Source organism: Pleurodeles waltl, chromosome 8 (assembly GCF_031143425.1).
Source record: "Pleurodeles waltl isolate 20211129_DDA chromosome 8, aPleWal1.hap1.20221129, whole genome shotgun sequence".
In the NCBI taxonomy this organism is placed as follows: domain Eukaryota; kingdom Metazoa; phylum Chordata; class Amphibia; order Caudata; family Salamandridae; genus Pleurodeles; species Pleurodeles waltl.
In genome coordinates, this window is record NC_090447.1 from 421,573,411 (window position 1) to 421,645,499 (window position 72,089).

Genomic DNA, 72,089 nt, shown 5'->3' on the forward strand with positions numbered 1-72,089 from the left:
CTTTGCTGCAGTACTGCCCTTAATAGCCCCAAAGTTGGCAGCTACCGGGATGTCTGACTCCACGTCTTCAAACACTGAGGTGTGTGTTGCCCCTTCACAGCCACCACCACCAAAGGCAGAGGAGACAACACACACATCAGAAGATGAAGACGTAGAACAGATCACCTTCACCCGTAACAGTACCCGGTAGCACTAGACTCTGCCACCTGGCCACTTATAACCAAGGTCCTGTGCTTTGTAATATGCCAGTCTTGCAACAGCTGCTCACAAGCACTGTTCTCCTGCCCACTGTTTATCTTGTCACCCTGCCCGGTGATTGTCTCTCACTAACTCATTGGCAAATCCTGTCCCTCTGCACTGCCTGACACTTCACCCCAGCATGTCCAATTACATGTCCTTTTGCACTTGTGTAGGATCACAATGGAAGGTGTCACACTAATGGACTTACAATCATGGACAATGTACATATAGCACTACAGCACTTTACAACAAATATCACTTACACAACAACTTTGTCTCTGTGTAATGTGCCACATCAACCGTGATGGAGATCAGTGATATTTACCTCATGTCAATGATTACAGAATGTCAATACAACTGACCTGAAAGAATGTGGGCTGATAACTATGCACTGTGGTCTCTATGTACCATCATCTTCCCTTCCTGGGGGTTAATTCTGAGGAAAATAGAGACTATACAGTATAATGATGTGTTGGACAGAATAACTCTTCCTCCAGGGATGTCTAAGCCAAAAATTAGTGCCTTCAACTTTTTCTTCAAGCCAATCTTTACGTATGTGAAATTTGACCCAACATTTTCCTAACACACACCATACAGCATGAATGGATGTGTATGAGTGTACGATAGGTGTGAGTTATGTATACCATACTACATGAGATCATACTACCAATCACCTTATAAGGCTTCACTTGAACATCAGGCTGCAGGCAGACTAAACACAGTGTCCTCAATACCAAATCTGGTCCCAAAGTATGTGAGATTGAAAACATACATCAAAAATTAACAACACATTGGGATCCATTGTAACCTTGACTGGTGGGTGCAATGGATGGCAGATTCTTAGCAAAGTAGCTCTGGGGTATCTGCCAATGTAAAAGCTCAATTGGGATTTGGTTGCAGGATGGGACACAAATGCAAATACTAAAGAGACACTGTTCACCCATGCCAAGACCCTGATCCCAAAGCATGTGACACATACTGTAAAGGATTACCTAAATATTTACTTAACAGTAAAAAAGGAAGATAAAACCTGGGGAAACACCTTACCTATCCTAACTACACATTACCCACAACAGGCCCTAACTAACCTAAGCTAAGCTTACTTATCACAGTTAACTAAACAATCTAAACATCAACCCCCCACCCTCCTTATAAGACGAGATACATGGAGGACAACATATACTGACAACATATATTAACCTAATTAATCTTATACTAAACAAATATATATTTTTGGGGCTTTTTATATTTTATATTTTCTTTTGTTTTTTTTTTAAACACCAAAACCCAACATCATCCTCCTATGACACCATAATGGCAGGGATCCTGTGCATTATTTGGTGACAGTTTGAGGCTAGCCATGGATTGACCAGTTTTCATATTTGGATACAACAAGGAGATATATGTTGACAGTGTATATTGTAGTCATCCATGACAGACTGCATGGGCACAGGTGTAGTCATTGCACCTGAAATGTGTCTCTCATTGCCCTGTTTACCCAATATGGGTTTCGGAAATCACAGATGAGCCACATTCATCATCTTACATTTGCCAATTTGGTTGATCAGTGGCTATACAGCAAACTAACACTGTGATGTTATTAATACATGGTTTAGCAAATGTACCACTGTGTCAATCATGATGATGTAGGTTTCAATTTGTATGTACCTTCGAAGTGACAGCAGTCACAGGAATGCTGGTCTTCTGATCTTAGCATACACCCATGTTAGTGATAGCCTCCATACTGGGAGGTTAGTTATTAAACATATGCTGCACTTGAACTAAACTAGCTAAGTATTAGTCAACTTTATATGTATGATGGAATTGGTCAGGGGTCCCTTGCACAACATCATGCACTTAATCCAGTGTGATCATGCATTCCCCAACGTCAGGTATCCCATGATGATCCCATAACTTATGAGAAGTACATGGCAATAGAGTAACACAGATGGCAAATGCATTAGCTCGGGCCAGCTATTGTGACTAAGACCAATGTAAAACACACAGGTACAGTGAACAGAGGACAATGGATAGTTGTTACCCCTCAATTTCTATCATTTGCTTCATTTAATGTGCCACAGCTATGGTAAGTAGCACCAAACATTTTGCTATGAACCCGTGTGCATTACTTTTGGCATCCATCCCTAATTTAATTGCGGCAAAACCAAGTCAAACTATCAGCCTAAGATGTTACCTGAGGCTAGAGATAACTTGTTACGTATGTGTCAGAATCCAGTTTCGCAATGTACCAGAAATAATTGAGGGACACATTAATTCTTGAAAATATCTGGATTAAAAACATGTCTTTCCTGGTACACTCACAGACCATGCATAAAACATATGTTAGAGCCACATTTGCATTATCGATTGACGTGAAGGCAGCACTAATTTACAGGCTCCAGTTGTGTTTTGTAAGTTATTGCAGCTGTTGCATCAACAAATGACGATTATGTGTAGGAATTATTGTGTAACTCATGGCAACTGTATGTTTAACTTGCATTCCACATGTCCAAAAATATTGCCTGCAGCATATGAACAAATCTGTTACTGTCACTACAGAGCATTTAAATGTGCACATTACTCTGAATTGTACTCACCAACAGGGCCACCAATCACAATCCCCAGGTGGTCCAGCAGGTCTTGCTCCCTGGCAACCAGGTCAGCCCAACGGTGTTTTAGCTGGTGGTCGTTGCGTGGTGTGTTGTATATTCTTTTAAGATGTTACAAGACCTTTGCCCACCGGAGCCTCCTTGTCTCTGTGTGATACATATGCAGCATTTTTTTTAACGTACATGCGTCTTTTTTTACACGTATGTGTCTAACTTTCTGTCTTTTACTGGGTTTTGGTCATTTCTCAATTTTATTAGTACATGACAGGTGTGATTATACAGAGATACGCTGTTTGCACCTACATTGTGCATTCCGGTGTATGGGCACATGTGGCAGATCATACTACTGCGGACCATGATCCTCTAGTTGTTGTACCGGATTTGCACTCTTCATTGACGCAATAGATGCCCAAACGTGTGGAATACAAATTGCTATTGCCCAGTTTGAGCAGGTTGTGCGTCAATAGAGGATAGCAAGGCTATGCAACTCAATACAGTAACTTATTGCCTTTGTGCCAATGTGCATAAATTGGCTCTTACAAATGTAGTTGTCCCACTGTGTGAACATCACAAGACGTGTTTTCTTAAATGTGCTTGTATGCATGTTTTGTCAATGTGGCCAACCATCAGATGCTATTCAGTGTGGAAATGAGAAAGGAAATGTGTTTGTCATACATGTACCAACAAATGATGTGTGAACTTCCCAGATTTTTTGGGACATAAGCATCTCCAATGACAAACCATGCACAGGATAGATAGAAGACGGTTGATCATGGCAAAGTTCCAAGACTAGGCCATCACATGTCTTGGAATGTTGTATACCACTTCCTGGGCACTTGTTTGTATACAACCCATGAGTCAGGCATTGGAAAATGCTATGTGGGTACGGTGTTTGTGACACCAAGTCCCAAAACCAATCCACAAATGTAATGTCACGCCACAGTTTGAGTCATATAAATTACCTATGTTTCTCCTGTGGCATTAGAGGACCAGCAGACCAAGCAGCACGTGTTCACATATTTCCAGTGGTTAATTGCACAAAGGTGTCCAGTTCAATTGTGTGGGCCAATGTTTAGCCTGTATCATTATTGGGGTCCATGTTGTCACAGTTACGTGCAGGTCTAGTCATGAGTCTGTGGAGCCATTCCCCGCATTAACAAAGTATCCTTCACAGCTGAATTGAACGAAAGGCAAGGAGGCATAGAAAACACACATGGGGATAGTCTAGCTATGGCGCAGCAGATGTTTTATGAGACTTACAACAGGGCAACCTTGGTGTCCTCACAAAGTTAATGAATCAGTCATTTTAAACCAGCAGATTTCCTTACAACATTTGTACACAGGGTGGCCTCTAAAATTCCCACTGCATCCGGGAACATCAGGGCCTCTGTGCTAATTAATCTCACAGCTATTCACCACGCAAGCCATATCAATATGATGGGGGCAATGTGAATCAGTGTGTGGACTGTCAGGGTACAAAGATGTGTTTACATTTTATGCATATTATCTAAAGTTGTTTGTTGTGCTGGAGGCACCATACCCAATCCACGCGTACAGCCATGGTACACTGTCATTATTTCTCACTCATGCATACATGAAACCCAGACAAGGGATGGGCCATGATTAGGCTATTTGAAGACAAGTTCCACCCCATGATACGATAAGTAAACTGATTACGCTATACAATGTATTTGATTATTCATTGTAGACCTCCCTGACAATACCCCAGGAAGAGAGTGAGGGCATGGAAAGCAACTATGAGGCAAATGCAGCCACAGGGAACCTTTATGATAACGCAAAGACAGGAACCAGTCAGGCCATCAGGATGCAGGGTCAATCAGGAACAAAATTTAACAAGGCAAATACACAGTGAGCAGACTGAGACTTGTCAAAGCTGGAACAACACTGTGGAAAATGAAAACTGTATTTGTCCTGTGTGCTGCAACGTTACACAATAACCCAAGGCCTGTGTTACCCAAATGATTTATACAGCAATGCATAACAGTGATATACATATGATGGCAGTTTCTCTGCCGTTCCAGGCAGCTGCAAAGGCAGTGCATGTTCAAATGGCTGGTCTGCATGGAGGTGCACACAGGTGTGTGCAGCTTCAGTCTCTCACAAGTCCTGTAGGTGAGAATCAAGTTCAAAGGGCCAACAGTACCTTTCACATGGGAAGCAATGGACAGGTGATTACAGGTCCTACAGACTACAAGGCAGTGCATTATTCGACCAGACGTCCATGCAGACAGAAGAATAATGACTATGGCATACCATACAAAAGAGGGAAGCACACAGGAGTCAGAATGTGAGTCTGGGTGTGTGTAGATGAGGGATTATCTGGGTACAAATAGTCCATTTCCAAGGCCTCCTCAAGAAGGGTGGGGTGAGACAGTGAACATGGCAGTGACAGAACTTATGACCTGCGATGGCATGTGCAGGGGATGTCTTGTGGGCAATGCTAGTCATGCCTGGGGCACTCGTGCTATCCATTTGCTGCTTACATGGATTTCTTGTCACACATACTCCTTGCAAAGATAGCTGATGTCACACTTACTGCTGTCAAGGGTCTGGTCATACCTTCTTGTTACCAATGCTATAGCACATCCACTGCCTCATGCATGAGGCATTTTTTTTCCATATTGAATGATGGCGTTTTAGTTGTGTGCCATATGTTGCAATGAACCATGTTGCCAACATGTATGTGTGAAATAACTGTGGTCCTCTTCTATTGCCCTTCCAATGTGAAATGGATCGGATATATGTCATTTACAGTGTGTGTAAAGTTGGGTGTACATTCATACCCATCAAATGTGATGTGGGTTTTTCAGTATCCTAAAATGTAATCCTGCAATGCTCCATGAGGCTACACTCTGATTATGATTCTTTGGGATAATGTGATGCAAAAATGATTACCCAGACCATGATATAGTGATTAGAATAGGTGTTAAATGACATATGGTAAGACAGTGGTGATGGTGAGTAGAGTTAATAGAAGTTTTGGACAATGTGTTGTCTCTGACGCAATCCTGCAGCTGTGTTTGGATGGTCCCCCTCATGTTGATGTATAACGTCCTCCTCTTCCTCCTCTTCAGGCATTTGTGGGTCCTGTTCATAGAGGGGGATGTTCCTCCTTTCACAAATGTTGTGCAGGATGGCACAGATCAAAATGATCTTGCAGACGATTTCTGGTGAGTATAGGAGGCTGCCTCCGGTGATGTCGAGGCACCAGAATCTTGACTTCAGGATGCCAACGGTCCTCTCGACCATGCTGCGTGTCCTCCGATGTGCCTCATTATAGGCACGCTCTGATGCTGTGCTTGGGTTTGCAAATGGGGTCATGATCCATGGCTGTATCCCATACCCCTGATCAGCTGAAAAAGAAAATGAGTGAGAACATTTTGATGTTGCTTGCACCATGATTATCACTTTGCATGGCAGTTGTTCTATTGTGTTGTCTGTGACTCATCTGTGTTTGTGTTATTGTGTGGAATCCTAGGCTTCCAGGATGTACCATCAGCATTGGGTTGTTTCATTATCTGAACTGGTGTTTAGTTGTTTGACCGGATGTCTGCAGTATTTTTGTAGAGTTGCAGTACATTGTGTACTCCCTTGCATTATGTCATGTAAAAGAGGTGTCCATGTGTCTTAACTGGGGGTGACATGATACTTCCATACACAGAATCAATTCCGCAGTGTTGGTAACACGGTTGCATCTATAGGGCCTGGACATCCCATCCAATTTAACATATGCAATAGAATTTGTTGAACATCAGTGATGCCCTTTGATTTGGCAAGGTGACAATGTACAACACATCTCCATATGTTGTCAGCACTGACGTGTTGACAATTGACAAAGCACAAATATCCCATGTGTGACAATTTCTCTGCAGACCTATTTCTCTGCCCTTGCCGAGTCGACTCATGTTCAAATGTGTACCTAAACTACTGAACCTGTACCAGTTCAGCTGGCTAACTTTGTTGTGAGGTTGTCGTTAAGAGTGTCAGAAGGTCCATATGCCTGTACATCTGTTGTGTATATGTGTAATTGTCTCAAACCGTATGTGTAGGAATGTGCACTTTCAATATTGTCACATCAATATGTGTTCTTTGTACAGTCCACTTGCTTATTGGTAGTGGGCAATGTCAGAGCAGGAGTTATGTGAGATATTGGTACAGCCTCATTGATTCCATGTCACCTTCATTGTAGTCATCATCATCATGCTATGTGTCTCATGGTGTTTGATCTGCAGCAAAACACATTGCACACACCTTACACAGTACTTATTGGTTGGAAGGGTGTTTGATTGAGTGTTATTGATGTGATATTGAAAGATTACTCTTCCAAGTTGTACCGCCAGTTAAGGCTATTTCATTGTCATTATGTTGTTTTTAAATTGTTCCCTTGTGTCTGTTGAGTTGCATCTGTTTTATTTGAACTGTCATTTGTCCCTAGGTGTGTACCCCATTGGGTGAGGATATCAAACATGCCTAGCGGTGTCACAACCTCAGTGTCTTCCTGGCCACGTGTCAATGTAGTGGGGTATGTGTTGTGTGTCCTACAGGATTGCTTTGCATGGTGTGTATATAACTAGGTTTCTGTACTTACCAACAAGTAGGCCATTTCCATATCGTCCATCCTGGAAGTGTTGATTGATGGTGCAGTGACGGAAGATGAATGAGTCATGTACACTCCCAGGATACTTTGCCACGATGTTGGTGATCAATCCCCGGTGATCGACAATGGCCTGCACATTGATGGAGTGTGTGTGCTTCCTGTTGCGGTATAGATGCTCGGTTGCAGCAGGTGGCACAATGCATACATGTGTGCAGTCAATGGCACAAAGCATGTGTGGGAAGCTAATGATTTGGTAGAAGCTCTGTTTGGTCTCCTGCTGCTTCTGCTGTGTGTTGGGGAAGCTGATGTGGTGGGGTGTGAGGGAGATGATGGCATCCAATACCTTAGGTAGGAAGGCAGAGAATGAGGGCTGTGAGATCCCGGTAACCAGGGCACCAGTGGTTTGAAAGGAGCCACTTGGCAACATGTAGAGGACAGCTAGCAGCTTGGTTTCTGGTGGAATGGTGTGGGGTGTCTGCAAGCTGGGTGCCAATTGTGGCTCAATGTTGCACAGCAGCTGTGGAATGGCTTGCCAGTTGAGTCTGTACCTCTGGATGATGTCTTGTTGCCGGAGTCCCAGAAGGGTTGTCCTGGTGCGGAATATCCTCTCCTGCCTTCTGCGTGGCCTTTGGGATCCCTGCTGGTGTTGTGGAAGCTGCTGTTGTTGGTCCTGTGCTCTGCGTCTCCGTGCATGCTGGATGAAAAGCACATCCATGTCTTCCTTTTGGAGCTCTGCTGTTGCTTCTGTGTGTTTTCCTTAAGTACTGGTGTGTTTTCCCCATTTTAACGCCTTCCCTGACCCAGGTGTTATTTTTTTACGCAAATCGGGCTCTGCGTCATTTTCCGACTCCGCCTACCGGCCGTGCGGGATATTTGCGCGGTAGCATAAATATGGCGCACAGGTGTTTAAGTCATTTTTTAGACAGGAACGCCTACCTTGCATGTCATTAATGCAAGGCAGTTTCCCGCATCCAGAAAATGACGCACACGGTGGACTTTTGGCGTTCGCGGGCTCGGCCATCATTGTATAAATATGGTGCAAGTTTTGGGCCGAATATGCGTCAAAAAGTTTGACGCACATTCGGCGCAGACAGAGTATAAATATGCCCCTAGATGTTTCCAAGACAGGTGCAGTCCTGAAATTAATGGCTTTCCACCCTCGACTACTATGGAAACTACTGGTCTTGGCTTGTGGCACAGAGGCTTCTTGACAGACACCCTGTGAGTCTCTAAGTACCCCCACTGAGGTCCTGGGGTGGGCTTAAAAAATGTACTTCTGTGGTGGATTGGGTCCTGAAGGACTAAAGTCAGAAGGTAAAATTTTGGACTAGAACGAACCTGGTTGGTGTAGTTGACCCGCGCTCTATCGCACTCAGTGTCAAAAAGCACCTCGGTTCCAGTCTACCTCAACAACTGACTATTACTGGCACTTTGTGCTTCCTACTTAAAACTTTAAAAATTCATATCTCCAGTTCCCCTTGTTGGATTTTTGTAATGTTGGTGTCTTATTTTAATTAAATTTTAACCTATTTTTCTAATGTGGTTTGGGATGTTTCAGTGTTGTATTTTGACTTTATATCTGAATTGGTACTGCATAAATACTCTACTCAATTCACAATGGTGGTTCAGCTCAGGTTAATTTAGTGACTTTAAGTGTTTACCCTGACAAGAACTGTGATAGTCCTTGAGGTGGTTGGTCACTCACTCTAATTTTTAATCCCATTTGAAAATAAATACAACATGTACAAGCATTCACAAAGTACAGTGGGAATGGGAAATACAACAAAATGAACTAAAATGCTTAGCTCTCAGGAAACTCCTGATGTCTTCAACGTGTTCCCCAGCACCCACCTGTGTGAAAAAAAAGAACACATGTTAAACCTTTGTTAAAATACTGCTCACTTTACAGCCAATGGCTAGGTCTTATATTGACTAAAGTTAACAGTCTTTTTGCTAGTATATGTGATATTTATCAAGTCAGATGCAATCTCTTTGCCCACTAGGGCAGTATAAAGTTTTGTTCACTACCTGGGAGGATATCAGACATCTCCTGAGTGCTGAAGACTTGGGCTGTACTTTATGGAACTTCTCATATGAAAGTTTATTGTCTATGAGGTGAATTATCATAGCAGATGAGGGCTTAATGATGTTAGGCTATCGCCTACCATATAATGAAATTTATATGATGCTGTGTAATTGTTATGCTGCTTCTAAACCTTGAAATCCCTTCCCTGTGCTGCTATAATGAACTGTTTTACGGTACACATGTGGTTTTAATGTCTTATACAGTAAACAATACTGCAGCAGGCTGGAAGGAGTTGTAATGACGGTATGGGCCTCAAGGAGATGTTTATATATGAGTCTAATGACCTGTGGTTGCCTCCATGGGCTGAATGATGTTAGTACATCACCAATGATTTTTTATAATACTTGTGATAATGCAATAACATTAATGTGATGGACTTGTTTGATGTAGTCAGAGCACAATGATATCGCTCCTGTGGCATAAACACAATAGTGCATATCAACGTTCATCCAATATTGTCTAGTAATTGCAAAATTTGTAACCCAATAAAAATAAAAAGTAGAAATCAAAATGCAAATTACATAGATAACTAACAACGGGTTGAACTCAAAAGTGATATTTTACTCAAATGCAATGAATATGAAAGAAATACTACCAGTCAGTGTCATTGAGGTAGTGCCTCATAATATTGAAAGAAAGAACAGAAATGTGAAACATAACCAATTAGAATCTACATGTTGTATAACAAACACTAAGTCCTCATTATGACATTGGTGGTAAATCCCACTAACCGCCGAGCCTGCTGCCGCCAACTTACTGCTGCTGCAGCAGATATCCATTCACCATATTATGACACACACACACCAATCCGTCACTATTCAGCCACAAACACGATTCCACCAGCTCAAAGGCCAGTGATAAACTGGCGGTATCAAAACTTACACTGTTACGCCAACAGAACAACGTCCACCACATTATGACCCACGAGTCACCACAGCGGACATTTAACGGCGGTAAACCATTGGCAGTACATACCGCTGCGCTCAAAATACACACACACAAACAAAACAACACCATATTGAACAATTTAAATAACACACATCTGACACCCACACACACACTACACCCACACCACTATAAAACGCACATCCACAGTACCCACAACCCTTTACGAACACGAAACAAAATCCAAGAGACAGACACCAAGACCACAGACAAAACCAGAGCCAGACACCACTTACACCTATACACCACCCATGCACCCCACATCACACACTCCAGCACATTACTCAACACATCCTCACCTACATACCTCATACAACAACCATGGCACGACAAAGACACCCCCGATTCACAGAGGAGGAGCCAAGGGTCATGGAGGAGGAAATCATCAAGGTAGAGCCACAGCTATTTGGAGCATAGGTGCAGCAGATATCCATTGCAAGGAAAATGGATCTATGGCGGAGAATCATGGACAGGGTCAACACCGTGGGACAGCACCCCAGAACTAGAGATGGCATCAGGAAGAAGTGGAACGACCTACGGGGGAAGGTACGTTCCATTGCAGCAAAACACCAACTCGCTGTATAGAGGACTGGCGATGGACCCCCACCTCCTCCCCCACAACTAACAACATGGGAGGAGCAAGTCTTGGCAACCATGCATCCTGAGGGCCTGGCTGGAGTAGGAGGAGGACTGGACTCTCGTAAGTCAACTCTCTACAACTATCCCCCCCTACCTGCATGCCATCACATACCCCCACCCCACCCTCACTCCCATCACTCCACCACCTCCCACACACCCCACCATCACATCCCACTCATCCCAATCCTAAGCCCTGCATGCCATACCAATGCATGGACACCACTCACAGCCCTGCATGGACACCTATCACTAAAGCATGCACACTAGAGAGGATCAGCTATCCCACCATATACAAACTTACACAAGTGAAAGCTGCCAGGGCAAATACAAACAAAGAGGGCAAGCCACGGATGCACAATATGTCAGACACAGAAACAATAACACATCATTTACATCCCCACAGGTACCCCAGCCAATGTCACCGGAGAGGAGGTGCCAGCAATATCCAGTTCCCCAACAGAAGAGGCCCACAGTGATGACAGAAACTGTGGTCTTCTGGATCTGGATGACCAACCTCGCACATCAGGGACCTCTGGACAGCAGGTTACCCAGGCCAAGTCACTCACCACCACTAAGCCTCCCCCATCAGGAAACACCACCACAACACCCACCCAGTGTACCAACATCTCTGTCACCAGGACATGTCAATCAGCAGTGTGTCCACCCCTACAGGGACCCCAGGCCACAAACTCATACCTAAGACAATCAGGGACCTGGGGTCAGTGGCAGTGGGCACACGATTCAGGGGACAGAGGCACAGGCCAACAGGGATACTGGGAGGACTGCTGTGCGCCAGGGGGAGGACAAGCCCAGGGAACCGACTCTCCAGGAGGCACTTGCAGAGTTTTTGGGAGCATATCAACATTCCCAGGACAAGATGGGCCAGATCCTGGACAATATGCAGTAGAACAGGCGGCTGCAGGAGGGACAGTACAAGGGGATCAGGGAGGACTTGCAGGCCATCAACAACACCTGGGTCTCCTTAGCAGGGGTGCTGGCAGACATGGCCAACATTATGAGGGAGGCAGTCACACAAAAGCGGTCCCCTGCCACTAGCCAGTCATCTGAGCAGCCATCCACCTCCGCTGCCGCCAGTGGCCAGGAGGCCCCGCCACAGAACCAACAGGCCACCAGCACCCCTCCCCCTGCAGAAGGTGAACCACCCCACAATTCTCTGCAAACCAGACAGAAGCCAGAGACACTTGTCAAGACCTCCGCCAGGAAATGAGACTCTCCTGATTGCCCACCCTTGTGTCCCACCCTGTCACCCGGTCCACCTCGAACTGCCATTGCTCCTCTTCCTATGTCCCCTTGGACAATGCACATGTGCTACTAATAGACTGGAACAATACCCTGGACTTTCCTCCATCATCACCCCAGCCCATTGCACTTGCTCCTCTATATTTTAGCACTTCAATAAACACCCTTGGTAAAAACGTTTAGAGTATGTCAGGTTTTTCAATTATGCATTCATTCAAACAGGTACAGACATTGCAATTGAACTGTACAGAAAATGAGCATAGATTAATCACCTGTAGCTGACTGCAGTGCTCACACCAGGAGTGTATGTGAGGTCACCAGCATCTGCATAAAGATTTGCCAGATGGAACAGTAAGTGGGCACACAATTGGGAAATGCCAGTGCCACAGAAATGCAAACAAATGTCATTGAAATGTGAAGTAACACTGTCCTACCTGTGTGTCTTTGGAAGTGTTGTCTGATGACTGATGTTCTGTTGTCCTCATCTCATCCTCTGCCTCCTCATCCTCACTGTCCACAGGGTCCACTGCTGCCACACGGGCATCTCCAACCTCCTTCTGCAGAAAAGGCATATGGCGTCTCAGGGCAAAGTTTTGCAACATGCAGCATGTCACTATTATCTGGCAGACCTTCTTGGGTGAATAGCACAGGGATCCACCTTAGATGGAGGCACCTGAACCTGGACTTCAAGAGACGAAAGGTCCTTTCTATTATCCTTCGGGTTCACCAATGTGCCTCATTATAACATTCTTCTGCCCTTGTCCTGGCATTCCTCACAGGGGTCAGCAGCCATGAGAGGTTGGGGTAACCAGAGTCACCTGCAATATTGAGAGACAACATTTAGCCACACACTATCATTTATGGCCCACACCATACCCATACACCAACATAAACTGGATGGGCACCAGGGCTCACCTATTAGCCACACCCTTTGACTCTGTAGTTGGGCCATCACATTTGGGAAGCTGCTATTCCTCAGGACAAAGGCATCATGCACCGGCCCATGATACTTAGCATTGATGTGGGAGATGTACTGGTTCGCCAAGCACACCATCTGACCATTCATAGAGTGGAAACTCTTATGATTTCTGAACACCTGTTCATTTTGATGGGGGGGACAAATGCAATATCTGTTCCATCAATTGTCCCAATTATGTTGGGGATATGTCCCATTACATAGAACTCTGCCTTCACTGTGGCCAAATCTTCATCCTGGGGAAAAACAATGTAGCTGCACGTGTTTAATCAGGGCAGACAACACTCTGGTCATCACTATTGAGAACATTGGTTGTGAAATTCCTGCTGCCAACCCCACTGTCACTTGGAAAGAACCAGTTGCCAGGAAATGGAGCACTGATAGAACTTGCACAAGAGGGGGGATCCCAGTGGGGTGACGGATAGGAGATATCAGGTCAGGCTCCAATTGGGCACACAGCTCTGCGATTGTGGCCCTGTCAAGTCTATAGGTGAGGATGATGTGCCTGTCTTCCATTGTTGCCAAGTCCACCAGGGGTACACTGGGGTATGTCTCCATCTCCTATTCATCCGCAGCGGTAGCAATCTATGGGGCAAAAGAGTGAGGAGCAGGTCACAAACTGAACAATGGGGCCACAACAGAATTTTGCATGCTGTTAACTTGTAATGGGTAAGTGTGATATGTATAGTACGTCCACATTTCACCAGTGATGCAGCAAATATCCAGGGCATGCACCCCCCCTGAAATGGCGTCCGCCTGTCCTGTGTGGAAGGACAGGTGGAAGTGAGGTAATTCCGCTGACATTGTGTGCCGTTGCGGGAGGCGGTCGGGAACCGCCGTGCAACTCCTCATTGGCTAACATTGGGCCCTATGGGGTACAGTGGCCAATGGCAATCTACTCCGGCGGTGATGGTATGCACTGCTGCGGACGTGACCGCCATTTTCTATCATATTCCTCACTTGCTACCAGATCATCCACAGGAGAGGACCTACACAACATGTGCTGCTGTGACCTGTGTCTGAAAACTACCATGGCCCGTGTGACTGGGGAAAGGGCCCCTGCCTTCACTTCGTGGAGTTGGAGAGACTGGTGGATGGGGTCCTACCCCAGTATGGACTGCTGTATGGGCCTCCAGATGAACAGGTGAGTACACTGTGGGCACAATGCATGTGCCATGAATCCATGGAGTTGTGTGTGAAGGCCCGGGTAAGGGGGGTAGGTGGATATCCTCTGGGCGGCGTATTGGTTGTGTGCTGGGCCATGTGTGTGCAAATGGTGATGTGAAGGGGTATGGTGGGCCATAAGTGTAACTGGCTGGACTGTTTGTCTCATGGTGTTTTCCTGTGTATTGCCTCTGCAGTCCAGCGCCCATCAAAAGAAGGGTATATAGCGTGCCATCGCCAAGGAGGTGTGGACCCTGGGGGTCTATGGAAGGCGGGCCACCCACTGTTGCAAACGGTGGGAGAACCTGAGACACTAGGCACGGAAGACGGCGGAGGCCCAGCTGAGGATGGCCTCCCAACGAGGAAGGGGTGCCCATCGGACCCTGACCCCCCTGATGTCCCGCATACTTGCGGTGGCCTATCCAGAGCTGGATGGGCTCTTGAGGGCATCACAGCAGCCACAAGGGGGTGAGTACCATGGCTATCATTTCAAGTTACGGCTGGTGGTAGATGTGTGTTAGTGGGTGCCCCTCTACCAGGCCTGACATAGCAGAGTAGGACCCCCCTGATGGCTAGGGTTCTGAAGGGATAATCCTGCCTACCTAGCTTGTAAGCATCCACTACTGGTCAGGGCTGCGTGGGTCCAAGGTGTGCTTCAGTTGGCAGTGTGTGCCCATCCTCATGCCTTGGTGGCTATCAATATCAGTGATGGTGCAATGCAGAGTGCGGAGGCCTGTTCCCTGTGTGTGAAGGTGCTGTGTATGCCAACTGTGTATCCTTTGTCTCTCCCCCCCTTTTTGTTTTCTCATCCTGTCCTTATGTGCATTAGCATCATCTGGCGGAGGAGCAGAGGCAACGGAGGGAGCTGCATCCCACAGGACCCAGGAGGCAGAGTCCACCGACGCTGGGGGCACCAGTGGGACGGAGGGCGAGTGGAGCACAATGGTGGAGACTGGAGGGGACAGTTTTGACACAGATACGTCCTCCGATGGAAGATCCCTGGTGGTGGCGGACACCTGTGTGACCACCCCAGCTACAGGTACAGCCACCACCCCCCATACCAGCATTGCCCTCCCTGCAGCCCTTCATTGAATTTCTCGTGCCTTCTCACCCAGAAGGGTGGCATCTTCTTTGCCCCAGGCACCTCAGGCCCTGCCCCAGTGAGCCCTGCTGCCCTGACTGAGGAGGCTATGGACCTCCTGAGATCCATCTCTGTAGGGCAGTCAACCATTGTGAATGCCATCCAGGGGCTGCCAGCCCAGATGCAACAGACTAATGCATTCCTGGAGGGCTTTCACACTGGATTGGCGGCCCAACAGAGATCGATCCAGGCTCTGGCCTCCTCTCTAATGGCAGCCATTGTCCCGGTTTCTACAGTTCCCCTCTACAACTACCACTTCCCAGTCCCATTCTCCTCAACCCAAACCCATCCCAAGCACACAGCCAGACGAGCATGCACAAAGGACAACACCCAAGAGTGTCACAGGCAAACACAAGCACCAAACGTCATCCCACAGGCACTCACACAAACACCATCCAGATGCAGACATACCAACATCCATTATTTCCACTGTCTCCCCCTCCGCCTCCTCCTCCACCTCCCTCCCAGTTCTGTCCACACTCACACCTGCATGCACTACATCATCATCCACTGTCGGCATCACCACCACACCAAGCAGAACACACACCTCACTGGCAGACACCTCCACAACAGCCATGCACCCGTCCCCTGTGTCCTCTCCCACTGTCCCCCCTCCTAAGGTACACAAACGTGAGCACTCAGACACTCAACAGCCATCTACCTCACAACAGCATCCAGCTCATGCACCTGCACCCAAAATAAGCAGACACCTCCAACAACCACTCCCATTACTTCTCCCACTTCCCGCCCCTATGTCCCTAAAAAGCTTTTCCTTTCCACCATTGACCTCTTCCCTACCCCTCCTCTCCCGTCCTGCATGTATGGTCAGGGTATCACGAACCCAGCCAAGCACCTCAGCCACACAGTCCACGGGCCCAGTTCCATCCGCACCTACTTGTGGTGGAAAGGATTCCAGGCCACATATACTGCAGGGGAAGGAGCCTGCACCAGCCAGCCGAATGGAAAGGAGCCTGCACCTGCCATCCGAAAGGTGAAGGAGCCTGCACCAGTAGGCAAGAAGGGCAAGGAGCCTGTACCAGCAGGCAAGAAGGGCAAGGAGCCTGCACCAGCAGCTGTCACATCGCCCCCACCACCAACCATGGATGTGCAGCCACCGCAGGGTGCAGGGGCTGTGCCGGAGCCTCCCACCACCACCACAGTGCAGCCATCCAAGGGTGCAGGGGCTGTGCAGGAGCCTCCCACCAACACTACCAGCACCACAAGAGTCCAGCCATCCGAGGGTGCAGGGGCTGTGCAGGAGCCTCCCACCACCACCTCCAGCACAACCACAGTGCAGCCATCCGAGGGTGCAGGGGCTGTGCTGGAGCCTCCCACCACCACCACCAGCACCACCAGAGTCCAGCCATCCGAGGGTGCAGGGGCTGTGCAGGAGCCTCCCACCACCACCTCCAGCACAACCACAGTGCAGCCATCCGAGGGTGAAGGGGCTGTGCATGAGCCTCCCACCGGCATAGATCACCATTGCCCATTGTAACCCATAGGGCCCAATTTTAACCAATGAGAAACCAAATTGTCCGATGTGGTGTTGTTTTGTAAGTGAGTGTCCATTGTGAGTACGGCAGTATGTACCGCCAATGGTTTACCACCACTGAATATCTGCTGTGGTGATTCGTGGGTCATAATGTCGTAGGCCTTGTTCTGTTGGCGTAACGGTGTGGGTTTTGATACCACCACTTTATCACTGACCTTTGGACTGGCGGATTTGTGTATGTGGCTTAATTCTGTCGGATTGGTGTGTGTGTCATAATATGGTGAACGGATATCCGCCAGTTGCAGCTGAACAACATTAGTTTTTGTTACTTTATTAAATTACACAGCACGTGGATCTGAAGTGAATGTTTTGCTTTTGCTGCTTACTACTGTCAAAAAAAATATATATACATATATACATATATATATATATATATATATATATATATATATATATATATATATATAGACAAGAGACGCAGCACACCAATTCTCCCCAAAGCAGTTTAGTTTGTCAGAACACATGTTTCAGCTATCCTAAATATATATATATATATATATATATATATATATATATATATATGATCCTCTTTCCTGAGAATGCCTACCCCAGGCAACAATTAATTCACCCGGGCATATCCAGTAGACAACACAAGCCGGTACAAGCCATTTGCTTTTTTTAAAAAAGGATTTATTTTCATTTCCAACATTCAAAGTGCAAGGTGTTACATTATTGTGGATAATGCGCTAATATTTGAAAATGTGTTTTATGCACAATGTGTATTATTACAAAGTTAAAATGTTTGAAAGTAAAGTGCATTTCAAGCAAATTTTAAAATATGCTTTCCAAAATGCGTTTTTCCTTTTTTTAATTACATTGACACTATAGAATAGTGTTAAAAAAGACCTATCTAAAAAATGGGAAAATAATGTGCACCGTGTGGCAGTGAACATTATTGTTGACAGGCTTCTTCATTTACAATATCTATTCTATTTTCAAATACTATGGAGGGATCATTAGTAGATGCTTGCACCAAGGCTGGCCGGCAAGGGTGAGCTTGTCCGGTGTGCTGATTAGTGTTGTAAGATCAGCACTCCTACTCTGGAGTCATTTTTGCAAGCACTGAAAGAAAAGGAAATGATGTGTATAACTCTTCTCTTTTGTACAAAATAATTCAGTTATACCCCCCCTTCCGTAAAATAGGACCTATGATGCTACTGGCAATGATTCAATAAGTAGGCTTAAACATGTAATATATTTATTTAATCATTAAAAAAACAGTTAAAACTGATCTATGCTGTCCCCAAACAAGTAAAACCATAGAAATGTGTCAGTCATGGTTATAAACACACACAACACATGTCATAACTCACAGTATCTGCCATGTTACTCTCCTGTTAAATGTTTCTGTGTTCATTGAAAAAGTGTTGAGTGTATTTTCCCAAGAATTCATAACAAATGATTTAATACACATTTAATTCAATTCAATAATATGCAATTGCACAATAAAGCGCTTGTTTCAAAATCGTTCAGCGTATGAAATTGACAGGTTTTACCATTTTTCTGAAAAATCCTATTATCCTTGATTATTTTCCAATATCAATCATGAATTACATCATACTGTACTCTTCAGTTTTTTGTTATTAACATTCTTCACATAGTGTATCCAAGATGATTTAAAATATATTTGTTTCCTAAATATTTTAACAGAGGTTCCTTTGCAGCCTCATGATAATTCCAATTAGTTATCACAGAGGTAGGTTTACAGTCTTCCATTTATTTGGGAACCAGCCAACAAGAGTTCGCCCTATATGGCTTTCAAGCCAGGGTCTTTTTCAAGGCTTGTATTTTCATATAAATCGGTCTTTCAAATGAAACAAAATCCACCATAAAATTCCTAACACTGTTTTGTATTTGCAGTCTTGTCTTTTCCTTTGTTAGGCGGCCTCATAACACAGGATATAATGAAGGATATTAACAAGAATTTTAAGAAAAATCGTAACGTTTTCAAATTTCATACGTTGATTGATTTTACAAGAAGTGTTGTACCGGGCAACAGCAAAACATTTAATTTAATCCAATTAGTATTTCCCCATTTTTATGAATTCTTGGGTAAAATACACTGTACATTTTGTCAATTAACTTGGCTATCTAAAGAGGCACAGTTGGCCCAAACCTCGAGTGTACAATTTCCCACGGGATACACAAAAAAAAGGATTACAAAGCAGGTTAAGGATATGAGTTAAGGCATGTGTTGTGTGTGTTCTCATAACTATAACTTGTTTTTATGTCCTTAAGCCAGAACCATAACTCAGTTTCATTTTTTTTTATCCAGTGAGTTTCATTGTATTGTAGGTTTTGCCTAAGGCAGCATATGCGCTGTCTGTAGCAAGACTTAGGGGGTCATTCTGACCCCGGCGGTCAGAATGACCGCCGGGGCCAGGGTCGGCGGGAGCACCGCCGACAGGCCGGCGGTGCCCCGCAGGGCATTCTGACCGCGGCGGTTCGGCCGCGGTCAGATGCGGAAAACCGGCGGTCTCCCGCTGGTTTTCCGCTGCCCTTGTGAATCCTCCATGGCGGCGGAGCGCGCTCTGCCGCCATGGGGATTCTGACACCCCCTACCGCCATCCTGTTCCTGGCGGGTCTCCCGCCAGGAACAGGATGGCGGTAGGGGGTGCCGCGGGGCCCCTGGGGGCCCCACTTTGTAGCAGACACTGAAATACGCGACACGTGCCACTGCACCCGTCGCACCTTCCCACTCCGCCGGCTCAATTCTGAGCCGGCGTCCTCGTGGGAAGGATGATTTGCCCTGGGCTGGCGGGCGGCCTTTTGGCGGTCGCCCGCCAGCCCAGGGCAAATCCCAAAATAACCTCAGCGGTCTTTCGACCGCGGAGCGGTATTTTGGTGGGGGAAGTCTGGCGGGCGGCCTCTGCCGCCCGCCAGACTCAGAATCACCCCCTTAATGTTACTGTTGGGCTTAGAGTCCACTAATTGCTTACCATTGGTTGGCTTCACTGTCACTCGTATTAGCTCACTTATTATTTGCCAGATTCTAAAGGCTTTCCTTCCCCTTCTTGGGTTGGTCCCTACTCTTTTTAGGAAATACTTGTTTCTTTTTGTTTAAGCACTCTAAAAGAGGGCTTGTGTTTGCCAGCTGTCTCTCTCTGGTGCTTCTCCCTGCTTCTTGTTCTCTTTCTTGCCCTCCCTCAGTTGCTGTTCTTGCTTCCTCCCTACCCACACCTCTATATCCACCTGCCCATCTTCCATTGTCTGTTTTCTTTCTCAGCCTGTCCCACACATCATCTGCTATGCGTTTCCCCATCCCCTCTTGCCCGGCGTTGTCTGTGTGCTTCCCCAAACCCTTCTCCCTCCATTTTCCCTGTGCTTCGAAAGCTCTGTCCACCCACCCTCCATTGTCAGTTTGCTACCCCAGTCCCTCCTACCCACCCTACATTGTTAGCTTGCAGCTCAAGCACCTCCTACCCACCCTCCATTGTGTTTGCTTCCTCAGCCCCTCATGCATATCCTGTTGTCAGTTTGACTCCATCCCCTCCCTCTCACCATCTGTTGTCCTTGTGCTTTGACATTGTCTCTACCATGTCCTACCCCCACCTACTTTTTATGGGCGAGCACAAAGTGCTCCATCCATTTTGTAATCTCTCTTTGGGCTTCAAACCACGCCCATGCCACGTCAGTCACTTACATTGGTTTGTGGGCTTGCCTTTTAAAATCTGCTTGCTTTAATTTGTGAAAGGCATGCATACGTCATGCCTTTTCTGGTATTTGGCCCACCTACACAGCACCGGTAAAGCACCAAAAACATACGAGGCTCGGTTTTTTCAGCCTGGAGTCTGGACTACTTTATCTGTTTATTTTCCACACAGTGCGATCACGCTGCATTGTACATAGCGCGATCGCGCTGCCTTTTTTTTTTGCTTTACAATGCTAATAGCTCTAACTCGAACAACTGTGAGACCCGTTGCATTGAAAATGTCTCTTTATCTCTTACCCTCCCATCGTTTTGCCTCTTCCCCCGACCCCGTTTGTTTGTTTTTTTATAAAAAAAAAATAATGCTTGCTGCATCATAGCAGTTTTTTGAAAAATTATTTTTTTAGCAACGCTGCACAGCATTTGTACTGCTGTACAGCATCGTTAAAAATCATTGCCAAAGCCAAAAGCTGTCATAGGAGAGAACTCTTGGCTTTGCCAATGTTTGTTGCATGATGTACCTAATTTCCAGCGTCTACGGCCAAAAGCCATACACACTGGGGGTGGGACGCAGGCCCTGATGCCAGCACCCTTCCGCCAGGCCGTCAAACCCCTGTGCACACGGCCAAAGCAGCAAAGCCCATGGGCGCCTAACCTCTGCTGCGCACTGGCGAGCACTGCTCAGCAAGACTGGCCATAAGGCCATTGTGGTTAGGCAAAACTTAGACGTTAGAGCCGACTAATGAGTTACCAGGTGGTAAAAAGGACAGTTTCACCCCTTATCCAGTCACGTTTTGAAAAAAAAATTCTAACTGGAAATGACAGGATTCAAAAGTTTTAACTTGCGAGTTAAAATGACAGAGACATATAAAAGTGTTCCTGCTGAGGAACTTCTCAAAGCACGGCTTTACACCAAATCAAAAAAGGATTGCGATCTGATTTAAGTTTTACTTTCATGCCAAGCTTTGTATACATCTATTCATCTGTTCGGGCTGCAGATGTGAGCAAACTTTCCAATACAAGCTAAGATGGGAAATCACTTTTCACCCCCACTTCCCCCTGGTGTGTTTCCTGCGGACAGATCTTCACTCTTAGGTGACTGAGTAAGTAAACTGTCAGGTTTTATGCAAATCTGTATATGGGGTCAAAAGTTATAGGTAAATACAAAACTGTATTTTCAATGTAAACACTGTTCCCACCATAGCTACACAGTGCAGTGTCTTATGAGGTGGCAGTTAAATGTGGATCAATGAAAAATGTCATTTACTAGAACTCTATTAAAAAAACATCTTAGCACGTAGTTATGAAAGTGCAAATGTTAAACTGCAGAGCATAACCACACAAGACCGCACTCAACATTTGAAAAACTCGGTTTACTGTCTCAGAGTTTCCATATTACAATTATTGAACACATGAAACAACTCTCCTAATTGCCACAGCCTCTCTTCAGTGTGATTTTTCCCTACTTCACAGTTTTCACCTCATGAATCCTGGTTTAGGTTAAATATATTTTTTAAAACAAGTAAAAATGAAAAATGACAAAATAAACCATACATCTAGATGCTCAGAGTATAATAAAGTATTTATTACCCTTGTTGAAAGATAGGAGTGATATCGTGTCTCTTGTGAGTTATGATCCCTCCCCACAATGAACAATGGTAATGAATGGCATAGTACACTCTGTGCATCTGTACAGTATATTTGTGGATGGTTGCTGCCCCTAATGGTTTGTTTTCCTTTTTCATCCTATTGTCTTTTTATTTGTTATAAAGTTTTAAGTAGTGTGAAATCACAGATATAGTCAGGAAACTAACAGTAATCGCACAAGGAGATAATATGACTAGCATAAACTGTTATAAAAGAGAATGCAACAAGGTTTGTGTTCCATATTAAAATAATGGAGAATGCAAACTGTAGCACAAAGCTAAACAGAACAAAACCAACAAAAAACGTTAGGAAACATTCTAAATGTATTTATTAATGTATATACACCCACAAATATATCCATACATACATATTTACCTTTCCGATTTGAAGGGATGCAAAATCATGGTAATCTGAAATGAGTGTCATTCCAAATTAATGGATCCGAAATAATGGCAGGACGAACTTGTGGATCCAAAATAGTGGTGCATACCACTTGACTCACTCATCATTCCTCTCAACAATGATCTTTGTTTCCTTTTGTGACACCACCTGCTATGCTTGACTAGCAAAATGTCCCTCCGGGGTGTTATTTTTTAGACCAGAACGCCATCTCATATTTCACTGTTTGGCAGACGGAGGTTTTCTACTTGCTAACATTTTTGGGGGGTTCCATTTCTTCATGCATAGACGTGCTAGGTGTCCACTATGGAACAGCAGGCGAAGTGTTCCTTATTTACCAGCCAAAACTAACCGCCTCGATATAGATGGTGGGTTAAGCGGAGTAACGGAGGATATTTAATCAGTAATTTAAGCATAGCCCACTCAAGACCGATGCTTTGTTCCTTGCATATTTGCATTGACTTCTTCAGTATTTCCATAAACCGCTCCACCTAGCCACTGGTTAGAAGCCAATTGGGGGCTGTGCTTGATGTTTGAATATTGTTGGTAGTCTTGGAATTTTATGCTTTTAAACAGGAGTTCACTGTCTGTTGTGAACTCCTCAGTTATTTATCCGGTAACCAATATTTACTCCAATCAGGACACTACCTTTTTAAAAGATGTTATTGGCACAGACTCTACCTAAGGATACTCAGTGGATGCATTAACAGTTTTGAACAGCTGCCTGCCATAAGGGATTGTGCAAAACAATGACGAAGGCATTATCATGGATTTCAATTCTCTTCACCTATAATTGGTGCTAGAGGTCCTGCATTCCCTGCTGTGTGATAAAGATGACACTGTGATACAAACACTTCTGCTACATTGCCCCAATTGGGAAACAAGATTTTTTTTCATGTAGGTGCACATTGGTGTGTACAATTCCCTGGTGGCTCACATGAGTCGTGCCAGTGCTTTCATTATCACCATGGTCAGTTATACAAACCTCTCGCCTCTTGGTGTTAGACCACCTTCAGGCACAAACAGTTCATGTCTCACTCGCATTGAGGCCTGCAAGGTGGTTCTGGCAGCTACTTCTCGGCTTTGCTGTCTCCTAGGAATGTTTTCCATTGGTTAGATACAGAGGCATGACTGCGGTCTGTAAATGTTCATCTGTCTTCAAGACATTATTGCTTTTTTTTATGGATCTTGCTTTAGGGCATGCCCATGTCACTATTAGCCTCATGTGTTTCTCCATATCATTAGCCTGGAGCTTCTCCCTTTTACGCGTGTAGCCTATGGACAGGTTGTCATTGGGGTTGTTAGCCCTCCCTCAACAGGACTTCTCAAAGCTGTATTGTGGTAGCTGAAATGCCCAGTTTTCAATCCAAAGACGCAGATAAATGTTGGATCCATGGAACAATGTTATCAGTTGTGTGTGATAAGTTATTAACCTGAATTATTTTCCATAACGACATAAATGACATCGCCAACAGCATAATTTGATGGCGATCACCTCCTCTATCAGTAAATATGGAGCTTGTTATTTTAACTTTTTTTGTTACATTTTATAGTTTTTAGGACAGTCAGACAGCAGCATGGGCAATTAGGTACTACTTTACACACCATAATGAGAGCAGACTACAAGCAATGGATTACTACACATACTATCCTCATTTCATTCTGCAGCTCTTCAGGAACTCACCGCCTCTAGAATGTAAGGTGTCTGCGTATGCCCTGCTGGGGCTCACAGGAGACATAGACAAAGGAGTAATTTTGATAACTTGGGGCCAAATTTAGGTAATCCGTCCAACAGAGTAGTAGATTAAATTACCTCCATCACCATGAGTGACTTTATCTCCACCAACCTGATAGACTACCGTCAGCCAAATTCAGAGATGACTGCCAACCCAGCGGTCATCTCTGTACCTTGAAAAGAATCACTTTCTCTGGTAGTTGCGTTCAAGGTATAAAAGGTTTGGTGGACAGCTGCCTTCGGTTTTGACAGCCAGCCAGCCACCCAACTTTTATACTTTTTTGTTTTTCAGATACAAAACCTCAGAGCAGGAGTTTCTTTCTGAAAACACAAACAAGAATGACCACCCCCCCCCTAGGAGTTCTCTCAGAATGCCGTGCATAAATATTGCTACTGCACATTTCTCTGTCAGTATCAGGGTCTCACTAAGAAGTCAGCCTTGCCAGTGCCTTCAAGTGCACAAAGTAAAGCACACTGCAAATCAATACTGAAAACCTCACCTTAACCTGTATATATGCAGCATTTAGCTATCAACACTCTAAATGTAAATAAAGTTTTCAATGTCCAGTATCAATGTAGTGTAAAAGCCTTTTCTCTATCTTTAACCTGTAACCAAAGCAATCATAAAAACTCATCACTAAGGCCCATTCATCACAGCACCAAAAGTGCTTAATATTGACATAAAACTCTCCCCATGTCACTCTTACAGGTTATCTTAGATACTTAGGGTTGGCAGTTTTGAAAATTAATTTGAGGCTCTTGTTGGAGCCTGTCACATTGGTTTTGCCCCGGCTCCTCTTGGGACAACATTTCCTCAAATCATGCATAATTTTCTCGACGCCCCGGGTGGTTTAAGGCCATTATATTTGTCCTGCTGTGGTCTCATTCACTTCAGCCACTGTGGGCTGGGAAATTGTTACTTTTTTCTTTTTTATTGGTTTAAAAAAAATCAAACTGCCCTCTGGTGAACACATTTTTCCTATGGTGGGTGCTTCCATCCAACTCTGGGGAAAGCCAGGTTCTTTTTGCTTGAGGCACCATGGGAGCCCAGACGCCCATAACCAAGCCGGCTCCAATTCCCAGCTGGCACACCTTAGTAAAAGTTGGCAAAGATGCCAGCTCGTCCTTCTCTTTCCTGCTCTTTTGAGCATGCATGGGTGTACTGCACTGCATGCTCCTCACTCTTCCCAGACATGGGCACAGGGAGAGGCACACAGCAATGCCCCTGGGTCTCTGGTCCTCCACAGGGGAAAAAGACGACGGAAATGGGGAGCTCCACACACCCTCCCCCCCTTGTAGGGCAATCCCCGGCACTGGCTGTTCCATTGTGACAGAACTATCCCAGGAGATACCAGGTGATGGCACAATGGCACCGGGAAACCAGGCTAGTTCCCCGATGCACTGTTCCTACTTCCTGTGTGGTGCACAGTTTGCCTTATTCAGGAGTTTGAAAGATGAGAGTTCTAGAAGGTAAACGCCTGTGCCGAACCCAAAGATGCCACATCACTTCCCATCCCCTTAGGGCCCCTTCCCTAACTCCCTGCCAGACCGCTTCCTTGGATTTTCCAAGATAGCAAATTCAAGACATCTTTCAAAGTCTGAAAAGACAGTTTATACTTTTGGTGAGATCACGTAGTTTCTGTAAAGGTAGCAACATCTCCACATACAAGAACATGCGTTTGTCTGTCTGTGAAAGTATCTAGCAGCTTGTGAAGGTCAGCACAAACACCTTCAAATAAGGAAAACGCTGTGCAAAAAAAGCTTACATTTTTTATTTGGAAGGTACAATAATCACTCTAAAGCATTAGTCCTATCATTTCAGCAGCCTCTGTAGAACTGCTCTGCTCTCAGTCACTGAAGATGATTACTGATGTTGATGGCACAGATTAAGAGGATTTCATTTGCGGCCTGTTAGATCAACTAGTAGTGCAGTGATTGCAATTTAGAACATCTCAGCCATCAATGATATGCTAAAACTGAGACATTTGTATTTTCTTAGACCAATGTCCATGGAAAATGTGATGTAGTACCTTTCCTAGGCCAGGAGTTACTGAGAGTACACAGAGTTTAGATCCAGCTTGGAGAACCACCTTGCTCTGCTCAGATTCACTGGCATGTCATCGACTTTGGGCATCTTTCCCTCTTGATAGCCTTGTTTGGGGGCCTCACATGAATGTAGATTTTCATGGCACCTAGTTGTGTGGTTTTGAGGGTGATTACTGGGAGTAGAATGCTGAGTAGGTCTTCCCCATCCACCTGCCAACTAATATGTGATGGAAGTATCTTATGCTGCAATACCAAGGGTTGCATAATAGTCAATGTATAAATAAACACTATTCATTCTGATGCCTTCCATACCTGTGTATATTGCCGCCAGGGTGTCTTTCAGCCCACACCATGAGTGTGAACTGTATTAACTGAGGAGTCTCAGCTATATTGCACCTCATCAAAGTGCCAGAATGCGGCAGTCACCGACCTCAGATCATTTTTAATATGTTTCAAAATTTCCTCCCAAATATAGTGGTTTGGTACCTTCATGCACCTACATCTTGGTGTATGCTTATGACACTTTTGGTTCGGTCATAGATGGTGGGATTACTTCTGGTCCAAGATGTTACCTAGTGATCTGTGTTAGGTTGTAGTATGTATAGTTTGCACCTTTTCCCATCATCTGGATTGAGAGCACCCTGATTTTGCATTCTAGTCTATGAAAACCCTTAGGAAGTTTCCTCATCCTATTTATTTAGATGAAAGGGCAGTTGCTGTTGCACCCAATCAGCCTCATGTCCACCCCTAGGCAGAAGGAAAACCAAGATTAGCAGCATCTGATTCAAAGCATACACATTCTCTCTGACCAATTGAGAATGGAGTCACTTTGAGATGCTCAATAAGGCTGATCTGGTCATTCATATCTACATAATTGATGGGAGTTGCAGGAGGCTCATCGTTAATAACCATGTAAGGAAAACCACTTCCATTTTGGAGGCTCAAGCATGACAGTTTGTGCAATCTCTCATGGACGTGGTAATATTCAAACCTATTCGCGGTTTTCTTAGTATTAACAGGTATTAGAAATTGGGTCTTTTGTTGGCAGAGGTATGCATCCTGTCCAAGTAAGGGCCATAATCCTAGTCAGGGTAAATCAGTTACACTAGCCAAATTAACCAGTGCTCCCCCTCTGGTAGCCTGGCACAGAGCAGTCAGGCTTAACTTCAGAGGCAATGTGTAAAGTATTGATGCAACACACACCCACAGTAACACAATGACAAACACCACAAAAAGACTCCCCATAGGTTTAGAAAAATAGAGAATATTGATCTGAGTAAAACAAGACAAAAACGACAAAAATTGAATCAAAAAGTCGAGATATGAATTTTTTAAGATTAAGGCCCTCATTACAACCATGGAGGTAAATGCCGCCTACCGCTGTGCTGACGGCCGCCAACATACCGTGACTGTGGTGGTAATCTATTACGGGTATTATGACCCACACAGGGAAATCCGCCACTATACAGACACCCACACAAGTCCACCAGACCAAAGGTCAGTAATAAATAGTAGTACCAAAACCCACACCGTTACACCAACATGAATACGGCCACAGTATCAGGACCCACGAATCACTGCAGCGGTCTTCCAACCACGGTAAACCATTGGCGGTACACACCGCCGCGCTCAAAATACACACAAACAAAACTACACCACATTGGACAATTCAAAATACACATACCTGACACACATACACACACCACACCCATAACACTATAAAACACACACACACATTACCCACAACCCTTTCAACAAGAAAAAAGATTGATAAGAGGGAGAGACATAAGCCAGGAGCACCCACTCAATCAGAGGCACAATACATCATCAGCCATACACCATCCACGCACCCCACAACACAACACCCCTACACATCACCCCACACATACCACTCACACCACATCCATGGCACCCCAAAGACACCCAAGGTTTTCAGAGGAGGAGCTAAGGGTCACGGTGGAGGAAATCATCCTGGTAGAGGCACAGCTATTCGTAGATCCTAGACAGGGTCAACGCCGTGGGACAGCATCCAAGAACTAGGGATGACATCAGGAAGAGGTGGAAAGTCCTACGGGGAAGGTGTGTTCCGTGGTTGTAAGACACCAGGTAGCTGTACAGAGGACTGGTGGTGGACCCCCACTTCCTCCCCCACAACTAACAACATGGGATGAGCAAGTTTTGGCGATCATGCATCCAGAGGGCCTCGCAGAAGTAGCAAGAGAACTAAACTCTGGTAAGTCAAATCTTCAATACTATATCCCCCACCCTACCTGCATGCCATCACGAACTCCTACCCCTACCCTCACCCCCATCACACCACCACCTCACACATACCACACTATCACAACCCACCCATCCCAATATCAAACCCTGCATGTAACACCAATGCATGGACCCCCATCACAGACCTCAATGGACACCCATCACCACAGCATGCCCAGTAGAGAGAATCACCTAGCCCACAAAATCACCACGCACACAAGGCAAAGCTGACAGGGCAATCACAAACATACAGGGAAACACACCCATGCACAAGATGTCACATGCAGATACACTAACACTGCATTTGCATCCGCACAGGACCCCTACTCAATGTCACCGGAGAGGAGGTCCCAGAAGAGGCCCACAGCGATGACAGCAGCTCTGCACGCCTGGATCAGGATGACCAACCTGGCCCATCAGGGACCTCTGGACAGTCGGTTACCCTGCCACAGTCCCAACCCACCACAGAGCCTCCCTCCTCAGGAAACACCAGCACAGCACCCACCCAGCGGGCCCATACCTCTGTCCCCAGGACACATCAATCAGCAGTGTGTCCACCACTACATGGACCCCATGCAACCCCACAAACACAGGATGATCAGGGACCTGGGCTCAGTGGCAGTGGGCACATGGTTCAGGGGACAGAGGCACAGGGCAACAGGGAAGCTGGGAGGACTGTTGTACGGCGGGGGGGACAGGGCCAGGGAACCCACTCTCCAGGAGGCACTCACCAACATCCTAGGAGCATACCACCATTCCCAGGAGACGATGGGCCAGATACTGGCCAAGTGGCAGGAGACCCAGCGGCTGCAGCAGGGATAGTACCTGGGGATCAGGGAGAAAGAAAGGGGGAGTCCAGCCAGTAGACTTCCTTGGAATGCCGAATTTATAAAATGGTTGTGGGAACTCAAAACCGGAAGGCCTGGACCCTAAGCCTCCCAAAGAGTTATAATGCTAAATCAATAGGAGGTGAGTTTCCACTTCAAAAATTAAAACTACTCAGCTTAATGCTTCCATAGTGATTTATTGAGAAAAAACGAAAAAGAAAGAGGTAATCAGTTCCAGAAGTTGTTATTAGTCCAGAGAATTTTTGACAATCTGGAAGCTGGAGTTCAAATCAAAAGATCCACGAAATGACAGTCCAGTCTGTTGATATCACGGTTTGGAACAAATAGCAACATTCAGTAGAGGAACAGCCGTAATTATCGATTATGTTATTGAGAATGGCATAGTTCTTAGTTGTGATGTCACCCCAATTGGCCTCATCGATTTGTTGGGTGAGCTGATCAACTACTTGTTTATGGCGCTCATATTGTTCCTGGGAGATATCAATTAGTTGTTGAATCATGTTCATCGAAGCCATTTTGAGATTAGCTTCCCACTTCTGAAGGCTCTCTTGGGAGGTGGTATCGGTGGGAGGAAAAATCAATATGCGTAATCCCCGGGGGATACGGTCATTATCTAAGTATATTTTAAGGGAAGCCACCTCCCACCATTTGGCTGTTTCCTTTTTAAGAGATCTTTCCAAAGCCAAGAAAGTGCTTTTTGCAGAGATCAAATTGGTGATACCCGAATTCGGAGTGCCAGCATCGGATGTGTTGAACACTTGATCCAGTTTAGCATTGCGTTGCTGTCTTCTGTTGAGTGTGAAAGACATCATAAGGTAAGGCTTAAGCAGGAAGTCTATACGTTTGCAAGTGATTGCTACAGAGAAAGAAAGGGGGAGTCCAGCCAGTAGACTTCCTTGGAATGCCGAATTTATAAAATGGTTGTGGGAACTAAAAACCGGAAGGCCTGGACCCTAAGCCTCCCAAAGAGTTATAATGCTAAATCAATAGGAGGTGAGTTTCCACTTCAAAAATTAAAACTACTCAGCTTAATGCTTCCATAGTGATTTATTGAGAAAAAACGAAAAAGAAAGAGGTAATCAGTTCCAGAAGTTATTAGTCCAGAGAATTTTTGACAATCTGGAAGCTGGAGTTCAAATCAAAAGATCCACGAAATGACAGTCCAGTCTGTTGATATCACGGTTTGGAACAAATAGCAACATTCAGTAGAGGAACAGCAAGTCTGTTGATATCACGGTTTGGAACAAATAGCAACAATCAGTAGAGGAACAGCCGTAATTATCGATTATGTTATTGAGAATGGCATAGTTCTTAGTTGTGATGTCACCCCAATTGGCCTCTTCGATTTGTTGGGTGAGCTGATCAACTTCTTGTTTATGGCGCTCATATTGTTCCTGGGAGATATCAATTAGTTGTTGAATCATGTTCATCGAAGCCATTTTGAGATTAGCTTCTCACTTCTGAAGGCTCTCTTGGGAGGTGGTATCGGTGGGAGGAAAAATCAATATGCGTAATCCCCGGGGGATACGGTCATTATCTAAGTATATTTTAAGGGAAGCCACCTCCCACCATTTGGCTGTTTCCTTTTTAAGAGATCTTTCCAAAGCCAAGAAAGTGCTTTTTGCAGAGGTCAAATTGGTGATACCCGAATTCGGAGTGCCAGCATTGGATGTGTTGAACACTTGATCCAGTTTAGCATTGCGTTGCTGTCTTCTGTTGAGTGTGAAAGACATCATAAGGTAAGGCTTAAGCAGGAAGTCTATACGTTTGCAAGTGATTGCTACAGAGAAAGAAAGGGGGAGTCCAGCCAGTAGACTTCCTTGGAATGCCGAATTTATAAAATGGTTGTGGGAACTCAAAACCGGAAGGCCTGGACCCTAAGCCTCCCAAAGAGTTATAATGCTAAATCAATAGGAGGTGAGTTTCCACTTCAAAAATTAAAACTACTCAGCTTAATGCTTCCATAGTGATTTATTGAGAAAAAACGAAAAAGAAAGAGGTAATCAGTTCCAGAAGTTATTAGTCCAGAGAATTTTTGACAATCTGGAAGCTGGAGTTCAAATCAAAAGATCCACGAAATGACAGTCCAGTCTGTTGATATCACGGTTTGGAACAAATAGCAACATTCAGTAGAGGAACAGCCAGTCTGTTGATATCACGGTTTGGAACAAATAGCAACAATCAGTAGAGGAACAGCCGTAATTATCGATTATGTTATTGAGAATGGCATAGTTCTTAGTTGTGATGTCACCCCAATTGGCCTCATCGATTTGTTGGGTGAGCTGATCAACTTCTTGTTTATGGCGCTCATATTGTTCCTGGGAGATATCAATTAGTTGTTGAATCATGTTCATCGAAGCCATTTTGAGATTAGCTTCCCACTTCTGAAGGCTCTCTTGGGAGGTGGTATCGATGGGAGGAAAAATCAATATGCGTAATCCCCGGGGGATACGGTCATTATCTAAGTATATTTTAAAGTTGATCAGCTCACCCAACAAATCGATGAGGCCAATTGGGGTGACATCACAACTAAGAACTATGCCATTCTCAATAACATAATCGATAATTACGGCTGTTCCTCTACTGATTGTTGCTATTTGTTCCAAACCGTGATATCAACAGACTGGCTGTTCCTCTACTGAATGTTGCTATTTGTTCCAAACCGTGATATCAACAGACTGGACTGTCATTTCGTGGATCTTTTGATTTGAACTCCAGCTTCCAGATTGTCAAAAATTCTCTGGACTAATAACTTCTGGAACTGATTACCTCTTTCTTTTTCGTTTTTTCTCAATAAATCACTATGGCAGCATTAAGCTGAGCAGTTTTAATTTTTGAAGTGGAAACTCACCTCCTATTGATTTAGCATTATAACTCTTTGGGAGGCTTAGGGTCCAGGCCTTCCGGTTTTGAGTTCCCACAACCATTTTATAAATTCGGCATTCCAAGGAAGTCTACTGGCTGGACTCCCCCTTTCTTTCTCTGTAGCAATCACTTGCAAACGTATAGACTTCCTGCTTAAGCCTTACCTTATGATGTCTTTCACACTCAACAGAAGACAGCAACGCAATGCTAAACTGGATCAAGTGTTCAACACATCCGATGCTGGCACTCCGAATTCGGGTATCACCAATTTGACCTCGGCAAAAAGCACTTTCTTGGCTTTGGAAAGATCTCTTAAAAAGGAAACAGCCAAATGGTGGGAGGTGGCTTCCCTTAAAATATACTTAGATAATGACCGTATCCCCCGGGGATTACGCATATTGATTTTTCCTCCCACCGATACCACCTCCCAAGAGAGCCTTCAGAAGTGGGAAGCTAATCTCAAAATGGCTTCGATGAACATGATTCAACAACTAATTGATATCTCCCAGGAACAATATGAGCGCCATAAACAAGAAGTTGATCAGCTCACCCAACAAATCGATGAGGCCAATTGGGGTGACATCACAACTAAGAACTATGCCATTCTCAATAACATAATCGATAATTACGGCTGTTCCTCTACTGATTGTTGCTATTTGTTCCAAACCGTGATATCAACAGACTGGCTGTTCCTCTACTGAATGTTGCTATTTGTTCCAAACCGTGATATCAACAGACTGGACTGTCATTTCGTGGATCTTTTGATTTGAACTCCAGCTTCCAGATTGTCAAAAATTCTCTGGACTAATAACTTCTGGAACTGATTACCTCTTTCTTTTTCGTTTTTTCTCAATAAATCACTATGGAAGCATTAACCTGGGGATCAGGGAGGACCTCAAACGCATCTACACCATCCTGGTCACCGTTGCAGGGGTACTGGGCGACATGGCCAACACCATGAGGGAGGCAGTGGCACAACAACGGACCCCTGACACTAGCCACACCAATGAACAGCCTTCCACCTCTATCGGCGCTAGTGGACAGGAGGCCCCATCACAGGAACAACAGGCCACCAGCACCCCACCCCCTGCAGAAGGAGAATCACCGCGCAAACAGTCCCTGCGATACAGGCAGAAGCCAGAGAATACTGCCAAGACCCCCGCCAGGAAATAAGACTCTCCTGATTGTCACCACTCTGTCACCCTGTCCACCTTGAACTGCCATTGCCCCCCTTCCTATGCCCCATTGGACAATGCACCTTTGATACCAAGAGACTGGACTCTACCCTGGACTTTCCTCCACCATCAGCCCAGCCCATTGCACATCCACGTAAATAAACACCCTTGGAACAAAATACAAATCTGGAGTCTGTCAAATGATTCAAATATGTATTAGGTCAACATAATCAAAGCATTGCAAGTCAAATGTACAGTCAAATATGATTTGAAATGACCTTTGGTGGGCAGCAGTACACATAGCAGGAGCCAGAGTGGGCCACAGAGATCTGAAAATAGAGATGCCAAAGGGTACAGTAAGTGGCCATAGACATAGGGAAATCAGGCTGCCATTTACAATGTTCAACAGATAACTGATAAGTTAAGTTACAGTGTCTTACCTGTGTGTCACTGGAAGTACTGCTGTATTATGTTGCTTCCGTTATCAACATCTTCTTCCTCTACCTCCTCTTCCTCATTGTCCACAGGCTCCACCGCAGCCACAAGACCATCTCCAGGCACATCCTCCTGCAGAAAAGGCCCCTAGCATCTCAAGGCCAGGTTGTGCAACATGGAACGATGATCTGGCACACCTTCTTGGGTGAGTAGTACAGGGATCCACCTGTCAGATGGAGGCACCGGAACCCATGTGCCTCACTGTAACGTTCCTCTGTCCTTTTCCTGGCATTCCTCACTGGGATCAGTAGCCATGAGAGGTTGGGGTAACCAGAGTCACTTGAAAATATCTAGGGACAACTGTTAGACACATACTAACACTTAGGGACAACCCCATACCCAGACACCAAATTATACTGTGTGGGGACCTTGGGCTCTCCTATTAGCCACGCCCTGTGCCTCTGGAGTTGGCCCATCACATATGGGATGCTGCTATTCCTCAAGAGAAAGATGTCATGCACAGAGCCAGGGTATTTGGCATTTACATGGGAGATGTACTGGTCAGCCAAACACACCATCTGCACATTCATAGAGTGATAGCTTTTTCTATTCCTGAAAACTTGTTCATTTCTCCGGGGGGAGGAGGGACAAAGGCCACTTGTGTACTATCAATGGCACCAATGATGTTGGGGATATGTCCCAGGGCATAAAACTCAGCTTTCACTGTGGCCAAATCCTCCACCCGAGGGAATACGATGTAGCTGCACATGTGTTTCAGCAGGGCAGACAACACTGTGGTCAACACGTTGGAGAACATTGGCTGAGACATCCCTGATGCCATGGCCACTGTTGTTTGGAAGGAACCACTTGCCAGGAAATGGAGCACTGACAGGACCTGCACTAAAGGGGACCTGTGGGCTGGCGGATAGCTGACATCAGGTCTGGCTCCAATTGGGCACACAGTTCTTGGATTGTGGCATGATCAAGTCTGTAGGTTAGTTAGATGCAATGGCCTGTGCCCCCCCCTGAAATGGCAGCTGCCTGACCTGTGAGGAAGGACAAGTAGAAATGAGGTAATTCCGCTGGCGTTGTGCGCCGTCATGGTAGGCGGTCGATGACCGCCGTGCAACTTAGCTTTCTTTATCATTGGGCCCTATGGGTTCCAGGAGCCAATGGTGATGTACGCCGGCGGTGACGGTACGCACCGCCGCGGACGTCACCGCCATTTTCTCTCTGTTCACTCACCTGCTACGTGACCTTCAACAGGAGAGGACCTACACTGCAAGTGCTGCTGTGACCTGTGTCTGGAAGCGACAATGGCTCATGTGTTTGGGGAAAGGGCCCCTGCCTTCACTGCGGAGGAGTTGGAGAAACTGGTGGATGGGGTCCTACCCCAGTACACGTTACTCTATGGTCCTCCAGACAAACAAGCGAGCATGATGCGTGGGCCATGAATGTATGGAGTGCTGTGTGTATATGCCACATGTTGGGGGGGGGGGGGATTGGCGTCCTGGCCAGACTGCAGCATGTAAGATGGTCAATGTATGTGCATCAGGGGATGGGAGGGATCGGTGGGTCATGAGTCTGACGGTCTGGACTTTTGACTAATTCACTTTTCTGCTATCTTTTCCATGCAGGTCAGCGCCCATCAGCGCCCATCAGAAAAAGGGTATTTGGTGTGCCATCGCCAAGGAGGTGCGGACCCTGGGGGTCTTCGACATGCGGAGCACCCACTGCCTCAAAAGATGGGAGGACCTGCGCCGCTGGGCAAAGAAGACGGCGGAGGCCCAGCTGCGGCTGGCCTCCCAACGAGGAAGGGGTGCCCATCGCACCATGACTCCCCTGATGTTCCACCCCTTTTTGTTTTGTCACCCTGTCCTTGTGTGCATTATCATCATCTGGAAGAGGAACAGAGGCACTGGCGACGGAGGGAGCTGCATCCCACATGGGCCTGGAGGCAGAATCCACAGAGGGTGAGGGCACCAGAGGGACGGAGGACGAGGGGAGCACCACGACGGGGACAGAAGGGGAGACCACAGACAGCAACTCCTCCTCCGATGCAAGCTCCCTGGCGGAGGCGGACACCCCTGTGCCCACCCCAATAACAGGTACAGCTCCCACCCCCCCTACCAGCACCGCCCTCCCAGCAGCCCCTCAGCGTGTTTCCTGTGCCCGCTCACCCAGGAGGGTGGGTATCTCCTTCGCCCCAGGCACCTCAGGCCCTGCCCCAGTCAGCCCTGCTGCCCTCAGAGGCTATTGACCTCCTGAGATCCCTCACTGTTGGGCAGTCAACCATTCTGAATGCCATCCAGGGTGTCGAGTGGTATTTGCAACAAACAAATGCATACCTGGAGGGCATTCACTCTGGCGTGGCAGCCCAACAGAGAGCATTTCAGGCTCTGGCCTCCTCACTGATGGCAGCCATTGTCCCTGTCTCTAGCCTCCCGCCTACAACTTCCTCTACCCAGTACCAGTCCCCTCAACCCCAGCCTATCCCAAGCACACCTTCAGACCAGCTTTCACCCAAATCAATACCCAAAAGTGGCTCAGGCAAACACAAGCACCACACTTCATCTCACAGTCACTCACACAAACACCATACCCATGCAGACACAGCAACATCCACTGACTCCACTGTGTCCCCCTCCTCCTCTTCGTCCACCTCCCTCCCAGTAGTGTCTACACTCCCACCTGCATGCACTACATCCTCAGCCAAAACCTCCATCACCAGCACGCCCATCACAACACACCCCTCATGAGCAGTCCCCACCCCCACAACCATGCACACGTCCCCTGTGTCCTCTCCCAGTGTGTCTGTGAACCCTCCTCCCAAGGTACACAAACGCAAGCACCCACCGACCCAACAGCCATCCACCTCACAACAGCATCCAACCCATGCACCGGCACAAACATTCAGCAGACAAACACCTCCTACAACCACTCCCTCTTCCTCCACTCCCAAACACTCTCTCTCTTCCCGCCCTAGTGTGTCTAAAAAGCTTTTCCTGGCAAACACTGACCTCTTCCCTATCCCTCCAGCCCCCCGCCTTCCCCTCGGGCCAGGGTGTCCAGAACCCAGGTCAGAACCTCAGCCACCAAGTCGCCATCCGCTGTGGTACCAACAACTCACAGAGGCTCAAAGGGGCACCCCTCAGCCCAGCCAGTGTGCTACCAACCCCTGCAAAGGACAAAAGCATTCCGCCACCTGCCAAGGTGAAGAAGGGGCCAGCATGCAGAAAGGGCAAGGAGCTCGAACCACCCAGCAAGGGCTCCTCAAAAACTCCAGCTGCCAGAGCCAAGGCCACACCACCATTTGCCAAGGTGAGGAAGGGGCAGAAAACACCAGGAAAGGCACTTCAGCAGTCAGAGGGCGCAAGTGAAAGCCTGGTGGCTACCAGCACAACCGCCAGCCCTGCCACCTGCACCGCGGCCAGCACCGCCGGCAGCCCCGCCGCAAGCACCGCCACTAGCACCACGACTGTCAGTAGCAGCAGCCCCAGTGGGCAGCCATCCGCGGCTGCAGGAGAAGGGCTGGAGCCTTCCTCCACCACTGGCAGCACCTGCACCACAGCCAGCACCGCCAAATGTACCGCCGCAGGCCCCGCCGCAAGCACCGCCACCTGACCAGCTGACAGTAGGACCACTACCAGCAGCAGCAGCCCCAGTGGGCAGCCATTCGAGGCTGCAGGAGAAAGACTGGAGCCTCCCACCACCACTGGCAGCGCCCCTACCAGCACTGGCACTACCACCAGTTTGCAGCCTTAGCCGCAGCAGGATGGAGTCTAGCCCTGCCTCTAAGGACTATCATGCCAACTGTTCCGTGCAAATCTCGTGCCTCAGACACCCAGGTGAGGAAATGTGAACTGCCACACCCCAAGTGTTTCTTCACTGGGCACAATGCCCCCTCTAGAAGCAGTGGAGATATGCATCCACTCACCCAATCCTTTCCAGGATGAAGCACACTGGGCACAATGCCCCCTCCAGAACCAGTGGAGATATGCATCCACTCACCCAATCCTTGGCAGGATGAAGCACACTGGGCACAAAGCCCCCTCCAGAACCAGTGGAGATATGCATCCACTCACCCAATCCTTGGCAGGATGAAGCACACTGGGCACAAAGCCCCCTCCAGAACCAGTGGAGATATGCATCCACTCACCCAATCCTTGGCAGGATGAAGCACACTGGGCACAATGCCCCCTCCAGAACCAGTGGAGATATGCATCCACTCACCTAATCCTTGGCAGGATGCAGCACACTGGGCACAAAACCCCCTCCAGAACCAGTGGAAGAAGGCATCTACTAGAGAGACTGTGGCTTTGCACTCCCCAGGACCAAGCAGTGGGCAAACCACCAACTAGAGAGACTTGAGAGACCGTGGCTTTGCACTCCTCAGGACCAAGCAGTGGGCAAACCACCCACTAGAGAGACTTGAGAGACTGTGGCTTTGCACTCCCCAGGACCAAGCAGTGGGGAAACCACCCACTAGAGAGACTTGAGAGACTGTGGATTTGCACTCTCCAGGACTAACCAGTGGGCAAACCACCCACTTGAGAGACTGTGGCTTTTTATTCCCCAGGACCAAGCAGTGGGCATGGAGCCCCCTCAAGGAGCAGTGGCGTTATTCCATCTTCTGGCTGAGGTGCCCTCCCTTCCCCATCCCCCTGAGGTGCCTGTGTGTTTTCTAACTGATGCCCCTGCAGGTTTCTCTCCGTATTGTGGCAGGAGGCAAGTGTGGGCTTGGCCCATGATTTTTGGCCCAGTGGCCCACAGACATTTTGCATCGACATTGTACAACCTTATGTACATATTGTGTATTTTTATAAATACTGTTTCTCAAATTTAATTCTTTTTGTCCTTGCATACTTCCAGGGGGTGTATATGTAATGTTGATGCATGTGTTTGTGTGTATGGTGTTGTGGGTGAGGGTGCGGGTGGGGATGTTGCATGTGTGTGTCACTCTCTTTTTCATCCCCCCCCACTCCCCTATGTTCTAGGTGCAGCACTCATTGTGGTTGTCGTCGCCACTTTTTGTATTCCTGGTAGATGAGGAGGGAGACCAGCATGTGCAGGACCTGTAGCTCGGGCTCCATGGCAAGCTGGTTCTTCGTTGTGTGTTGAGAGGTGAGTGGTTTCCCTTCCAAGTCCTGTTTCTGCCGTGCGTTTGATGGCGTTGGTACCGCCCCGGAAAAGCTGGCAGATTGGCGGGTTGTGATGTGGTGGGCGGTACATTGTCCTCTGCCTGGCACTTGGCGGTGACCGGCGCGGTGTTTGTTCCTACCGCCGTGGCGGTCCGAGTGTTAAAGTGGCTGGCTGTGTTGGCGGTTTTCATCGTGATTGTGATCCCATTTTTTTTACCGCCGGCCTGTTGGCGGTATTACTGCCGCTTTAACACCAAACGCCACTGTTGTAATGCGTTGTAATGAGGGCCTAAATGTAAAATAGTTCTCAGAAGTCACAAGCGGTGAAAAGGTTCATTAAGGTCACGAGGTACCAGTGCACATCCAAAGTTCAGGCCAAATGCAATGGAGTGTAGGCTAGCTACAAAACCCATGCAGGGTCCGCTGAAACAGTACCTTTGACGGAGCAAAGCATCGACACTGAGGGCTCGATGTGGCGGTATTTCCCAGTCTGGTCACTAAAGCGAAGATAAGCTCCGCTGAAGTGAATGTGATGCGATGTCGTGGAGCCACGCAGGCTCCATCGTCAGGTCATGTGGGCTGTGAATCCACTGTTGAATAGCCTCTGCATCTGCATGGAAGGAGCGATGCAGCAAAAATGTTCATGCACTTGAGGCGATACATTGTTTTATGCAGAAATCAGCTCCAGAACACACTTCTCAGGCCCAGGACTGAAGGGGTCACCTCAGGCAAGGGTAAGACTCACATATGGCAGAGTCCAGTAGCACCAGGATAGTTTCAGGCAGTCTTTGATGTCCCTGAGATTGCAGAAGAACAGGGGGCAAGCCAGCAAGCCCTTCAAGTCACTCTGGGTTCAGCAGGATGGATCCAGTCTGTGTCCTCAGCAGGGCAGAGATCAGCAGGCAGCAGGGCATCTCAGCAAAGCAGAGAAGCAGTTCCTTGGAACAGTCAATCTAGGCAAAGTGGCAATCCTTACAGCACATCAGTCTTTACTACAGCAGAGTTCTTCTCAAGTCCAGAAGAGTACTGATTTGCTAGTGTCAGAGCCCCAGTACTTATACCAAAAAGTGTCTTTGCGGCAGGGGTAACTTCAAAGCAGTTCCTTGAAGTGCACATATCTGCCTTTCATCCCTGCCCTGGCTCCAGACTATCAGTAGTAGGTAAAGAGACCTTTGTGTGGGGACAGGCACTTCCCTATTAAAGTGTAAGTGTGAGTTCCGCACCACCATTCCAACCCAGGAAGGCCAGTCAGAATGCAGATGATTCCTCTGTCACACCCACCCTTCCTTTGTTTGTAACTGTCTAGAGTGAAAGCATAAAGTGTAGCTGCCACCTAGCCCATGCATGTATTAGAGACAGGCTGCAAGGCACGCAGGTCATTAAGAGGAGAAAAATACCCACTTTCTAAAAGTGGCATTTCTAAAATAGTAATGTTAAATCCAACTTCAGAAGTAAAGAAGATTTATCATTACCGTTCTAATGATATGAAACAAGAAGTAGCTACCCCTGTTGGTCCAGGATTACAGTGTAAAAGTATATTAAGAAATTCCCAATGCTGGTCTATGAGAGTAGTAAGCCTCACAATAGTGCAAAAACACTGCAGGAGTTTCACACTATTGATACGTGTAAAAGTTAAAAGTATGTGTCCTGCCTTTTACTTACATAGCACCATGCCCCAGGGCCTACCTTAGGGGTGACATATGTAATAAAGGGGGAGTTTAAGGCTTGTCGAGGGGTTTTAAATGCCAAGTCGAAGTGGCAGTGAAACTACACACACAGGCTCTGCAGTGGCAGGCCTAAGAAATGTTTCCAGAGCTACTTAGGTGGCTGACACAATCAGTAATGCAGGTCCACTGGTAGCATTTAATTTACAGGTCCTGGGTACATGGTATAGCACTTTACATGGGACTTACAGGTAAATTAAATAGGCCATTTGTGTATACATCAATGCTACCATGTTTTATGGAGAAGCACATGCACTTTAGCATTGGCCAGCAGTGGTAAAGTGTGCAGAGTCTTAAAGTCAACAAAAACAAGGTCAGAAAAAGAGGAGGAAGGCAAAAAGTTTGGGATAACCCTGCCAAAGGGCCATTTCCAACAACTGGTGAAGGGTGGAGGATTAGCATCCGTTTACAATTTGAGCTCTCTTCTTGTCTAGATTGTCTTCTGTACAAGTGCTGATGCTTTCCTTAGCCCTTCCAATGAAATAGTCATATGCTTCACCCCCTTTTTAATTAACTAGATGCATCACAAAGTGTTAAGTTTGACCACCGCCTCATCAAAGTCATCACTCCCTGGAATAGTTTCTGAATCGCCTCCCCAGCATAGTGTATGAGCAGTGATACCTTTACATCTGGATCGGCCTGAGCGACTCCCTCCATCTTGGCCATCTGTCACACGATCCGCTACTCGCTTAAAAGTGCCTTGAGGTTTGTGTTCCAGGCAGAAATGGGGAGTAGGGTCATAAAACTCACTTTTCATTCTGCACACTCAGCACCTTCAGTGCCAGTGGATATGAATAATGAGGAGTGCAGATGACATCTGATTACAGGTTGTAAGTGACAGAATGTCTACGCATGGGCTCCCTCTTGGCTTGTAACAGTATCAGCTTTGGTCAGGTGATAACCAGAGAAGCTATTACTGTGCTGTACATACATTGTACTGTCAAATATATAGCGCCCATCCCTCCAATATGGGGCTCGGGAACACTTCCCTACATTGGTAGCACACTACACTCTGTAGGGCTTGTCTTTGTTTTATTCCTTTGTGGGACGTGTTTCATGTCGTATGGGCACTGACATGATCTGCACACTCTCGTTATTCCTTTTGTCATGCAACGTCAAGGTGTGTGTGTGTAAGTGAGGAGAAAGAACTTCAAATCCACTTCTAGTTACTTCTTCTTAAATAACGCATTATTGTTACCCAAGAGGAAATTACTGACGTTGCACAAATTTTACTAGCAATGTACATGAATGCGAAAGAGTGACTAACCAATAACAATAAAATGTAACTGCATTGACAATTACTTCAAAGGCAGTAAGCGAACACAGGCACGAATCAAAAAGGAAAGGAACTGGATATAATTGTTAGGATTAAGTCACTGCATTTTTTTTTTCAAAATACGCGGTATCTTTAAAAGGATGGTTGGGCGACAATATATACAGAGACGTTTTGCTGGCAAATGCTCCCTCCTAGAGTTTTAAATGGAAATATAAAGTGCAAGTACACACTATTTAGAAAACCTCCTGAGAAGTGTCGGTACTCTCCCTTTCTGAGGGAGGGAGCACAGTTCAAAAGTGCACATTTCCTAGAATTAGCTAATCCCGTGAACACGCTGCTGAGTGACGCAGATTCGGTTCTTTCTAAAACCCACCCACAGCCCTATGTATTCTGAAGCGAAAACCGCTTATTCTTATCAAATGTGGACTTGGCTGGAAGTTATTCAGTTTAAGCTGCCCCTCCTGTGAGCTTCGTGTAAGACGATGGCAGGAACTGGAACCGCTGAAGCAGCGACATGGGGCAGAGGCTGGCACATTGTTCGCCGACAGCAACATCACGCCAGACAAGGAGCTCATTCTTAACACCTGCCCAAATGGACGCAGACCCTGGAGGGGGCAGCGAGCAATAACTTCCGAAAGAGGGAAGGAGCGCACAGCTGGGGATGTGGGGCGCGCAGCCCGGGGACAGGGTGGGGAACTCAGGCTCCAGAGAAGATGAGCACATTCTGATGCGTCGCAAAGACTCTGGAGGAGGCTGGAATGTACTCCCAAAAGCAGAGGAGAACACGGCTCGGAAGAGGCGCAAAACGGCCCTTTGTGGGAGGGCACAACACTCACAAGTCTGCGCAGGAGGGCGCTGCCCTAGGAATGACGATATTTATACCACGCATGCCAACATTTGAGAACACTCCAGAGAAAGATTTTGTCCCAGAACGCGAGAAACGCGTTTGTCTTTAGGGTTGTTGTGGAGTATGTAACGTTTTGTGAGGGACCATGCGGAATACAGGCAAGGAGTCTCCACATTTTTTTGATTTACGAAGAGGGGTTCTCCTTTCTATATACGGAGAGTGTACATCTGCGATTATGTTTTATTTTGTGCTGCGTTTTCAGGTGTAGCAGGGTGCAGGACTTTGTTTCTTAGTTGCCACCAGCTAAGCGCCCGTCATCGGCACCACTATCCCTGCCCAAAGCAGGCTGCGAGGGAAGCACCTATGAAGAAGAAAAGGCAGCACAAGTACCTGCTGATTCTGACCCTCGGCAGCCTGTTTCTATTGCTGCTGCCCTGCCTGCTGGGGTACGGCGGCTGGTGGCGCGGTGGGCAGCAGGAGGAGCCCCCTGTCCACCGCTGCCCAACCATCATCGAGGGCAGCCTGCCTCTCCAGAAAATTAAGGATGGAGAGGGGACAGTGCCCCCAGGAGAACACAGGCAAGAGGGCGTTACAGGGGACCCAAGCCGGGGGCCCGAGGAGCTTCCGAAGCAGCACATTTACCTGCACGCCACCTGGAGGACGGGCTCCTCCTTCCTGGGCGAACTCTTTAACCAGCATCCCGACGTGTTTTACCTGTACGAGCCCATGTGGCACCTGTGGCAGGCGCTGTACCCGGGGGACGCGGAGAGCTTGCAGGGCGCCCTGCGGGATATGCTGCGCTCGCTTTTCCTATGCGACTTCTCCGTGCTGCGCCTTTACTTCGGCCCGCGGAGCCAACAGACCAACCTCACCACCAGCAGCCTCTTCGGCTGGCACACTAACAAGGTCATCTGCTCGCAGCCTCTCTGCCCCAACGCCAGCCATCCGCGGGCGCGGCTGGGGCTGCTGGACGGCGCGGAGTGCCGGAGCGCCTGCCCGCCGCGCCCCCTGCGGGAGCTGGAGGCCGAGTGCCGCCGCTACCCGGCCGTGGTCATCAAGGACGTGCGGCTCATGGACGCCGGGGTGCTGCTCCCGCTGCTGCGGGACCCGGCGCTCAACCTGCGCATCATCCAGCTCTTCCGCGACCCCCGCGCGGTGCACAACTCCCGCCTCAAGTCCAAGCACGCGCTGCTGCGGGAGAGCGTGCAGGTGCTGCGAAGCCACCACCGGGAGGAGCCGCTGCGCCACCTGCTCCCGCCGCCGCCCGGGGGCCAAGGAGCCACTCAGCCGCCCTCTGAGGACTTCGTCGACCGGGCGCTGGAGGTCATCTGCGAGGCCTGGGTGCGGGACCTTCTGCTCTTCTCTTCCTCGGGCCCGCGCCCGCCCCTGTCCGAGGCCCTGCGCCGCCGCTACACCAGCCTGCGCTACGAAGACCTCGTGCGCGAACCTGGCCAGCAGCTGGCACGCCTCCTGCATTTTGCGGGTCTAACCCCCATGCCGGAGCTGCAGACGTTGGCACTCAATTTGACCCGAGGGTCCGGGTACCCATCCGACAATCCTTTCCGCACCTCTGCTCGTGATGCGCGAGAGGCCATCGGCGCTTGGAAGGAGGGACTGAGCAGGCGCCAGGTGGAGCAGGTGGAGGAGGTCTGCAAGGGCGCCATGACGGTGCTGTCCTATGCTCGAAGCCCTAAGGAGAGGGCCCTGCAGACCGAAGGGCCACCTGGCTCGCGGGGGTGAGAAGTGGGGCAGCGCCATCTTCCAGCACTTCAGAGGGACTCACCCCCTCAAAGTACAGTTAGGGTGACCACCTGGCATTGAGGCAAATTCTGGACTGTACTGTGAAAAATTCAGGACAAAGCGTCAAAAGTTCAAGAACAAACGTCAGTTTCACAGACACACTGTTGTATTTTGTTATATTATTATAATAGTTATGCAAGTTCCTTTTGTGGAAGGTACTGTAGAATGTTAAGAATGTGATGTCAAGGGAAAAGAAGTTATTCTGTAGGAGGAAGTCTTGGAAGAGGTTGTGCTGTGCTGCTTGTCTTCAATAAAACTTATAAACTATCATCACAGAAGCGTGTTGTGACTACAACAAGTTTGGGGACGAGTTACAGGTAAATTCACCAGCCATACAATGACCTGACGGCACAGGTGTAGTGTAACTTCCTTGACAACCCACGGCTTTCAGGAATTCATGGTCGGCAAGATCGTTTATTTCAGGCCAGTATTTCAACATTGTGCTGCTCATGTTAAGATTATTTTAATGGTCGCTTTTCTGTGATCGTTCTGTGGTGTGAAGGCTATTTACTTTGCAACGGATGATAAACCTGCTTCGCGCGTGCAGCGATTGAAGGATTAAGAGTTGCTAAGCAATGTGTCAGCTCTATTCTCCGTAACCGCGCATGCTGCTAGTTGGTGTTTGAGGTTACTAAGCAACGCAGCAACGCCATTCCCGGTGGTGAATTGGATTGCGCATACTTTAAAATGCATGGAAGTGCGAGGAAGCTAATTTAATACTTTAATCTTGCATTGCGCGTTTAGTGCATATGTAGCACATTGTGGGTAAATTTATACATTGACCAGTTTGTAACATATACATATTTCCCGTGTCTGGCACTCACCTTATGCTGAGTATCTCCTGTTAGCAAGGAACCTCGCAAGGATTTAGGGGTACTGCATCATTTCCTGGTCTGAAAGTGCAAAGAGAGAAACCAAGAAAAAAAGACTACACTTCAACTGTACTGTTTGGAGGAAAGACTATACTCCTGTTTGTGTGTTTATTAATTATAAAGTCAACAAATTTAAAGTCATATTAAGGAAAAAAAGAAGAAAATGCAATTTGAGCCTCCTGCAAAATTTCCCCAGCACAAAGGGGGTCCATCTTAACCTTGGGCTAGATGGAAGGGGGCATTTTTAACATATTTGGAAACAATTGATGAAGAAGGAATGTCACAGGAAGGAAGAAAAATATACTGTTACATTGTCTTGGTTCAGAAGGACAAATTATTTTTAAGACATTATCTCAGGTTACAGTTCAGGATGATGAAATTGATGTGTTTAATGATGCATTGAATACATTGGAGAATAGGTTCAGACCAACAGCAAGTATTGCATTAAACAGATTCAAATTTTATACAAGATCACAACAGTCTGGTGAAACTTTTGATTAGTTTCTCACGGTCTTAAGGGGTTTGTCGATGCATTGCAATTTTGGACATATTTCTGATGAAATGATTTGTGATCAAACAATTGTCCATGTCAAAAGTAAACTTATTCAGGAACAATTGTGGGTTATAGCAGATCCAAAATTGCAAGACGTCATCAATACAGCAAAAGCTTTAGAGCAATTGGAAAAATGGATCAAAACTGTACAAGACACTGAGAGGAACAAGAATTCAGAGTTTGAGGTAGTTGCAGCTGTAGGACAAAATGTTCCGGGTAATGTTACCAGCACCAAGAACTCTACAATCAACAAGAAGGAGCACAGAAATGGGAAGAATGAACATTCAAGTTGTTATCGATGTGGGAGTTGGAATCATTTTGCTAATTCTTTATAATGTCCTGCGTTGGGAAAAGAATGCAAAACATGTGGTAGAATGGGACATTTTGCCAGGGTATGCAAGGAACTTAAGAAAAGTAACAGTTTTAATAAGAATAAGGTTTCGTATCTCTGTGAAGGAGAAAGAGGGGTAGTATTGTCCCTAACCAATGGGGAAGGTAGGGAAAGCGGAGAAGATGACAATGCTGACAAAATTGTGAAACAACCCAAATGCAATGTTTGTATTGAAGGAAGGGATCTTGAAGTTATGGCTGATTCGGGGTTGCCTTGGACTATTATCATTAGTGATCATTTTAAGGAAAAAATTGAGGGTATATGGAAAATGGTTAATTTAAGGACCCCTGATATTGTTGCAGAGAGTTTGACGGGTCAGTGCTGGATATGAAAGGTTTTGTGGAGACTGTTATTCAATTTAAAGGGAGGTCTGCATACATTAAGTTGTATGTGGCTGAGAAGGGAGTGAATGTACTGGGATGGAGAGATCAGGCCAAGTTAGGGATAATTTCAAACCCTAGATCTTCTGAACTAGTGTTGACAATTGGGAATAGTTATGAAGGAGATTGGATCATATCCAGATTTCCACAAGTCTTTACTGATAAGTTGGGTAAACTACTAAATTACAGTCAAGATCAGGTTGAAAGAAAATGCTAAGCCTGTAACTCAGAAATTGAGGAATGTTCTGATTGGGGTGCGTGAAGATTTGAAGGAAGCTTTGGCAGAGATGGTTAAAGATGGTGTCATCGAGGAGATAGTGTCTTTTGAGTGGGTTTCTCCAATAGTATTGTATTGTAAGCCTGTTAAGTCTCTAAGATTATGTGTGGATTTGAGAGCTTTGAATTCCAACATTATCATAAATTGTCATCCCTTGCCAAATATTAATGAGAGGTCAGCATGTTAGATGGAGCAAACATTTTCTCCACACTAGATTTAAGGTTAACATACCATCAGATAGAGCTTACAGAAGATTCCAGGCACTTTACAGCTTTTATTACACCACAGGGGTTGTATCAATTTAAGCGCATGCCTTTTGGGTTGGCCTCTGCGGCATCTGTGTTTCAGAGGGCCATGTTTAATTTGTTTAAAGGTCTGGAGGATTTTGTGAAGTGCTTCCAGGACGATGTGTTGGTTTTTTCAAAGGATGAGGAGGAACAAAAAGAGCACATGTTAAAAGTATGCAACATGTTCAGAGTGAATGTGTTAACATTAAAAATGGAAAAGTGTCATTTCTGTGCCAAATCTGTAGATTACCTTGGACACACTGTGTGGGGGACAGTGTGATTCCCAAGCAATCGCTTGTTGATGCTATTATAAATGCACCTGCTCCAGATAATCAAGAAAAACTTTTATCTTTTGCAAGTTTATGTGATTACTGAAGCAAGTTTATAGAAAATTTCGCTACTAAAATGGAACCATTAAGGGAACTAACAAGGAAAGGTGTTGATTTTGTGTGGTCGGAAAAACAAAGGGATGCATTTGAAGTTATTAAGAGGGGAAATTGCTGATGCTCCTACACTTAAGCTTTTCAATGTGAAAGCACAATGTATTGTCACTGTGGATGCGAGTATGTATGGAGTTGGGGGAGTGTTGTCTCAGACGTACGGCAAGGATTTGTGGAAAGTTAAGTTTGCTTCGCGGTTGTTATCTGATGCAGAAATGAGCTATGTCGTTATTGAGAAGGAATTATTGGCTTGTGTGTGGGCAATTGAACATTTTAGGAATTACATTTGGGGCTCATATTTTGTCCTTCAAACAGATCACAAGACTTTAGTTGGAATTCTATCTCCGTGCATGGGTTGGAATGTCACTACTCATAAAGCAAGGTTACTCTCTAGATTGCAAGAGTATTCTTTCCGTGTAGAATATGTGCCTGGAAGGAATAATAGAGTGGCTCATTGTTTATCTCGTCTTCCCCAGCACGAATCTGGAAAAGGAGACAAGTGTGATATGGTGGATATGGATTTTGTAGCTGTAGTGTCGGATCTTATATCTGATGAATTAAAGGTGATTGATGAAAGAAATGGGTTGAAAGTGATCAAGAGGATTCAATTCTACAGAAAGTAAAGGAATATGTGAAAAGTGGTTGGCCCGGGAAGGGAACATTTTTGGAAGAAATTGCACCTTTCTTTAATGTGAAAGATGAATTAGAAATAGAAAATACTCTATTGTTTAAGAGGGGCAAGTGTGTTCCGCCTAGCAGTATGTAAGCTGTTATCTTGGATTTAGCTCGTGAAAGTCATCTGGGAATATCGTCAATGAAAAGATTCATACAGACTTGTTTTTGGTGGTCAGGTATGGATAAGATGTCAGAAAGAAAAGTCAGGGAGTGTGATGTGTGTGTTAATGCAGAAAAGATTCTAAAGACGGTCCCGCTCCATTACGTCCTGTATTATGGCCAGATTCTCCATGGCAGAAATTGGGCTTTGATATTTCAGGTCCTTTCTATTTCTTGCCTGTGGAAGCTCGGAATGCGTTAGTGTTGGTCAATTACCATTCTAAGTGGCCTGAAGTGAAACTAGTGTCCCAAGTTACATCTAATGTTATTATAGAATTTTTCAAGGACATTTTTCTAAAGAATGGTATCCTGAAACAGTGAAATTTGACAATGGTGTTCAATTAGACTCTAATGAAATGCAGGGATTTTTCAAGTACAATAACATTAAACATGTGACTACGTCTTTGTATGAACTTTGAGAGAATGGACAAGTTGAGAGATTTAATCGTGTCTTGAAAGAAAGTGTTGGTTGGGTAAGAAATTTCGATGGGCTATGGAAGGAAAAGTTAAGGGAGAAATTGTGGTATTACTCCTCAAAGTACCACTGGGGTAAGTCCTTTCAAGTTGCTAAGAGGTAGAGATCTGGTTTCTAGGTTATGTCCATAGTGGTTTAAAAGGAAACACAAGAAAGAGTTTGAAAAAAAAAATTTGGACGAGAGTAGGAATAACGTGATGATAAAACAGGAAAATGATAAAGAATGTTATGACAATAAATGGAAAGTAAAAGAAGCATAATTTGAGGTAGGGGATTGGGCCAGAGTGAAGAAGCCTGGGTTCGTTAGGAAAGGGATGTCAAGGTTTTGGGAAAGCATTGAGAGTTGTGAAAGTATTTAATAAGTCTGTGGTTACACAGGATGGGAAAGTTTGGAATGTGAAAAGATTAGCGAAATGTCAGAATTCACATTGTGGTGATCAGGTTGTGGAGGGAGCTGAATTTTTGTTGTTGGGTAAAGGGAAAGAGAGAGTGCATGAAGATGTAGAGTTAGAGTGTGAGAGGCGTGATGATGATTTGGACTTCGAGAGATGTGAAGTTGGTGATGATGATACCTTGTCACTTACAGGAGCGGTTCGGAGTAATCCTGTGAGTAGCCAGGGTGGAACATTAGGACAGGATTCTATAGCATTGAGAGTTAAATCTAGAGCTCGTACAAGACAAGTTCCTTTAAAATTCAGGGATTTTGTATGATTTTGTTTGCCAAACAGTTCTTACACTTATTTTGTTTCTTTATTTTATGGGGGGAAATGTGTTGCATTTTGTTATATTATTATTATTATAGCTATGCAAGTTCCTTTTATGGAACGTACTGTAGAATGTAGAATGTTAAGAATGTGATGTCAAGGGAAGAGAAGTTATTCTGTGTGAGGAAGTCTTGGAAGAGGTTTGTGCTGTGCCGTTTGTCTTCAATAAAACTTATAAATTATCATCACAGAAGCGCGTTGTGACTACAACACACACCCAAGAGAGACCATGCCTCACTATGTTATCAGTGCATTTATTTGCTCTTTTTTTTTTAACATAGCACTATTTATTTCAATGTGTTTTTTTGTGATTGCCTCCTGGTATGCTACATTTGGGTGTCACATTACGTCCTTTTTCAGTAGTAAATTAATGCCCTTCACTGTGTCAAAGCCATCACCTCTACCCAAATCTACCCAATCTTTCATAAAGGGAAAGTAACAACAACATTTTGATTATGTTTCTGAACATTTTAAAACCCCTGACAAACAGTTTGGGAAACATTAAGGTATTCAACCTTATGCTAGATTAAACAAATTGAACAAAAACATCTGGTTCACCCCACCGCCCATGAATTTTCAACCTAAAAATATTTAATGAGGCAGGGCAGATGGTGTGGGCGACAGTCTCACACCTAATGTCATGATGTGAGGTACCCACAACTTGTCTGTAGTCTCACAGCACTAGAGTGTATGTCTGGGACTTTACATTTATCTCAGAACTGGGAGCCCGGACTACCAATCAAAGATAATAAAAGAGGAGGATGAAAGCGAGATCAAATGGGAGGTTGTTGCTAAGAACCTGATAAATAAGGAAGAGAATAACAAGGTGGGACAATTCCTAAAATCATACAAGGTGGGTCCACCAAGACTATTGGAAGGTATTGGGTACCTAGGGAGTTGTCTCTGCAGACAGGAGAAAAACCGAAGAGGCCCTGTCAAGTTGTTGAACAAGCAGCGCCCACCCACCTTGGCAAACTCTTCTGGTGCAATGGTCTGCTGTTCATGCTTGTGAAGGGTGAGCAGGGCCAGACCCCTTGCAAGGCAATTGCCTGCTTTGTCCATGTCTTAAAATGGTTTTCAAATTGAGCAAAAGACGAACTAGTGATTTGGATTATCTCTAAGTGTCAAGTACACATAGAATCTTCAACATTTTTGGGATGTAAATTGCACAAACAAAATGTAAAAAATGTAAAATGTAATTAGTGTTTATTTAACATATGGCACTGTTTTCCACTTTATATACAATGAGCCCTCAAATTGAATTGTAATCATTTACCTTTCGATACCTAGTGACTAATATCTACCATTCTCCCACTGATTTGCAGGATGGTAATCTCAGCAGAGCATCATGGTCCCTCCAAGCCCAGTTTGCTTTTTGGTCTTCTCTTCTGCTTTCTGTAGTGGGCCACGTGGCACTAGTGAAGTAGGTGTGCTACCCCAATGATAGAATTATTTTTGCAAACCTTCCCCTGCTCATCCTTGTTTCCTTCTTTAGACATGCCACACCTCTGATTTGGTTGCTGGGGCGCCATCGGGTAGCCCTTTCCACTCTGAAGCTACCTGTGATTGTGGGTGGATTAGGCCTTCTGGACTTGGAAGGCTATTATTCAGCTGCACAGGTCTAATGGGTGGCTTTCTGGCTTTCTATCCACCCCCTACATGAGATGGGGTTTATCTGTAAAGACTTTTAAGGAGGGCTTACTTCACTGCTCATTGTTTCCTACTGACCATTCTACGATCAATTTCACCGGCTATCATGCACAGCATTCTTTTGCCTTGCTAGAACCTGTAAACTCATTGACAAGGAAAAACCCTGTGCTCCTGCACTACCATTGCTAAGCCTTCCCACTTGCATTGGACGGCTGTGCTCAGAACAACTCCATCAGTGGCATGCTGCAGGTGTCTTAAAATTGGGGGATTTGTTTCTGGACGTCGAGCTACTAAATTTCCAAATCCTTGTGGCAGACTACCATCTTCATCCTAGTCAACTCCTTACTTACAACCACCTTAAACAATCATTAGGTGCCCTACTTTCAGTCTGCCACCTAGCACTAACTCTACATGAGGTGTGCCAGAAGCTCTACCCCAAAGGGACTGGTGGCAAACTGATAGAATGGGTGCACAAACCTTTCCTGCAACATCGAGACCGCTCCAGGTCTTCTCGTCATACTACCTGGGTTATTGATGTGGCCAAACCTCTGCAAGATACGGACTGGACTAAAATACTGGACTTTCCCAATAAAGTATCCCATGGCTGTCACTTTAAGTACATTCATAGAACTTCCTTGGGAATGCATTCCGCCTGTTGCATGCCATTGGTTTTCATTGCTTTCAATTTGCTGGCTTTATTTGTTTTAGGCTATGCAGCCTGAGTTCGCCCCTTCCCTTGCCCAAACCTTATTTACAGTATCCTTCAACGTGCTCCCTTTCTCTAAACAGGCCTGTAAATCTTGTTCTTATCTCATCACATTTGCTGTGCATTCAAAGAACAAGGTCAAATCTCAGGCTCTGTCTTCGGTGGGAACTTAGGCCCTCATTATGACATTGGCGGCAAATGCCCCCTACCCCCACAGCGACGGCCGCCAACATACCATCGCCGTGGCTACCGACCCTCCATGTCATTATGACCGTAGCCGGAATTCCGCCAGGAGGCTGGCGGAATTCCAGCGACGGTCATTGCAGCGGACGGCAGGAAGGTGGTGCTGCTACCAGCAGCAGCGCCACGCCAGCTAAACCACCTACCATATCATGATCCATGATACAGCCTGGCGGTGATTTGCTGGCAGACGTTCCTGCTGGCAGCAGCGCCGAGTCCCATCTCCTGCCGGAGAAGCAGGTAAGTCGGGTTCTCCACAGCCCAACTTGGAACACCCTTACAGTACCTCTCTAAAAGAAAATGTCTTTGTCATCAGAAAGCTTCAAGTGTCTCCTTTGATTAAAGTCAAAGCATGTTTCCAAGCCCCTTTACATTTGCAGATTTAACAATTGTGCACATTTGCATTTCTTTAGTGAAGGAGACACCTTGGCAAGAAGGCCTTTTCTTTCTGTCTGCCCCTCCCTGATAGCACACAAGACTCTCGCCTTTCAGTCCGGCTGGGGAAACTGATCTGTCCTAGTTACATTTGTCCTTTAGGGAAAAGCCTAAAATTACAGACAAATGCTGTCCGTTAAGCCTTTCATCATGGACAACAGACAGCAAGACAAAATTACAGGCAGTCTATGAAAATTACGGACGGGTGGTCACCCTAAGTACAGTCACATAAACACAGAGTCTAGTGGGGGGTTTGCAGGGGCGTAGGAGACAATACATTTCTGGCGGGGACAGGAACAGCCTTGGGGACTTTGTTTACGAACTGCAGGCTCCTATAAAGGTATACAATCCTATAGTTTGGACTTGAAATAGGGAAACAGGAAGGCACGTTATCACAGTTTGAAAATATGTTTTATTGTTAATTGCATTCACAAAGTAATTAGACCAAATGTGAAACAAACATGTTGATTAACCTTGCATCTTCATGCACGAAGCAAATGAAGGTAAGAGGGAAAAAAGGAAGAACAAATCCTTTGTGCCCGCACCAATCATGCCCCTTGCCTCATGCAAACTGAAACCGCACTGGAGATATCAAAAGTGATCAGGTACAACAATTGTAAACTGTGCTCTGAAACGGTAGTTCTAATAATACAGTCTTTGAGTGATCTTGGGCAGGTCAGCTCCACATCAATCAAAACTAGGAACATTTACACTAAAGAAGCTCTTGATGTTACAAGCTGTACAATACACGAGATTCTGTAATCCCTGACAGCAGTCAGTAATTTTTTTATAATCGGCTACTTGTGATGCACCAAGTCACCAATTATAATGAAAAGACCCCAGAACTCGACTATTATAATGTTATTACAGTTGAGCTCTGATGTCACAATGCCTTCTGCCAGAGCCAGCAGCCAAGGTGAAAGGCAGGTCAGGTCACGGAGCATAATGAACACAGCTGTTTAAAGCAACACATGGAATGTTGCTTTTCTTTCTTCTGTTCTATTTTAGTAGCTTTCAATTACAAAAGCTATGCACTAAGGTTTTAAGTGATTTGTGGGAAAGTCGATGGTGTGACCATGTATTATATGGAATAAAGTACCCTCATGGCATTCATAATAAGGATATTCACCTCTGAGTTCCATACCTTATAAACAGGCATTGGCAAAGCCAATAGGTCTCACCTATGCAAGAGCTATTGGCTTTGCCAATGTGTTTTAGCCATGTGCACACTAGTGTGGCTACTGTTCAGCATGGCTAAACATTAATGGTGTAAAGGAGAATGGTGTGCCATGGAGTGTCATCGATTGGTATGGGGTTGGGTTTCACAGAGTGAGTAGGGTGTTGTAGAGTGAAGTAGTGTCATAGAGTGGAGTAGAGTGGCAGAGTGTTGTAGAGTGGAGAGGCATAAAGAAGAGTGGAGTAAAGTAACAAGGAGTGGCATAGAGAGAGATGAGTGTTGTTGAGCGTAGGACATTGTTGTATAGTGGAGTGGCATAAAGTGTTGTAGAGTGGAGTAGACTATTGTAGACTGAAGTGGCATATAGTGGAGTGGCACAGAGCGGATAAGTGGCTCATAGAATAGAGCAGAGTAAAGTAGCATGAAGTGGCTTAGAGTTGGGTAGAGAGTCACAGATTGGAGTAAAGTGTCCTACAGTGCAGAGAGTGGAGTAGAGTGTTAGAGTGTAGTATCAAGGAGTGGAATGCCATAGAGTGGTCTAGAGTGAAGTGGCATAGAGTACAGTGGTACAGAGTAGATGGCATAGAGTGCAGTGGCGTAGAGTGCATTGTTTTTGAGTAAAGTGGTGTAGAGTGCATTGGTGCAGAGTGCACTTTTTAGAGTAGAGTGCAGTTGGAGTGGTGAAGTGTAGAGGGGCACAGAGTGGAGTGGCACTGCATAGATTTCAATGGCACAGAGTGTAGAGTGATGTGGTGCATGGTAGAGTGAAGTAGTGGAAGGTAGAGTAACGTAGAGTACAGTGGGAAAGAATACAGTGATGCAGAGTAAAGTGTAGTAGCATAAAGTGCACTGGTGCAGAGTGCTGTAGAGTGGCATAGAGTTGAGTAGTGCAGAGTAGAGTGCAGTGGTGCATGGTAAAGTGGTGTAGAGTTCAGTGGCAAAGAGTACAATGTTACAGGGTAGAGTGCCGTAAAGAACAGTGGTGTACAGTGGAGTGGCATAGAATGCATTGGTGCAGAGCAGAATAGAGTGGTGTAGTGTGCAGTGTTGCAGAGTAGAGGATCGTAGAGTGAAGTGTTGTAGAGTGAGGTAGACAGCAGTGGGATAGAAGCCCATGGTGCAGAGTGGAATAAAGTGGCATAGAGTGCAGTGGTGTACAGTAGAGTGCTGCAGAGTAGAGTATACTGGTGAAGAGTAGAGTGGTGCAGAGTAGAGTATAGTGATGTAGAGTGCAGTGGCATAGAGTGGTGCAGCGTAGAGTGTCGCAAATTACATTGGAGTGTCGCAGGGTAGATTGGAGTGCTGCAGGGTAGACTGGAGTGGAGTAGCATAGAGTGGAGTTGGTAGAGTGCAGCAGTGTACAGTAGATGGTTTCAGAGTAGAGTGAAGTGCCCTAGAATGGAGTGGTGTAGAGTAGATTAGAGTGGCATGGAGTGCAGTGGTGCAGAGTAGAGTAGCGTAGAGTTCAGTGGTGAAGAGTTCAGAGTTGCAGATTAGAGAGTCGCAGAGTAGAGTGGCGAAGAGTGCATTGGTGCAGAGTAGATTGCCATAGAGTGCAGTGGCATAGAGTGAATTGGTTTTGAGTAAAGTGGTTAAGAGTGCATTGGCATCAAGTGCATTGGTTAGAGTAGAATAGTGTAGATTGAAGTGGCATAGCGTAGAGTTATGCGGAGTGGAGTGGTTCAGCATAGATTGCATTGGCGTGGAGCGCAGTGACATATAATAGTATCAAGTGGAGAAGAGTAACGTACAGTGCAGTGGCCTAGAGTAGATTGTTTCAGAGTAGAGTGAAGTGGCACATAGTGGACCGGTGGAGGGTAGAGTGCAGTGGCATTGAGTGGTGTAGAGTGGAATGGAGTGGCATAGAGTGGAGTATGCATGGTGTGGTAGCGCACTGCCATTACAGATAACACATCTTCAATTGAAATGACCATTACATTTGCACAGACATGCAATTCTACTGCTAAAAGTACATAGCGCATAAATGGTAATGTGTGGAAATGTCTTTACCCAGTTTAGTGATTTGTTTTGATCATGTTATAATATTTGTTTCCACCACACATATTCTTAAATATCTGCACATTTTATTTACAGACATTTAAATTTTGTTGTGTGGTAGAAAAAAATAGCTTTTTCCAGCCTTCCTCAAGCACACTCCCTGTAGCCAGGATGGTTATCATATAAATCCTTTCACTTTCAAGCCAGAGAAAGACAGATAAACACCAAGCTGCATGGGAAGACAGAGCCTGTCATTTGACCTTGGTCTTTGAATGCACAGCAAATTTGACAAGATAAGATGTAAAGGCCTGTTTACAGAAATCGAACACTGTTGGAAGGAGACAGTAAACAAGGAATGCTGTAAGGGAGGGGCAAACTCAAACCGGACAGTCTAAAACAAATACAGCTAGCAAATAGAAACAAAGCAAATGTGAGTTACAAACACAAAGCCAATGGTAAGCAATTGGTGGGATGCATTACTAGGGAAGCTTTCCAAATGTCCCCTAAATATCTTTAGCAAACCAGACAGCTGCGTGGTCTGGTAGGCTTCAACCTAGTGAACTAGGCCTTTGGCCTTATTCCTCTATATGGTTATGAAATTCCTTATAATGTACGGCAGGGGGTAGTTTATCCCTTGTATTAAGAACTGTGTACTGAATGTTATAACCTCATGCAAGGCTGGGTGAACCTGCAAACTGAACCTCCATACCCCCATCTCCCGGACCTGTGCACCTTTCACGACCCTTAAATCATTTGGAAGGGCGCTGTGTGAAATGGAACATTTACTATGAATCATTTATGATACACGTCAGAAGACTGGCTGAGATACCTTGCACTCTTTAACACAGATTAAAATAGATGCAGGACTACCACTCCCTTCCTTGAAACCCAAAGATATTTGAGGTCTGCTAAGTACCTTTTTATACCACGCTCCTGAAAATGACGACATAGAACCATCAAACCCTTCTAGCCTAAACCACATATCAAAGTAGGGATTCTATGTCCATGAAATGCTGCCATTTCTCGGATATGTGACAGACTAGAATACAAACTGCCATCTGACCAGTGCAATAGTCAAACTGCACCGTACTATTTAGGTCTTTTTACACATGCTTTTATGGGCATGGTCTGCACTCACTGTATTTTCCTGTAACATTGTGAAATGTGTGCAGATTTATGCTAATGCAATGATACGAACACTGTATTGCTGATGGCTTGTTTGGCTATCTACAGGGACACTGGAATTATGCATTGGTGCCCTGCAGTGCTTTTCACATAATTATAGATTTGCTGCATTTGCCACAAAATCCATTATCTGCTGAAAAATCAGCAGATAAAAAAAAAATCTAATCCTAAAACGGTTCAAAAGTTACTAAAACACAGTGACATGAGTTGCTGGACAGTGGCAGGCCCCTTTGCAAAAGTTGACTGGTAACCTTTCTTTTGCTTGTTGCTATATTTAGGTGTTAAACTGGTACTAATAAGGTGTAGCCTAAGCCCAGTGCAAAAAGTGCAAAAATGACAAAATAATAAAATACTATCACATGCTGCATAAGTTAGTCAACCCTTCCACATAATTTAGCCCTCTCCTGCCGCATAATTCCAGTGGACCTATTACCAATGTATTCACATGTAATTGTTATTCTTTATTTGCCAATTGTTTCTGTCTGTACTCATGAAATTAATTTTTTTAATTAAAAATATATAATATAAGTGTAACAAGAATGTTAAAAATAGAAAAGATAATATACTCAAATATACTTCAATATTCTAATGATAACAACCTAGATAATAATAACACTAGGCAAAACTGCCCAAAATGAAACATGACTTCTCCCTGTTACCCACTTTGTAATATATCCCTTCATTAAGTCGATAAAAACACACTAAGCGTAAATGTTAGCTTAATTGTTGTTAGAGGACGGTTCTGACCATCAGGACTGCCCTGATTTTTCGATTTTTGACCACCTGGTTTTTGACTGTTTACTGTGAGGAAGCCTCCTATGAGGTGACTCCCGCACAATAAACACATGGTAAAATGGACTGCACGTGTTTACCGCTGGTGTCGCCGTGCTAAGGACAGGCTGCTGTGGCGCAGCAAGGCAGGAGGCCCCGGGCGGGTTACATGTGATCCTGGGTGCGCATGGATGTGCACCCATGTGAGGGCTGTGGGAGGAGGATTTCTAGTGTGCGCAGCCCTAGAACTGTGTTTAGGTAGTCCTGGTGCAGGAGGAACTATGCAGAGTGGGTGGTGACCTGGAGTAGGTCTCATGAGAGGGGTGTATACATGTGAGGGAGAGTCAGTGTGCTTACTGTCTTTTCACTGTAGGGACACCCAGTTCAATGCCAATGTCAGGGTGCTTAAGATATTTGCATTGGGGGGATACTCCATTGAATGTCAATGGGGAAGGAGGGCCTAGGGTGCAACTCCAGTTCTCTGGGGTCCACCGAGACCAGAGTCACACCAAAGTACACTGTAACCTGTAAGAAAAGAATGATGCAGTAGGTTACAGAAGCATAGTTGTACAACTTATGGGTCATCCAGGCATGTCGTATTTCTCTGCCTCAGCTCAGGATTAGGGCCAATTACTGCTCTGTCCAGTTGCTGGAGCAGGGCCTAGCATCAATCAGCCAGCTGTCATTCCGTGCCAGGAGCAGGCTGGAGAAGCCCTGCGAGGAATGTCAGGTAGGAGGGGCTGAGACTTTTAGAGCACATGTGGCAACTAACTCCTGGAGGATGCCATCTTGAGCTATCCCAGAAGACTGTGCAAGGAGGAGGGGACGGGGGCAAGGAAGTGATGTGGCACATCTGGATAGGCCAGAGGTGCAGACCTGCTGGACACTTCCGCCCCCACTTAAAAGGTCCTGCACAGGGGAGAGCTCTCTCTCTTGGCTGTGTTTCACTGCTGGACACTGGGACTGCAGACGGGCGTCATGGACAACTGGAAGAAAGAACCTCCTGACTGCCCTTGGGGCAGGGACTCTGCCCCTGAAGGATCCCAGGCCAGCGAGGCGAATGCCAGGGCCAGGCAAGCTGGCCCCCTTACCCCCCCAGAGGACTAGTTGGGGGAAGGACTGGGCTAGCGCAAGGAGAGCGCGCTGCCCAGAAGGAAAAGAGGGAACCCAGAGGAAAGATTGGCGCAGGAGTCCGTGGAACTGGCTCCCTGATGATCTGGGACCCTTCCAGGCCAGGAGGCCTAAGGAGAGTGCTCCTGGTGGCAAGGGCTTGTCACCAGGAGCGGAACGACACAAGAATGAAGAAAATCGGCCCTTGGTGGCCCGAGATATCACAGGACAAAGAATGGCGACCTTTGACCTTTGTGAAAGCAGCTACGAAGCGCGTGGAGCTCCGCAGCTGCTTGAGACTGTGCCCCCAGGGTGGGCCAGGGCCTGGGGGCTGCCCAGGAGGAAGAAGAGAAAGGGGGGTGCCGCCGCACTCCCCCTCGCAGAAGAGAAAGGGACCCCGGACCCCATCCCGGGGCCCGTGAAGCCTGGTCCTGTGTGGATGTTGAAAGGGGGGGTGCCGTTGCGCACCCCCTGCCGCTGTGGAAAGGGGACCCCGGACCCCATCCCGGGGCCCCTAGCGGCGAAGACCAGCCGGGGAGCGCCGTCGCGCTCCCCGTGAAGAAAGGTGTAATGGGGGGGGGGTGCCGTCGCGCACCCCCCAGCAGAAGAGAAGTCGTGGAGCGCCGTTGCGCTCCCTGTGAAGATGGTCAAATGGGGCCCCGGACCCCATCCCGGTGCCCCGAGAAGAGGCAGGAGTGGGGGTGCGCCGTCGCGCACCCCCAGCCGAAGAGAAGTCGGGGAGCGCCGTCGCGCTCCCCGTGAATGTGGCCATCGGGGCCCCGGGCCCCATCCCGGGGCCCCGAACAGAAGAGGCCCTGGGGGAGTGCTGTCGCGCTCCCTACTGAGGAGGAGAGGGGCCCGGACCCCATCCCGGGGCGCCGAGAAGAGGAGGACTCCGGGGAGCACCGTCACGCTCCCCTTTACCAGGAGGAGGGGCCCAGGACCCCATCCCGGGGCCCCGACGACGTGAGGAGGAAGGGGGAGTGCCGCTGCACTCCCCCATGCGGCCCGAGCGGCCGCAAGCATCCCAGAGTCTGCCCGCTGGAGCGGGCAGACTCAAAGTCAGCTGGCCGGTTCCCGCGGCAGCACCCGGAGGTGCTGGCCGTGCGGGGAACCGGCGGGGGCGGCCAGGGGTGGGCTCCCTGAGCCGCCCTCCAACGAGGGATCAGCTTTTTGGTGCGGGGGGTGTCCGTGTGGGACCGGCACCCCCAAAATCAAAAGGGAAAGAAGAACAGAAAAGGAATCGCGGCTCTCCCCTCGCAGCGGGAGAGCCACTAATCATTTATGCAGCCGCCCCAGCATGCTTTGCGGGGCAGGGGCTGCTTATTGAGCCCCTAAAACGCCTGTGATGGTCCCAGGAAGATGGGGGCCACCACCAACGGAGAACTGGGAGACAGGGGGAGCTGCAGGAGCAGCGCAGCCTCCCCCCAACATCTGTTGGTGTCCCCACCCTAGGTAGGGTGGGACACCTGAGAGATAACCCCTCAAGGGGTTGATGGATTTTTGAAGCACAAGCTTCAGTGAACTTTTGTTCCTGGTTGTGCAAGGGTGCCTACCATAGGTGTAGGTGGGTATGGCCCCATGTATTCCACTGTTATTTCATGGTTAAGTAGGAATAATCCTAAAGTAATCCAAATGTAATCTTGATGGTTATAATGCTACAATTTAGTCTCTTATGTTCCCTGAGTATGCTAATTTGAATAATGATACTGACAGTCATTTCTTGGTAAAATGAAAGTATTTAATCCCAACTGGAGGTGTCATCATTGCACTGTAGTGTTGAATACTGTCAAAATTAATACTGTCAAAATGTTCAAATGTGGCAAGGGGGGCCCTGGGATTGTTTTGCCATGTGGATTGTTGGATTATATTCTCCCTTAAAGAGATTTGATAGATTACATACTGTTTGCCCAGAGTGATTCTATCACTTTGTATATATTTGTAGATTGTTGCATAGTATTGAGTAGTGTGTGTAAATAATAAATGTACTTTTACTTTATCAAAAGAAAAAGCACAGACTGGACAGTCATTTATTAAGAGTCATGCTTGCGTGCTTGTGAATGGGGATTACTAGCCCACTCCACCTCCCTGGAGTAAGCCTTGGACTGCTCTGCAACGCTACCCTAGGAGAGTCAGGCGCTACAATGGGGTGTTTGGTTCCCAGTGGCAGTCGCGTGCGGACTCGTTACTTGTGCAGGCCACACAAGAAATGACCCACCTTCCAACATTTGGTGTTCAGCGGCGGGAAACATAGTATCCCATTCCAGTATGCATTTATGGCGCTTGATAAGTCCAGTTTTACCACACATTGTCTATGCAGTAATGAGCAAATATGAGAGCGTAAGGCTCTAAGAAGGGTTCAAAGGTTTGGTCATGTGAACTAGAGGTATGAGAAGGGAAAGCCCTGTGCACACATATGTCAAGTGAGAAAATGAAAAGTAAGGGTTTTAACTGTGTTGTTAGGACTAGTTTGTTTGCACAAAGTGACCGGGTGCCGGGAGGAAGCTTTCCAAGAAATGTTCACAAAGTGTTATAGGCCTTTTGAACTCTTAACACTACACACACTGGGCCCGCACGAGGAGGGGTTTTCTCTAAAGGTAGGGACAGCAACTGATACCCACATCACAGACTGGGATGGTAGGGTGGCCTGACTTCATGGGTTAGGAAGAGGTTAGGGGAGCCCCAGGAAATTCTTATGCTTGCTGAGGATAAGACCTGTTTCCAAAGGGAGGGGTCCCCAGCTAGTCAGTCTTCCTGAAGAGATTTTGTTTACCCGCCATTGGCGCAGGCTAAATCCACCGGAAGGGTGGAGGCGGAAGGTTTCAAACCCACAGGTAGTGACACCCCCGAAGAGTTCCCGGAGGAGGGAACCCAGACAGGTGTTCCAATAGTGGTGGAGGGTGCAGGGAAGTTGTGATTCCCTTGATCCCCCTAGGTTATCTGGTGGGGAGGGTGAGGACCCCGGGGTGACCCATGGTAATGGGAGGCCCCGAAGGAAGTGCGGTGTTAGCCCCTAGGTTCCCTAGGTGGGCTAGGTGACTAACCCTGAAGAGTCAGGGGGAGTCAGCAGTGGACCCTGAGGTGTCAGGGTAGGGTAGGAGACTACCCAAGGAAACGGAAGGATGTCACCCTGGACTAAGGAGGGTTGAAACCTGAGGTGGTGGTTGGGGCGATGCCCAACCGCCTGACCAGTCAGGTAGGTCCTATGGGGTCAGGCCCCGGGGCAAGGAAAGGGGGCAGGGAGCCACGTCTTTTAGGGGGTGTCTGAGCTGTCGATGAGTGACGGGCGGTAGAGGCCTTTACTTAGCGGACCCCTGCGTGGTACACCGTTGGTGTCCCAGCCCCAGGGTGCGTCCTGGGGTCCCGTAAGGTGGCAGGGCTGGGGAGGGTGTCCCCTCAGCCGGGTGCCACGGGCGGGTCCGCCTGCCGTGGTACTGTTAGCTGTCACCTGGAGCCCGGTGGGGCCTATCTTAAGTGAAGGGACCCTGTGCTCCCGTGCAGGGTGGCGCTAGCGAGCCAGGAATCTGGAGGGTTCCTGGGAGGTCTCCTGACTTGAGGCTGGGAGATGTGGGAGGGCCCAAGGAAGTGGGCCTGGGTGAAGCTGACCCAGGGCTCACGGGTCCTCCAAGGGTGCTCTGTGGGGTAGAGCTCATTCCCTAGAGACGGCGGGGGCGTGGGCCCTGTTCTCACGGAGGAGAACAAGGTAGGGTCTAGGTTCTCGGGTGGGTTCCATGCGGAGCTACCAAGAGGGGAGGAGGGACCTGGGGGTTGCCTGACGAGGTACCCACAGTGCTCCTCCTCCAACGCTACCCGTGCGGTAGTAAGGCCGGACTGGTGACTTTTCTGGGAGCCAGACCCGAGCCGGTGGTGCTTCTCTGTGAGGGAGACGTACCAAGAAGTTCAGAGTGGGCTGTTCTTCCACGAGGGAAGGCAGTCGTCCCGAAAGGGTGGTGGCAGCAAAGACCCCAGCTGCATGCTGAGGGAGAGGGTCCGATGAGTCTGCATTTTTTTCAGGATGCAGGGATCCCAAGGAAGGAGGGTACTGGGTGGAGTAAACTCCAGAAGGGGGACAAGCCAGTGGCCCGTGGAGTAGGCTCTACACCTACTCAAGGTGGAGGCCGCAGTGCTGAGGCACTGTACCCTTGTCCAACGGAGAGAGGGGCGTAGTGTTGCATGACCCCGGGCAAGGGTAGGCCTAGTGTTGCCCTGACCATGTAAGGTGATCTCATGGTTGGGCCAAGGAGGTGGTCCTAGTGGCCGATGACCAGCATCAAGTGTTAGAGGTCGCGGACAATTGGCGAGGAGGGTGTTTGGTCAAAACTCCTCGTCACTTGTTATCGCTGACCAGGTGAAGACTACCCACGTATGGTGGCTGCGTCTTCCCCGTAGGAATCAGCTGGGCGCGGTGTGGATTAGAGGACGGTTCTGACCATCAGGACTGCCCTGATTTTTCGATTTTTGACCACCTGGTTTTTGACTGTTTACTGTGAGGAAGCCTCCTATGAGGTGACTCCCGCACAATAAACACATGGTAAAATGGACTGCTCGTGTTTACCGCTGGTGTAGCCGTGCTAAGGACAGGCTGCTGTGGCGCAGCAAGGCAGAAGGCCCCGGGCGGGTTACATGTGATCCTGGGTGCGCATGGATGTGCACCCATGTGAGGGCTGTGGGAGGAGGATTCCTAGTGTGCGCAGCCCTAGAACTGTGCTTAGGTAGTCCTGGTGCAGGAGGAACTATGCAGAGTGGGTGGTGACCTGGAGTAGGTCTCATGAGAGGGGTGTATACATGTGAGGGAGAGTCAGTGTGCTTACTATCTTTTCACTGTAGGGACACCCAGTTCAATGCCAATGTCAGGGTGCTTAAGATATTTGCATTGCATGAATGTCAATGGGAAAGGAGGGCCTAGGGTGCAACTCCAGTTCTCTGGGGTCCACCGAGACCAGAGTCACACCAAAGTACACTGTAACCTGTAAGAAAAGAATGATGCAGTAGGTTACAGGAGCATAGTTGTACAACTTATGGGTCATCCAGGGATGTCATATTTCTCTGCCTCAGCTCAGGATTAGGGCCAATTACTGCTCTGTCCAGTTGCTGGAGCAGGGCCTAGCATCAATCAGCCAGCTGTCATTCCGTGCCAGGAGCAGGCTGGAGAAGCCCTGCGAGGAATGTCAGGTAGGAGGGGCTGAGACTTTCAGAGCACATGTGGCAACTAACTCCTGGAGGATGCCATCTTGAGCTATGCCAGAAGACTGTGCAAGGAGGAGGGGACGGGGGCAAGGAAGTGATGTGGCACATCTGGATAGGCCAGAGGTGCAGACCTGCTGGACACTTCCGCCCCCACTTAAAAGGTCCTGCACAGGGGAGAGCTCTCTCTCTTGGCTGTGTTTCACTGCTGGACACTGGGACTGCAGACGGGCGTCATGGACAACTGGAAGAAAGAACCTCCTGACTGCCCTTGGGGCAGGGACTCTGCCCCTGAAGGATCCCAGGCCAGCGAGGCGAATGCCAGGGCCAGGCAAGCTGGCCCCCTTACCCCCCCAGAGGACTAGTTGGGGGAAGGACTGGGCTAGCGCAAGGAGAGCGCGCTGCCCAGAAGGAAAAGAGGGAACCCAGAGGAAAGATTGGCGCAGGAGTCCGTGGAACTGGCTCCCTGATGATCTGGGACCCTTCCAGGCCAGGAGGCCTAAGGAGAGTGCTCCTGGTGGCAAGGGCTTGTCACCAGGAGCGGAACGACACAAGAATGAAGAAAATCGGCCCTTGGGGGCCCGAGATATCACAGGACAAAGAATGGCGACCTTTGACCTTTGTGAAAGCAGCTACGAAGCGCGTGGAGCTCCGCAGCTGCTTGAGACTGTGCCCCCAGGGTGGGCCAGGGCCTGGGGCCTGCCCAGGAGGAAGAGGAGAAAGGGGGGTGCCGCCGCACTCCCCCTCGCAGAAGAGAAAGGGACCCTGGACCCCATCCCGGGGCCCCGTGAAGCCTGGTCCTGTGTGGATGTTGAAAGGGGGGACGCCGTTACGCACCCCCTGCCGCTGTGGAAAGGGGACCCCGGACCCCATCCCGGGGCCCCCAGCGGCAAAGACCAGCCGGGAAGTGCCGTCGCGCTCCCCGTGAAGAAAGGTCGTGAAGATAGTCAAATGGGGCCCCGGACCCCATCCCAGGGCCCCGAGAAGAGACAGGAGTGGGTGTGCGCCGTCGCGCACCCCCAGCCGAAGAGAAGTCGGGGAGCGCCGTCGCGCTCCCCGTGAATGTGGCCATCGGGGCCCCGGACCCCATCCCGGGGCCCCGAACAGAAGAGGGCCTGGGGGAGCGCCGTCGCGCTCCCTACTGAGGAGGAGAGGGGCCCCGGACCCCATCCCGGGGCCCCGAGAAGAGGAGGACTCCGGGGAGCGCCATCGCGCTCCCCTTTACCAGGAGGAGGGGCCCCGGACCCCATCCCGGGGCCCCGACGACATGAGGAGGAAGGGGGAGTGCCGCTGCACTCCCCCATGCGGCCCGAGCGGCCGCAAGCATCCCAAAGTCTCAAAGTCAGCTGGCCGGTTCCCGCGGCAGCACCCGGAGGTGTAGGTTGGTATGGCCCCATGTATTCCACTGTTATTTCATGGTTAAGTAGGCATAATCCAAAAGTAATCTAAAAGTAATCCAAATGTAATCTTGATGGTTATAATGCTAGAATTTAGTCTCTTATGTTCCCTGAGTATGCTAATTTGAATAATGATACTGACAGTCATTTCTTGGCAAGATGAAAGTATTTAATCCCAACAGGAGGTGTCATCATTGCACTGTAGTGTTGAATATTGTCAAAATGAATACTGTCAAAATGTTCAAATGTTGCAAGGGGGGCCCTGGATTTGTTTTGCCATGTGGATTGTTGGATTATATTCTCCCTTAAGGAGATTTGATAGATTACATACTGTTTGCCCAGAGTGATTCTATCACTTTGTATATATTTGTAGATTGTTGCATAGTATTGAGTAGTGTGTGTGAATAATAAATTTACTTTTACTTTATCAAAAGAAAAAGCACAGACTGGACAGTCATTTATTAAGAGTCATGCTTGCGTGCTTGTGAATGGGGATTACTAGCCCACACCACCTCCCTGGAGTAAGCCTTGGACTGCTCTGCAACGCTACCCTAGGAGAGTCAGGCGCTACAATGGGGTGTTTGGTTCCCAGTGGCAGTCGCGTGCGGACTCGTTACTTGTGCAGGCCACACAAGAAATGACCCACCTTCCAACAATTGTGTAGTCTAAAAAGGTAAAATCTGGCCTCAATCTCACATTCCCTGTTTCGCCATAGGTGTGATCCTCGGCAAATACAAATAGTGCATTTCAAAGAGTCTCTTTTCTAGCCTGCAGGCGTCGGGCTGGGTGGGACTCTGCTTCCTCTTTACTTCCTCATTGTCCTGCAGGGCTGGTCTTCAAGGCGGCAGGTAGGGGTAGGGTCGAGGATGGCAGCAATCAGCAAACACTGTTGTCTCCTCCTCTCCCCCTTTGTTCTCACAGGTGCATAATCGGGATGGCTGTAAATAGGACAATCAAAAGGACAGAGGGCGTATGTGTCCTCCTGAAACTTCTTCATTTCATGATCATCAGATCAGTCACTGATAACTGGGGGCAGGTCAACAGTTCAAGTGCATAGCCATTTTAAGTAGCGCTTTGCGCTAATGGCCCTGCAAATCATTGAAGTGAGAGGGGAAATGTTTTTGTCCCCTTGTTCCCCCTACCCTCATCCCCTGTGTCCCCCACACTCCAAAATCTGGTGGGATATATCCCCACGTCCCCACACTTCCTACGCCCATGGGGTTTTGGGAAGGAAATCAGGCATTTCACGATAACACCCAAGCCCCGGACGTAGTGCGAGTGTGTACAAATGTGGACTTAAAAAAAATAATAATAATGATCACTAGGAAACACCCTATCCTCAGGTGTCGCTTGACCCTTGAAGAAGAGTTCACAGTTATGTGAATTACAGCACTCTGAAGATAAACAAAAAATATTTTTTTTTAGGGTTGATTACAACATAAAGGGGGGGGGGGGGGTCATTATGACCCCAGCGATGAGTTTAATGTGGCTGCATGACCAGCGGCAGGCTGGCGATACATACCGCCACATTATGAGATTGGCGGGTTGACTGCAGCCAACCTGCCACTTCTACACTCATACCGTAATGGCGGTATGAGCCGCTGGACCGGCAAGTGTATCTCCAGCCCGGCGGCCGGCATAGTACTGCCGGCGGCATTATTAGCCTGCCTACCGCCCCTTTCCTGTCGGAAGACCGACTTACCTTGAGGGAGGAGGTCTTCCGGCAGGGAACGGAAAGGGGCACTGCTACTGCCAGCAGCACCCTGCCAGCAGAACACCGTCAGGTCATCTGATTTATCATAATAGGGCTGGCGGCGTTCTACTGGCGTGACGGTGCTGGTGGTAGCAGCACCCCCTTACCACCGTCCACCACGATGAATACTGCTGGATTTCTGCCCTTCTTGTGGCAGAAGTCTGGCAGTGCTCATAATATGGCGGACGGATGGTAGCCGTGGTGGAGATATTTTGGCAGCCGTCACTGCGCCGGTAGGCGGTTTGTACCACCAATGTCAAAATTAGGGCCTAAGTGTAAACCCAAGTGAGAAAAAGTTGTGGGAACTGTCCTAGTAGCAACTGCATGCTGACGTGACAGAAGCGTGGAAATTATCATTTGGATCTGGAACAAAAGCTTTTGTACAGACTCACTCCAGGATAGGGTTAGGTATGTTTTGAATTGCGAAGTGCAAAACCCTAGCCAAGGCTGGATTCGTTTAAAGAATAAGTTACCCCAACTGCTTTTATAGTCCACAGTGCCTGGCAGTGTTGTTATTAAAGTGTATTCTGGCGAATTTTCAATCAATGGAGAACTTGATCTTTACTTTGCAATTATTTATAGCAGCACTAAATGTAGACCTCCACCATGGCTCAGCGCTAGAACACTGTGCACTGTAAGGAATGGAATACCACAGATCTTAACTTTAATGGTAGCATATTAAAGTCACTTTTAACTTTAGTGGCTATTTAGTTGCATCCTGCATGAGTCACACACTCTGCCACAGCCACCCCTTCTCCTCTTAAAAACAGGAACTGTGCTTGTTCACTGCTGAGATTACTTTGCCGCTTTATGTTTTCATCTTGCTGGTGTTACAGCTGACTGCATTTGATACATTTCCCCTCGTATATGCATTATCGAGTGTTCTTTCAACTTCTACGTTGCTGCAGTCAGGTGGTGTCAATGCCCAGGCTGCAGTGTGATATCAGAGTATGTTCTTGGGTGGTTGTGGAGCGTGCCTTTGGCTTTTAGATCCACAGAGCACGTACAGAGAAATATGCAGTTTGCTGGCATACCATTTGCTCTGTGAGAAGCAAACATTTGATAGGACGGTGCAAGTACATGACACACAGAATTTAGCACTACGGTGTATGTTTTATTCTTTTTACGAATGAATGCGCTTGGTGCAGCGTACAGCTGTGCTGCTTTTTTGTTGATGTTTACATAGCTGTTGTCTCTTCCGGTCGGTCTGTGGTCAGATATTTGAGCATGATTGCATTAAATCAATAGAGGCAGATGATGTGTTGTTGGGTAATCCCATCAGATGTGTGGAAGGCAGTTAATGTGAAACCCAGCAGAGCTGTCTCTCAGAGGATGCCTGCTTAGAGGGGATGTGCTGTGAATGGGGGAAAAGAACTGAAATAGGTCTGATTCCAATTTTAATTTGTAATACAGCCAGACACCTTTATTTACTGAGAGGAATGTGAGGCCGTGGTAGTTGGGTGTGTTGGGCTGCTAGAGATCCCTTGCTTTCCACTGGATGGGGGGAGCTAAAACCGTTTAGAGGCCCAGCAGGGTCAGGGGTAGTGATGGGTAACTTTGCCTATTTTGAACCCTTGCAGGAAGTAAGATATGGCTGCTGATGAAGGCTTTTTTATTCTTTGCTTTTCATTCACATCTTGACTTTTTGTAGAGTGAAATATTAGGGAGCATTTTACTATGGACATTAAGGAATAACACTCTTGCTTCTTGAAGTTAACGTTTCCCCAGCCCCTCTAGTAAATAGAAATGCCCTATTTCTCTTGGCCTTCCATATTTTCCTTTTTTGTAGTTTTCTCTAGTGTGTAGAATGTGTATTCGTGCCTCAACATTCTAGTTGCCACATTGATACCATGCAAATATTGATGCAGAGTGGCAGTACTACAGATAAACAAACCCTTGGCAGTATGCCAGCAAATTAAGTTAAACCCCACCCTCACTAAACATTGAACAACCTAAGCAGCCCCCTCCTCTAAAGAATCTTAAACATGTCCTGCTAGAACACAAACTCTCATCATACCAAGCTACATCCATCCAAACATCGCTAAGTATACTCTGAACTTGTCAACACCCTCTGGCCTTCCAAATTGCCCCCACCCACCCCGCCACGCATTTCAACCTGGGTCTCAAAGTAACCAATTTTCCTTGAAAAAAACTGAACTCCTATCCAATACCCTCCTTTCCACCTGCTCACCAAGGACAACAAAACCCACTTGAAACCCAAGAATCAGCAAAACCTTTCTCACCAAAAAGACCAAATAAACTAAATACCACCTCAAAGAAAAGCCCTGGGAAATCAATAGCATCACATGGGGGGGAGGAAAAGCTTGCGCTTTCCCTTGTGATCGGAGTACCTGACTTCAAAGGGGTCAGCCCTTACTGCCATCTCCTTTGAAGTTCCTGACCCTGCCACCCGCCCAGTTGGACCAGCTGCCAATGAATGCCCCCCCCTGAGGACACGCTTACGGAGACCTTGGCTGTAGGAAGATCCTTCTCCTACCTTGCGGCAAACAGCTGGAACATGCTTCACCTCAGGCAGTCACCTTCATTACCTCAATTTAGGAAGGAACTTAAAACCTGGCTCTTCAACTGAAGCACAGAGAACAAACCCCCTCAGCGCCTTTCAACTGAAGCACAGAGAACAAACCCCCTCAGCGCCTTACGGGTGAGTAGTTGTGCTGCATAAATCCTGATTTGATTTGATTTGACTACCCATATGTGAAAAGCCTGAGGGGAGAATGCTCAAAATCTTTCATATACTTCAAGATGGCCAACCCTTGGAACTTCACTTAATTGTTCTACCCCAAATGAATGACTAAAATGCCCAGACATGGGGAGGCTTCTGCAAACAACTCCAACTTTGGCAACAACTCCTGCCAATGTATACCACCTTTACCAAACCACTTAATTTGTACTCTGATATTATCAAAAGCCAACTGTTTTCCAAACGTCCATGTCCCCTTTTGAGGCGCCCCTACTTTATGAATGAGTGCCCACAAATCCACACCTCAATGTGCCCTCATCAGAGTCCCACAACACAACCTGAAACAAAACAAATGTAACAATTTCACCTTGAACGCCTTAACCTCTGTATCTCCTCTCCAGACCATCCCCTGAGCTCTGCTTCAGTTGTCATCCTCTTTCGAAGCAAATGCATACCATAATCAGCTTGAGGAAGCTAGATCAGCGCCACCGCCTTTTGCATGACCCCCAATACCCATAGCATAATTTCCTTGGACCCACCAGCATGTCTGAAAGCCACCCCTACCCTCCCCTCCACCAATGAAAGGACAAACCCGCTCATCTAGATAGGACCACAACTTATCACAACTTTCTTGCCCCCTCATCAGTTTTCAACTTCACTAACTCTGCTTGCACAAACTGACCTCCATTAATTAGGTCTTCCTCCTGTAAACAGACCTTCTTCCCTTACCCCACCACCTTAGCCACCCTATAGGCCCCCAAAAAGAGCCATACAGTAATAACAAAAAAAATAACATATTCTTGCAAATCCTTACAAGCATCAGTCTTTTTAAAACGCTCAATGTCACAGGCATCCTCACCTTTCTTTTATCACTACTTTCACATGCCCAGCTTTCCAATTTACTTTTACCCATTTTATCAGCTGATGGTTTGTAACTCCAATAAAGCTTCCTGAAGGCCAGACCTGCTAACTTACTTGAGATAGTCACTGCTCTCAAACCCTTCACTGCACAGCACGCTCTTCTGCACTCCTTCTAGCCCCTAAAGCTCAACCATGTTTGGCTATACGCCTGTCGGGTAGAGTCCGACAAAGAGCCTTTAATAAATTCTGTCAAGAGACACATCCTACAGTCCACAGGTGCAACGGAACCAACATCATCTACTCATCCATCCCTGGTACTAAACTGTAGAACAGGCTTCTCCAACAAGTACCTCATGAGCTACTGATGGCTGTCTAGCTACTTGTGAATACCTCTCCTGTGTGTAGCCCAGCCTACTGAATTAGAAGCTTTTGGCTGAATTAACATATGTATCCCAAAATTGTAAAGTATGTATTTGAGATGAAAATATGTGTATTTTCAGAACTCTAAAGCTTGGCGTTTGAAGAAAAATGGTTGGGTTTTAAAAATATAATTAAAGGTGATATTCGAG

The 72,089-nt window shown here is 47.0% G+C and overlaps 1 protein-coding gene across 1 annotated transcript; it reads left to right on the plus strand.

Annotated features, from left to right (window-relative positions):
• The first annotated feature begins 42,878 nt into the window (after nt 1–42,878).
• Nucleotides 42,879–50,498, plus strand: LOC138249998 (carbohydrate sulfotransferase 7-like). The gene has a single exon (XM_069204292.1). It carries the CDS (start codon nt 43,643–43,645, stop codon nt 45,017–45,019), a length of 1,377 nt encoding a protein of 458 aa, XP_069060393.1. The 5' UTR covers nt 42,879–43,642; the 3' UTR covers nt 45,020–50,498.
• The last annotated feature ends 21,591 nt before the right edge of the window (nt 50,499–72,089 follow it).

Excerpts from the sequence above, each read along its gene's own strand:
- LOC138249998 (XM_069204292.1), top strand. The coding sequence starts at position 43,643 with ATGAAGAAGAAAAGGCAGCACAAGTACCTGCTGATTCTGACCCTCGGC.